The sequence below is a fragment of the Electrophorus electricus genome, unplaced genomic scaffold, assembly GCF_041902795.1.
Source record: "Electrophorus electricus isolate QZ-2024a unplaced genomic scaffold, ASM4190279v1 Scaffold42, whole genome shotgun sequence".
NCBI lineage: Eukaryota > Metazoa > Chordata > Actinopteri > Gymnotiformes > Gymnotidae > Electrophorus > Electrophorus electricus.
Genome location: NW_027658714.1, coordinates 705,954 through 778,042, shown reverse-complemented (window position 1 = coordinate 778,042; position 72,089 = coordinate 705,954). Strand labels below are relative to the sequence as shown.

General features: G+C 39.9%; 1 non-coding gene across 1 annotated transcript; it reads left to right on the top strand.

Annotated features, from left to right (window-relative positions):
- Positions 1-46,019: 46,019 nt before the first annotated feature.
- On the top strand, positions 46,020-46,093 carry trnai-aau (transfer RNA isoleucine (anticodon AAU)). The gene has a single exon. It is a non-coding gene; the product is annotated as a tRNA-Ile (tRNA).
- The last annotated feature ends 25,996 nt before the right edge of the window (positions 46,094-72,089 follow it).

Genomic DNA, 72,089 nt, shown 5'->3' with positions numbered 1-72,089 from the left:
TATTGCAAAGCACATTGATTCAACACTGTATTGAAGATTGTATCAAAGTTACTATTAGCATATGACTAATGAGGTCTAAGCATCAAACGTCGTCTAAACACTGGATGAAGTGGCACTGTTTCACAGGTCTGGCACTGTCCTATAACTTGCAGGCTATAAGAGACTGTAAAATCTCCAGACATCTTTTTCCCACAAAATTTGAAATATGGAAAATATGGAAGCAAATCTTTCCATATGAGGATAAATAACATAAATTGATCAAGTACCATTTCTTAATACACAAAAATTAAAGCATTAAAATCTCATTTGACATAATATAAATGCAGTTACCAAAAAGTGGCTGAAAATAAGCAGGAAACTGGGCGTGTTATAAAAACTTATATACATTTACATACACTTATATATTCATTTATGTGTGTTTTGGAAAGTTTCCAAGATGTCATTTTGTGCCAGCATTGTTTAGGTTTTATTGAGACTCCTGTGTCAGGTAATCAACATATTACAGTCCATGGTAATTGGTAAATTCGGGTGAAATATTTATATTAATCTGAAATTAACTGCCCTGCCACTGTGTGTGTGTTTGTGTGTGTGTGTGTGTGTGTGTGTGTGTGTGTGTGTGTGTGTGTGTGTGTGTGTGTGTGTGTGTGTGTTTTGTTTTCTCAGTGTTGACAGGCTGCTGCTGAGGCTGCTCCACTGCTACAGTGTCTCTGACCTCCAGCAGGGGGCAGCAGCAGCAGATCTGCTCTCTGCTCTGCAGCACACTGGACTTCTCCTGCAGCTCTGCTCTGGACCTGACAGCAAACACACAGACACACACTCTGACTCTGAGCACCGAGGACTGCACAGTCGTCTCCATGGTCATCCAGAGAGCTCACACATACATACCTACATACACACACACACACACACACACACACACACACACACACACAGCTCACTCTGCATGACTGTGAGATAGAGGAGGCTGGAGTGGAGTTACTCTTCCCCATTTTACACACAGTCACCCTGCAGTAAGCCACTGACAAACAATTTAACACAATATCCAGCATGTGACTGAATGTAGAAGCTGTGTGTGTTCATTGGAAAGCATTGTATGTTCTTTGAAAGGCTCTATATAAATGTAACTTTGCTCATTCAGTCATATCTTGTGTTCTGTCAAGGACATTTTTTTGAAAAAAAACAGCAAAAAGCCTGACTTTCTTGGTGATTTTATTTCTCTTACTGGCTGCCTGGTTCACTGATCACTGCCTGTCCTTGGCAGGATGGATATTGTGTGTCTCTGAAAATGTATTAATATTATTAGTATGTGCCTAACGCTCCTCTCTATTCCAAAGCTGACCCGATTTCCATAATTCTCGTATTGCATAAGACCACTGACCACCCTCCTAGCGTTCATGTCTCCACGGTTTCCCTGTCTAGTGTCTTTATTTTGATTTACTCCCTTGTTGTGGTTCCATTCCTTCGTTTCGTTTTCTGCACCCCTCATAATTTGCACTTGTGTCTGGTTTAATGCTCATGTGACCATGTTTTTAAGCCCTGTTTTAGTTTAGTCTTGTTGCTATTTATTGTAAGTCCAGCTGCTGTTTGTTAATCGAGGCTTCCGTGCATGTGAATATAAGCCTGAATGTTTATCCTCGCCCCAATGTTATAGCCTGCATCCCTGGTTTGTCTTCGTGCACTTTTCTTTACTTTAGTTTATCATGAATTCTCGGACTTTCCATGTTAATAATTTGACCCTGGACTTTGGATTTGCCCCTAATAAATCTCACTCTTTTCCACACAATGCGTCCGCCTCCTTACCGCTCATCGTTACACTTCCCCAACCTGCTATATTTACATTAAAACTCCGTCAACAGCAGTCTTTAGCGTTGAGGTTTTTTTTAATCTGCGTAAAATTACATAATTTCTGCTGTTTCAGAAGTGAAGGATTTGCGTGCTCTAAATTTTCATCATGCCAATGCACAGAGGTTTTGGTATGGAGATTTTATCCCGATCTATAGGAGCAGGTGTGATGGACTATAAAGTTGACGAGAAAGAAACCATCCGTTTCGCCGCCGTTCATGTCCATAGATGCTGCTATTACCAAAACTAGTACTGCGCTGATTCTTAGAGGACAGTTGATTTGACCGGATGTCGCAGCAGTACGGCCGACTACTCCTGATCATAACGTATTCATGACAACTCAGCCCTTTTTACGACTGAGGTGCTCACACGACAACGCGTGATCTTGCACCTTTTATGTGTTTTAAGAAAAACGCTCAGTGTTTTAAAGTGCAGCAGCGAATTTTCCTCTAACGCGTTACTAAGCTCTGTGAGCAGAGTAATTTCTCCCATTGTGTTGAAATGAACAGGTGTCTGTTAAACTCATTCATGAGCGTATTTTAACGCGCGTTCAATATCGTCCGAGCTGTAATCTTTTGAATTCTGTAACCATGCGGCGTCATACGTATAACATTCTAGTCGCGTGGTGTGATAGCAACTGCTAGTCAGAATAAACAAGACAAACAGTAGTAGAAACATTTAAAAAAAGATACGATTACAAAAGTGAGATGCATTTTTGGCAGAACAGCGTTCATCCTTTTGAAGTTAGTTGCAGCAATTCTCCCACTTTAGAGCCGACCTACATTGTAAGACATCCTCCTGTTGAGCTGGATATCAGTGTGTTAAGCAGGTTTCTGTTTTGTAGGAGGACGGTAAGCAGCTGGAAGATTCCACCGTGTCAGCGCATCGTAGAGTGAGTTATCAACACAGCTGGCGACTGTTACAACTAACACACCACTTTAAATTTTGATATGAGCCCTTTTTAGATAGAGATTGCCTTTTAGGGATTAGAATGAGGCTCTGCAACATCTCAGATTGAAAAAGAAAGAAAGAACGCAGAGAAGAACAGAATAACTATAACTATATATATATATATATATATATATATATATATATATATATATATATATATATATATATATATATATATATATATATATATATAATCTTTGTCGGCTGAAGATCTCTAGGGACCGAATACACATTGCTGGGTCATATGTCTCTGTATGTTCCAAATGGGAATCCATAAGGTGGAGGAGGAGTTGAGCAAAGAGACCCTGGGTGAATGTCGGAGAAAGACATTGGAGGACAACCGACGGAAGGCTGCACGTGTAGGGCGGTGTCTTGGAGGTCTAGACCTCGAGCTAGCAGTGCGAGAACTGCAGAGGGAGAATGTGGAGATCAAAGCTGAACTGAGAAGGCTGAGAGCACAGCTTGAGAAAGTAGGAAAAGAGAAACACTTAGTTACACTGCAGTGCACATCCAATGAAGCAATGTTCTGCTATACACAGCAGATGGTTTTAGATTGAAATAAGCAACTATAATTAAAGTCCAGGTAAATAGTGAGCATAAATGTGTTAGGGCATATCAACAAATGGATTGCCTATGGCACTACAATATCACTTACATTATATTTTTGATAGTATATCAAAGTGTGTGCACATGCATGTATTTAATAGTGATGCTAAATTAAATGCTTTTTCACAGTTGGAAAGCCCAAGGCCCAGTTTCCCCCTGGAGTCTCCCAAACCACGAGACAACAGGTTTCCCTCACTCTCCCTCAGACAGCCTACCAGATTTGCACCTGGTGAGCCCCACTGGTTCCAAGAAGCCCCATCATCCAGACCCTACAGGCCTTGCCGTCCACTACTGCCTCACTCAGATGTGAGGCCAGCACCAAATGCACAGGAGAAACAGTTCAAGGAGAAAAAGACACATGGGAAGAAGAAACTGAAACGTCATCAAAAAGACATAGAGCAGACATCGAAAGAAGCGAATGGAGCCTCGGAAGCAAGAACATGTGAGAAGAAGAGATTTCGAATTAGGATTGTATGGAAAGGATTTAAAGGAATTAAGTCTTTCTTTCAAAAATAGCTGTATGGTATAGAATTTCATGTCCTTTCCATATTAACATAACTTTACTCCTTTACTGCATGCAATAAGCCTGCCAAAATAATTTTCCAGGCATTTTTCATAGATATTTAATTGATTTATAATATGAATGTCTAACTTCTCATTTCAAAATGTGCTTATTAGTTCATGTCTGTTTTATAATGTAAATAAAGATATTTTCTTAAATAGGTGCAAAGTCTGGCATCATCTTAATAGGTACAGTTGCATCATTTAAGTCCATTTAAGTTCCAAGTAAGATCATGTCATGATTTATTGACAAAATATTAAAAATGTATAGTTTTGGAAGGATTAACAGCTCAACATTTATTCAGTAAGAGGTTCAGGAGTAGAAAAAATGTTAAGAAGCCCCCTAGTCCCCCAGTCCCAGAGTCACATGCGAGGTTTAACCATCAAATATTAAAACCCTGAGAAATGTTCAGTCTGAGATCTGAGTGAATAGTTTAAGGAAGATATTTGTCCAACCGTCCATGTTCTGTCACAAAAATGGGGTTGCGGTCTGGACCTCCTTGACACCAAGAATCGTACAACCGTTTCCCTTTGTAGATGATGAATCTGCCCAACAACATTCCCAGTGATGTGGACGGTTATCTGTTCCCTCCCAATTCCACCTGTAGTCTGCTACATAATCTTACAGGATTTGTCATGGAACAGTGACAAATCCTGTCTCATCTACATTGTAGATATTCTGGGGTTTTGTTGTGAAATCTGTGAGATAAGCATATCAAAGCAGTGGGTGAATATTCCAGTATCAGCTGAGGTCCTCACTGTAGCCACAGGAAACTGTTCTGATTTGTGAATGGTCTGCTCAGGATGATCTCACATAAAACAATAAAATCATTTTCTCCCATTGGGGAAAGGGCTCTCAATTCCACTAGCCAGATTATAATCCAGAACAAGATGTAAAACATCTGTTTCAGTAAAGCTCCAACCCCAGTCACACATGACCTGCCAGGATTGTAAGAACACATGGACACATTAGCCTAAGCCATTTTATGATCACATCGTAAGTTCATATTTGTCATTCATTTATTCCATCAAACAGCATTTATTTTGCATATCATAATTTCTTACTTGCAGCCAGTACAGTGAAAACTGATGCAAGTTTGTACTTGAAGGAACTCCTCATTAAAACACTCTAAGGTCATCTTAAATGGAGTGTAGTGGGCTTAAATGGTTTCAAAGCGACTAATGGTGAAAAAAGACAATGTGTTCATTTTTAAATAAAAGATATATTTACATGCATGGAGCCTAAATATTACGTGGACTAAGAATCATATTATTATTTTGCCCACATACAGAAATATTAATTTATTCTTATTCAAGGATTGCTTGTTGCCTATGGTTGGCATGCTTTTTGTAGTGCTGTATCATTTAAACCCACCTTTTAAAGAATCAAATTTTTGAAAATATTCAGATGTCCAGAAACTAGATGTCTGCTTATTTGTTAATATGTTAATGTAATTAGAAAACTGTGTACATACGTGGTAATGTTTAAATATAGGTGTATCTGCCAGTGAAGTTTATGCTTTGACCTTTAGATTAGCTGTAATGCTGAGACAGGCAGGGCAAGACACAAGCGTGTTGTCGAACTTTGTTTATTAGGAGGAGCAGAAACATTATCCAAGAGCAGGTTACCAGAATACATGATAAACAAAAAACAAAGTGAGGCTAACCAGGAAGAAGAAAACATAGAGGTAAAAGTAAGATAACACAGATATTAAGAACACGGGAACGGAGAACAATATGGAAAACGAACAGGCAGAGAAAGAATACATATGGTAGAACTCCAGTGTAGTGATGGGATGTTAGATACTGAGGCATCAAAGCTCACTATTGCAAAGCACATTGATTCAACACTGTATTGAAGATTGTATCAAAGTTACTATTAGCATATGACTAATGAGGTCTAAGCATCAAACGTCGTCTAAACACTGGATGAAGTGGCACTGTTTCACAGGTCTGGCACTGTCCTATAACTTGCAGGCTATTAGAGACTGTAAAATCTCCAGACATCTTTTTCCCACAAAATTTGAAATATGGAAAATATGGAAGCAAATCTTTCCATATGAGGATAAATAACATAAATTGATCAAGTACCATTTCTTAATACACAAAAATTAAAGCATTAAAATCTCATTTGACATAATATAAATGCAGTTACCAAAAAGTGGCTGAAAATAAGCAGGAAACTGGGCGTGTTATAAAAACTTATATACATTTACATACACTTATATATTCATTTATGTGTGTTTTGGAAAGTTTCCAAGATGTCATTTTGTGCCAGCATTGTTTAGGTTTTATTGAGACTCCTGTGTCAGGTAATCAACATATTACAGTCCATGGTAATTGGTAAATTCGGGTGAAATATTTATATTAATCTGAAATTAACTGCCCTGCCACTGTGTGTGTGTTTGTGTGTGTGTGTGTGTGTGTGTGTGTGTGTGTGTGTGTGTGTTTTGTTTTCTCAGTGTTGACAGGCTGCTGCTGAGGCTGCTCCACTGCTACAGTGTCTCTGACCTCCAGCAGGGGGCAGCAGCAGCAGATCTGCTCTCTGCTCTGCAGCACACTGGACTTCTCCTGCAGCTCTGCTCTGGACCTGACAGCAAACACACAGACACACACTCTGACTCTGAGCACCGAGGACTGCACAGTCGTCTCCATGGTCATCCAGAGAGCTCACACATACATACCTACATACACACACACACACACACACACACACACACACACACACACACACACACACACAGCTCACTCTGCATGACTGTGAGATAGAGGAGGCTGGAGTGGAGTTACTCTTCCCCATTTTACACACAGTCACCCTGCAGTAAGCCACTGACAAACAATTTAACACAATATCCAGCATGTGACTGAATGTAGAAGCTGTGTGTGTTCATTGGAAAGCATTGTATGTTCTTTGAAAGGCTCTATATAAATGTAACTTTGCTCATTCAGTCATATCTTGTGTTCTGTCAAGGACATTTTTTTGAAAAAAAACAGCAAAAAGCCTGACTTTCTTGGTGATTTTATTTCTCTTACTGGCTGCCTGGTTCACTGATCACTGCCTGTCCTTGGCAGGATGGATATTGTGTGTCTCTGAAAATGTATTAATATTATTAGTATGTGCCTAACGCTCCTCTCTATTCCAAAGCTGACCCGATTTCCATAATTCTCGTATTGCATAAGACCACTGACCACCCTCCTAGCGTTCATGTCTCCACGGTTTCCCTGTCTAGTGTCTTTATTTTGATTTACTCCCTTGTTGTGGTTCCATTCCTTCGTTTCGTTTTCTGCACCCCTCATAATTTGCACTTGTGTCTGGTTTAATGCTCATGTGACCATGTTTTTAAGCCCTGTTTTAGTTTAGTCTTGTTGCTATTTATTGTAAGTCCAGCTGCTGTTTGTTAATCGAGGCTTCCGTGCATGTGAATATAAGCCTGAATGTTTATCCTCGCCCCAATGTTATAGCCTGCATCCCTGGTTTGTCTTCGTGCACTTTTCTTTACTTTAGTTTATCATGAATTCTCGGACTTTCCATGTTAATAATTTGACCCTGGACTTTGGATTTGCCCCTAATAAATCTCACTCTTTTCCACACAATGCGTCCGCCTCCTTACCGCTCATCGTTACACTTCCCCAACCTGCTATATTTACATTAAAACTCCGTCAACAGCAGTCTTTAGCGTTGAGGTTTTTTTTAATCTGCGTAAAATTACATAATTTCTGCTGTTTCAGAAGTGAAGGATTTGCGTGCTCTAAATTTTCATCATGCCAATGCACAGAGGTTTTGGTATGGAGATTTTATCCCGATCTATAGGAGCAGGTGTGATGGACTATAAAGTTGACGAGAAAGAAACCATCCGTTTCGCCGCCGTTCATGTCCATAGATGCTGCTATTACCAAAACTAGTACTGCGCTGATTCTTAGAGGACAGTTGATTTGACCGGATGTCGCAGCAGTACGGCCGACTACTCCTGATCATAACGTATTCATGACAACTCAGCCCTTTTTACGACTGAGGTGCTCACACGACAACGCGTGATCTTGCACCTTTTATGTGTTTTAAGAAAAACGCTCAGTGTTTTAAAGTGCAGCAGCGAATTTTCCTCTAACGCGTTACTAAGCTCTGTGAGCAGAGTAATTTCTCCCATTGTGTTGAAATGAACAGGTGTCTGTTAAACTCATTCATGAGCGTATTTTAACGCGCGTTCAATATCGTCCGAGCTGTAATCTTTTGAATTCTGTAACCATGCGGCGTCATACGTATAACATTCTAGTCGCGTGGTGTGATAGCAACTGCTAGTCAGAATAAACAAGACAAACAGTAGTAGAAACATTTAAAAAAAGATACGATTACAAAAGTGAGATGCATTTTTGGCAGAACAGCGTTCATCCTTTTGAAGTTAGTTGCAGCAATTCTCCCACTTTAGAGCCGACCTACATTGTAAGACATCCTCCTGTTGAGCTGGATATCAGTGTGTTAAGCAGGTTTCTGTTTTGTAGGAGGACGGTAAGCAGCTGGAAGATTCCACCGTGTCAGCGCATCGTAGAGTGAGTTATCAACACAGCTGGCGACTGTTACAACTAACACACCACTTTAAATTTTGATATGAGCCCTTTTTAGATAGAGATTGCCTTTTAGGGATTAGAATGAGGCTCTGCAACATCTCAGATTGAAAAAGAAAGAAAGAACGCAGAGAAGAACAGAATAACTATAACTATATATATATATATATATATATATATATATATATATATATATATATATATATATATATATATATATATATATATATATAATCTTTGTCGGCTGAAGATCTCTAGGGACCGAATACACATTGCTGGGTCATATGTCTCTGTATGTTTCAAATGGGAATCCATAAGGTGGAGGAGGAGTTGAGCAAAGAGACCCTGGGTGAATGTCGGAGAAAGACATTGGAGGACAACCGACGGAAGGCTGCACGTGTAGGGCGGTGTCTTGGAGGTCTAGACCTCGAGCTAGCAGTGCGAGAACTGCAGAGGGAGAATGTGGAGATCAAAGCTGAACTGAGAAGGCTGAGAGCACAGCTTGAGAAAGTAGGAAAAGAGAAACACTTAGTTACACTGCAGTGCACATCCAATGAAGCAATGTTCTGCTATACACAGCAGATGGTTTTAGATTGAAATAAGCAACTATAATTAAAGTCCAGGTAAATAGTGAGCATAAATGTGTTAGGGCATATCAACAAATGGATTGCCTATGGCACTACAATATCACTTACATTATATTTTTGATAGTATATCAAAGTGTGTGCACATGCATGTATTTAATAGTGATGCTAAATTAAATGCTTTTTCACAGTTGGAAAGCCCAAGGCCCAGTTTCCCCCTGGAGTCTCCCAAACCACGAGACAACAGGTTTCCCTCACTCTCCCTCAGACAGCCTACCAGATTTGCACCTGGTGAGCCCCACTGGTTCCAAGAAGCCCCATCATCCAGACCCTACAGGCCTTGCCGTCCACTACTGCCTCACTCAGATGTGAGGCCAGCACCAAATGCACAGGAGAAACAGTTCAAGGAGAAAAAGACACATGGGAAGAAGAAACTGAAACGTCATCAAAAAGACATAGAGCAGACATCGAAAGAAGCGAATGGAGCCTCGGAAGCAAGAACATGTGAGAAGAAGAGATTTCGAATTAGGATTGTATGGAAAGGATTTAAAGGAATTAAGTCTTTCTTTCAAAAATAGCTGTATGGTATAGAATTTCATGTCCTTTCCATATTAACATAACTTTACTCCTTTACTGCATGCAATAAGCCTGCCAAAATAATTTTCCAGGCATTTTTCATAGATATTTAATTGATTTATAATATGAATGTCTAACTTCTCATTTCAAAATGTGCTTATTAGTTCATGTCTGTTTTATAATGTAAATAAAGATATTTTCTTAAATAGGTGCAAAGTCTGGCATCATCTTAATAGGTACAGTTGCATCATTTAAGTCCATTTAAGTTCCAAGTAAGATCATGTCATGATTTATTGACAAAATATTAAAAATGTATAGTTTTGGAAGGATTAACAGCTCAACATTTATTCAGTAAGAGGTTCAGGAGTAGAAAAAATGTTAAGAAGCCCCCTAGTCCCCCAGTCCCAGAGTCACATGCGAGGTTTAACCATCAAATATTAAAACCCTGAGAAATGTTCAGTCTGAGATCTGAGTGAATAGTTTAAGGAAGATATTTGTCCAACCGTCCATGTTCTGTCACAAAAATGGGGTTGCGGTCTGGACCTCCTTGACACCAAGAATCGTACAACCGTTTCCCTTTGTAGATGATGAATCTGCCCAACAACATTCCCAGTGATGTGGACGGTTATCTGTTCCCTCCCAATTCCACCTGTAGTCTGCTACATAATCTTACAGGATTTGTCATGGAACAGTGACAAATCCTGTCTCATCTACATTGTAGATATTCTGGGGTTTTGTTGTGAAATCTGTGAGATAAGCATATCAAAGCAGTGGGTGAATATTCCAGTATCAGCTGAGGTCCTCACTGTAGCCACAGGAAACTGTTCTGATTTGTGAATGGTCTGCTCAGGATGATCTCACATAAAACAATAAAATCATTTTCTCCCATTGGGGAAAGGGCTCTCAATTCCACTAGCCAGATTATAATCCAGAACAAGATGTAAAACATCTGTTTCAGTAAAGCTCCAACCCCAGTCACACATGACCTGCCAGGATTGTAAGAACACATGGACACATTAGCCTAAGCCATTTTATGATCACATCGTAACTTCATATTTGTCATTCATTTATTCCATCAAACAGCATTTATTTTGCATATCATAATTTCTTACTTGCAGCCAGTACAGTGAAAACTGATGCAAGTTTGTACTTGAAGGAACTCCTCATTAAAACACTCTAAGGTCATCTTAAATGGAGTGTAGTGGGCTTAAATGGTTTCAAAGCGACTAATGGTGAAAAAAGACAATGTGTTCATTTTTAAATAAAAGATATATTTACATGCATGGAGCCTAAATATTACGTGGACTAAGAATCATATTATTATTTTGCCCACATACAGAAATATTAATTTATTCTAATTCAAGGATTGCTTGTTGCCTATGGTTGGCATGCTTTTTGTAGTGCTGTATCATTTAAACCCACCTTTTAAAGAATCAAATTTTTGAAAATATTCAGATGTCCAGAAACTAGATGTCTGCTTATTTGTTAATATGTTAATGTAATTAGAAAACTGTGTACATACGTGGTAATGTTTAAATATAGGTGTATCTGCCAGTGAAGTTTATGCTTTGACCTTTAGATTAGCTGTAATGCTGAGACAGGCAGGGCAAGACACAAGCGTGTTGTCGAACTTTGTTTATTAGGAGGAGCAGAAACATTATCCAAGAGCAGGTTACCAGAATACATGATAAACAAAAAACAAAGTGAGGCTAACCAGGAAGAAGAAAACATAGAGGTAAAAGTAAGATAACACAGATATTAAGAACACGGGAACGGAGAACAATATGGAAAACGAACAGGCAGAGAAAGAATACATATGGTAGAACTCCAGTGTAGTGATGGGATGTTAGATACTGAGGCATCAAAGCTCACTATTGCAAAGCACATTGATTCAACACTGTATTGAAGATTGTATCAAAGTTACTATTAGCATATGACTAATGAGGTCTAAGCATCAAACGTCGTCTAAACACTGGATGAAGTGGCACTGTTTCACAGGTCTGGCACTGTCCTATAACTTGCAGGCTATAAGAGACTGTAAAATCTCCAGACATCTTTTTCCCACAAAATTTGAAATATGGAAAATATGGAAGCAAATCTTTCCATATGAGGATAAATAACATAAATTGATCAAGTACCATTTCTTAATACACAAAAATTAAAGCATTAAAATCTCATTTGACATAATATAAATGCAGTTACCAAAAAGTGGCTGAAAATAAGCAGGAAACTGGGCGTGTTATAAAAACTTATATACATTTACATACACTTATATATTCATTTATGTGTGTTTTGGAAAGTTTCCAAGATGTCATTTTGTGCCAGCATTGTTTAGGTTTTATTGAGACTCCTGTGTCAGGTAATCAACATATTACAGTCCATGGTAATTGGTAAATTCGGGTGAAATATTTATATTAATCTGAAATTAACTGCCCTGCCACTGTGTGTGTGTTTGTGTGTGTGTGTGTGTGTGTGTGTGTGTGTGTGTGTGTGTGTGTGTGTTTTGTTTTCTCAGTGTTGACAGGCTGCTGCTGAGGCTGCTCCACTGCTACAGTGTCTCTGACCTCCAGCAGGGGGCAGCAGCAGCAGATCTGCTCTCTGCTCTGCAGCACACTGGACTTCTCCTGCAGCTCTGCTCTGGACCTGACAGCAAACACACAGACACACACTCTGACTCTGAGCACCGAGGACTGCACAGTCGTCTCCATGGTCATCCAGAGAGCTCACACATACATACCTACATACACACACACACACACACACACACACACACACACACACACACACACACACACACACACACACACACACACAGCTCACTCTGCATGACTGTGAGATAGAGGAGGCTGGAGTGGAGTTACTCTTCCCCATTTTACACACAGTCACCCTGCAGTAAGCCACTGACAAACAATTTAACACAATATCCAGCATGTGACTGAATGTAGAAGCTGTGTGTTCATTGGAAAGCATTGTATGTTCTTTGAAAGGCTCTATATAAATGTAACTTTGCTCATTCAGTCATATCTTGTGTTCTGTCAAGGACATTTTTTTGAAAAAAAACAGCAAAAAGCCTGACTTTCTTGGTGATTTTATTTCTCTTACTGGCTGCCTGGTTCACTGATCACTGCCTGTCCTTGGCAGGATGGATATTGTGTGTCTCTGAAAATGTATTAATATTATTAGTATGTGCCTAACGCTCCTCTCTATTCCAAAGCTGACCCGATTTCCATAATTCTCGTATTGCATAAGACCACTGACCACCCTCCTAGCGTTCATGTCTCCACGGTTTCCCTGTCTAGTGTCTTTATTTTGATTTACTCCCTTGTTGTGGTTCCATTCCTTCGTTTCGTTTTCTGCACCCCTCATAATTTGCACTTGTGTCTGGTTTAATGCTCATGTGACCATGTTTTTAAGCCCTGTTTTAGTTTAGTCTTGTTGCTATTTATTGTAAGTCCAGCTGCTGTTTGTTAATCGAGGCTTCCGTGCATGTGAATATAAGCCTGAATGTTTATCCTCGCCCCAATGTTATAGCCTGCATCCCTGGTTTGTCTTCGTGCACTTTTCTTTACTTTAGTTTATCATGAATTCTCGGACTTTCCATGTTAATAATTTGACCCTGGACTTTGGATTTGCCCCTAATAAATCTCACTCTTTTCCACACAATGCGTCCGCCTCCTTACCGCTCATCGTTACACTTCCCCAACCTGCTATATTTACATTAAAACTCCGTCAACAGCAGTCTTTAGCGTTGAGGTTTTTTTTAATCTGCGTAAAATTACATAATTTCTGCTGTTTCAGAAGTGAAGGATTTGCGTGCTCTAAATTTTCATCATGCCAATGCACAGAGGTTTTGGTATGGAGATTTTATCCCGATCTATAGGAGCAGGTGTGATGGACTATAAAGTTGACGAGAAAGAAACCATCCGTTTCGCCGCCGTTCATGTCCATAGATGCTGCTATTACCAAAACTAGTACTGCGCTGATTCTTAGAGGACAGTTGATTTGACCGGATGTCGCAGCAGTACGGCCGACTACTCCTGATCATAACGTATTCATGACAACTCAGCCCTTTTTACGACTGAGGTGCTCACACGACAACGCGTGATCTTGCACCTTTTATGTGTTTTAAGAAAAACGCTCAGTGTTTTAAAGTGCAGCAGCGAATTTTCCTCTAACGCGTTACTAAGCTCTGTGAGCAGAGTAATTTCTCCCATTGTGTTGAAATGAACAGGTGTCTGTTAAACTCATTCATGAGCGTATTTTAACGCGCGTTCAATATCGTCCGAGCTGTAATCTTTTGAATTCTGTAACCATGCGGCGTCATACGTATAACATTCTAGTCGCGTGGTGTGATAGCAACTGCTAGTCAGAATAAACAAGACAAACAGTAGTAGAAACATTTAAAAAAAGATACGATTACAAAAGTGAGATGCATTTTTGGCAGAACAGCGTTCATCCTTTTGAAGTTAGTTGCAGCAATTCTCCCACTTTAGAGCCGACCTACATTGTAAGACATCCTCCTGTTGAGCTGGATATCAGTGTGTTAAGCAGGTTTCTGTTTTGTAGGAGGACGGTAAGCAGCTGGAAGATTCCACCGTGTCAGCGCATCGTAGAGTGAGTTATCAACACAGCTGGCGACTGTTACAACTAACACACCACTTTAAATTTTGATATGAGCCCTTTTTAGATAGAGATTGCCTTTTAGGGATTAGAATGAGGCTCTGCAACATCTCAGATTAAAAAAGAAAGAAAGAACGCAGAGAAGAACAGAATAACTATAACTATATATATATATATATATATATATATATATATATATATATATATATATATATATATATATATATATATAATCTTTGTCGGCTGAAGATCTCTAGGGACCGAATACACATTGCTGGGTCATATGTCTCTGTATGTTCCAAATGGGAATCCATAAGGTGGAGGAGGAGTTGAGCAAAGAGACCCTGGGTGAATGTCGGAGAAAGACATTGGAGGACAACCGACGGAAGGCTGCACGTGTAGGGCGGTGTCTTGGAGGTCTAGACCTCGAGCTAGCAGTGCGAGAACTGCAGAGGGAGAATGTGGAGATCAAAGCTGAACTGAGAAGGCTGAGAGCACAGCTTGAGAAAGTAGGAAAAGAGAAACACTTAGTTACACTGCAGTGCACATCCAATGAAGCAATGTTCTGCTATACACAGCAGATGGTTTTAGATTGAAATAAGCAACTATAATTAAAGTCCAGGTAAATAGTGAGCATAAATGTGTTAGGGCATATCAACAAATGGATTGCCTATGGCACTACAATATCACTTACATTATATTTTTGATAGTATATCAAAGTGTGTGCACATGCATGTATTTAATAGTGATGCTAAATTAAATGCTTTTTCACAGTTGGAAAGCCCAAGGCCCAGTTTCCCCCTGGAGTCTCCCAAACCACGAGACAACAGGTTTCCCTCACTCTCCCTCAGACAGCCTACCAGATTTGCACCTGGTGAGCCCCACTGGTTCCAAGAAGCCCCATCATCCAGACCCTACAGGCCTTGCCGTCCACTACTGCCTCACTCAGATGTGAGGCCAGCACCAAATGCACAGGAGAAACAGTTCAAGGAGAAAAAGACACATGGGAAGAAGAAACTGAAACGTCATCAAAAAGACATAGAGCAGACATCGAAAGAAGCGAATGGAGCCTCGGAAGCAAGAACATGTGAGAAGAAGAGATTTCGAATTAGGATTGTATGGAAAGGATTTAAAGGAATTAAGTCTTTCTTTCAAAAATAGCTGTATGGTATAGAATTTCATGTCCTTTCCATATTAACATAACTTTACTCCTTTACTGCATGCAATAAGCCTGCCAAAATAATTTTCCAGGCATTTTTCATAGATATTTAATTGATTTATAATATGAATGTCTAACTTCTCATTTCAAAATGTGCTTATTAGTTCATGTCTGTTTTATAATGTAAATAAAGATATTTTCTTAAATAGGTGCAAAGTCTGGCATCATCTTAATAGGTACAGTTGCATCATTTAAGTCCATTTAAGTTCCAAGTAAGATCATGTCATGATTTATTGACAAAATATTAAAAATGTATAGTTTTGGAAGGATTAACAGCTCAACATTTATTCAGTAAGAGGTTCAGGAGTAGAAAAAATGTTAAGAAGCCCCCTAGTCCCCCAGTCCCAGAGTCACATGCGAGGTTTAACCATCAAATATTAAAACCCTGAGAAATGTTCAGTCTGAGATCTGAGTGAATAGTTTAAGGAAGATATTTGTCCAACCGTCCATGTTCTGTCACAAAAATGGGGTTGCGGTCTGGACCTCCTTGACACCAAGAATCGTACAACCGTTTCCCTTTGTAGATGATGAATCTGCCCAACAACATTCCCAGTGATGTGGACGGTTATCTGTTCCCTCCCAATTCCACCTGTAGTCTGCTACATAATCTTACAGGATTTGTCATGGAACAGTGACAAATCCTGTCTCATCTACATTGTAGATATTCTGGGGTTTTGTTGTGAAATCTGTGAGATAAGCATATCAAAGCAGTGGGTGAATATTCCAGTATCAGCTGAGGTCCTCACTGTAGCCACAGGAAACTGTTCTGATTTGTGAATGGTCTGCTCAGGATGATCTCACATAAAACAATAAAATCATTTTCTCCCATTGGGGAAAGGGCTCTCAATTCCACTAGCCAGATTATAATCCAGAACAAGATGTAAAACATCTGTTTCAGTAAAGCTCCAACCCCAGTCACACATGACCTGCCAGGATTGTAAGAACACATGGACACATTAGCCTAAGCCATTTTATGATCACATCGTAACTTCATATTTGTCATTCATTTATTCCATCAAACAGCATTTATTTTGCATATCATAATTTCTTACTTGCAGCCAGTACAGTGAAAACTGATGCAAGTTTGTACTTGAAGGAACTCCTCATTAAAACACTCTAAGGTCATCTTAAATGGAGTGTAGTGGGCTTAAATGGTTTCAAAGCGACTAATGGTGAAAAAAGACAATGTGTTCATTTTTAAATAAAAGATATATTTACATGCATGGAGCCTAAATATTACGTGGACTAAGAATCATATTATTATTTTGCCCACATACAGAAATATTAATTTATTCTAATTCAAGGATTGCTTGTTGCCTATGGTTGGCATGCTTTTTGTAGTGCTGTATCATTTAAACCCACCTTTTAAAGAATCAAATTTTTGAAAATATTCAGATGTCCAGAAACTAGATGTCTGCTTATTTGTTAATATGTTAATGTAATTAGAAAACTGTGTACATACGTGGTAATGTTTAAATATAGGTGTATCTGCCAGTGAAGTTTATGCTTTGACCTTTAGATTAGCTGTAATGCTGAGACAGGCAGGGCAAGACACAAGCGTGTTGTCGAACTTTGTTTATTAGGAGGAGCAGAAACATTATCCAAGAGCAGGTTACCAGAATACATGATAAACAAAAAACAAAGTGAGGCTAACCAGGAAGAAGAAAACATAGAGGTAAAAGTAAGATAACACAGATATTAAGAACACGGGAACGGAGAACAATATGGAAAACGAACAGGCAGAGAAAGAATACATATGGTAGAACTCCAGTGTAGTGATGGGATGTTAGATACTACTGAGGCATCAAAGCTCACTATTGCAAAGCACATTGATTCAACACTGTATTGAAGATTGTATCAAAGTTACTATTAGCATATGACTAATGAGGTCTAAGCATCAAACGTCGTCTAAACACTGGATGAAGTGGCACTGTTTCACAGGTCTGGCACTGTCCTATAACTTGCAGGCTATAAGAGACTGTAAAATCTCCAGACATCTTTTTCCCACAAAATTTGAAATATGGAAAATATGGAAGCAAATCTTTCCATATGAGGATAAATAACATAAATTGATCAAGTACCATTTCTTAATACACAAAAATTAAAGCATTAAAATCTCATTTGACATAATATAAATGCAGTTACCAAAAAGTGGCTGAAAATAAGCAGGAAACTGGGCGTGTTATAAAAACTTATATACATTTACATACACTTATATATTCATTTATGTGTGTTTTGGAAAGTTTCCAAGATGTCATTTTGTGCCAGCATTGTTTAGGTTTTATTGAGACTCCTGTGTCAGGTAATCAACATATTACAGTCCATGGTAATTGGTAAATTCGGGTGAAATATTTATATTAATCTGAAATTAACTGCCCTGCCACTGTGTGTGTGTTGTGTGTGTGTGTGTGTGTGTGTGTGTGTGTGTGTGTGTGTGTGTGTGTGTGTGTGTGTGTGTGTGTGTGTGTGTGTTTTGTTTTCTCAGTGTTGACAGGCTGCTGCTGAGGCTGCTCCACTGCTACAGTGTCTCTGACCTCCAGCAGGGGGCAGCAGCAGCAGATCTGCTCTCTGCTCTGCAGCACACTGGACTTCTCCTGCAGCTCTGCTCTGGACCTGACAGCAAACACACAGACACACACTCTGACTCTGAGCACCGAGGACTGCACAGTCGTCTCCATGGTCATCCAGAGAGCTCACACATACATACCTACATACACACACACACACACACACACACACACACACACACACACACACACACACACACACAGCTCACTCTGCATGACTGTGAGATAGAGGAGGCTGGAGTGGAGTTACTCTTCCCCATTTTACACACAGTCACCCTGCAGTAAGCCACTGACAAACAATTTAACACAATATCCAGCATGTGACTGAATGTAGAAGCTGTGTGTGTTCATTGGAAAGCATTGTATGTTCTTTGAAAGGCTCTATATAAATGTAACTTTGCTCATTCAGTCATATCTTGTGTTCTGTCAAGGACATTTTTTTGAAAAAAAACAGCAAAAAGCCTGACTTTCTTGGTGATTTTATTTCTCTTACTGGCTGCCTGGTTCACTGATCACTGCCTGTCCTTGGCAGGATGGATATTGTGTGTCTCTGAAAATGTATTAATATTATTAGTATGTGCCTAACGCTCCTCTCTATTCCAAAGCTGACCCGATTTCCATAATTCTCGTATTGCATAAGACCACTGACCACCCTCCTAGCGTTCATGTCTCCACGGTTTCCCTGTCTAGTGTCTTTATTTTGATTTACTCCCTTGTTGTGGTTCCATTCCTTCGTTTCGTTTTCTGCACCCCTCATAATTTGCACTTGTGTCTGGTTTAATGCTCATGTGACCATGTTTTTAAGCCCTGTTTTAGTTTAGTCTTGTTGCTATTTATTGTAAGTCCAGCTGCTGTTTGTTAATCGAGGCTTCCGTGCATGTGAATATAAGCCTGAATGTTTATCCTCGCCCCAATGTTATAGCCTGCATCCCTGGTTTGTCTTCGTGCACTTTTCTTTACTTTAGTTTATCATGAATTCTCGGACTTTCCATGTTAATAATTTGACCCTGGACTTTGGATTTGCCCCTAATAAATCTCACTCTTTTCCACACAATGCGTCCGCCTCCTTACCGCTCATCGTTACACTTCCCCAACCTGCTACATTTACATTAAAACTCCGTCAACAGCAGTCTTTAGCGTTGAGGTTTTTTTTAATCTGCGTAAAATTACATAATTTCTGCTGTTTCAGAAGTGAAGGATTTGCGTGCTCTAAATTTTCATCATGCCAATGCACAGAGGTTTTGGTATGGAGATTTTATCCCGATCTATAGGAGCAGGTGTGATGGACTATAAAGTTGACGAGAAAGAAACCATCCGTTTCGCCGCCGTTCATGTCCATAGATGCTGCTATTACCAAAACTAGTACTGCGCTGATTCTTAGAGGACAGTTGATTTGACCGGATGTCGCAGCAGTACGGCCGACTACTCCTGATCATAACGTATTCATGACAACTCAGCCCTTTTTACGACTGAGGTGCTCACACGACAACGCGTGATCTTGCACCTTTTATGTGTTTTAAGAAAAACGCTCAGTGTTTTAAAGTGCAGCAGCGAATTTTCCTCTAACGCGTTACTAAGCTCTGTGAGCAGAGTAATTTCTCCCATTGTGTTGAAATGAACAGGTGTCTGTTAAACTCATTCATGAGCGTATTTTAACGCGCGTTCAATATCGTCCGAGCTGTAATCTTTTGAATTCTGTAACCATGCGGCGTCATACGTATAACATTCTAGTCGCGTGGTGTGATAGCAACTGCTAGTCAGAATAAACAAGACAAACAGTAGTAGAAACATTTAAAAAAAGATACGATTACAAAAGTGAGATGCATTTTTGGCAGAACAGCGTTCATCCTTTTGAAGTTAGTTGCAGCAATTCTCCCACTTTAGAGCCGACCTACATTGTAAGACATCCTCCTGTTGAGCTGGATATCAGTGTGTTAAGCAGGTTTCTGTTTTGTAGGAGGACGGTAAGCAGCTGGAAGATTCCACCGTGTCAGCGCATCGTAGAGTGAGTTATCAACACAGCTGGCGACTGTTACAACTAACACACCACTTTAAATTTTGATATGAGCCCTTTTTAGATAGAGATTGCCTTTTAGGGATTAGAATGAGGCTCTGCAACATCTCAGATTGAAAAAGAAAGAAAGAACGCAGAGAAGAACAGAATAACTATAACTATATATATATATATATATATATATATATATATATATATATATATATATATATATATATATATATATATATATATATATATATAATCTTTGTCGGCTGAAGATCTCTAGGGACCGAATACACATTGCTGGGTCATATGTCTCTGTATGTTCCAAATGGGAATCCATAAGGTGGAGGAGGAGTTGAGCAAAGAGACCCTGGGTGAATGTCGGAGAAAGACATTGGAGGACAACCGACGGAAGGCTGCACGTGTAGGGCGGTGTCTTGGAGGTCTAGACCTCGAGCTAGCAGTGCGAGAACTGCAGAGGGAGAATGTGGAGATCAAAGCTGAACTGAGAAGGCTGAGAGCACAGCTTGAGAAAGTAGGAAAAGAGAAACACTTAGTTACACTGCAGTGCACATCCAATGAAGCAATGTTCTGCTATACACAGCAGATGGTTTTAGATTGAAATAAGCAACTATAATTAAAGTCCAGGTAAATAGTGAGCATAAATGTGTTAGGGCATATCAACAAATGGATTGCCTATGGCACTACAATATCACTTACATTATATTTTTGATAGTATATCAAAGTGTGTGCACATGCATGTATTTAATAGTGATGCTAAATTAAATGCTTTTTCACAGTTGGAAAGCCCAAGGCCCAGTTTCCCCCTGGAGTCTCCCAAACCACGAGACAACAGGTTTCCCTCACTCTCCCTCAGACAGCCTACCAGATTTGCACCTGGTGAGCCCCACTGGTTCCAAGAAGCCCCATCATCCAGACCCTACAGGCCTTGCCGTCCACTACTGCCTCACTCAGATGTGAGGCCAGCACCAAATGCACAGGAGAAACAGTTCAAGGAGAAAAAGACACATGGGAAGAAGAAACTGAAACGTCATCAAAAAGACATAGAGCAGACATCGAAAGAAGCGAATGGAGCCTCGGAAGCAAGAACATGTGAGAAGAAGAGATTTCGAATTAGGATTGTATGGAAAGGATTTAAAGGAATTAAGTCTTTCTTTCAAAAATAGCTGTATGGTATAGAATTTCATGTCCTTTCCATATTAACATAACTTTACTCCTTTACTGCATGCAATAAGCCTGCCAAAATAATTTTCCAGGCATTTTTCATAGATATTTAATTGATTTATAATATGAATGTCTAACTTCTCATTTCAAAATGTGCTTATTAGTTCATGTCTGTTTTATAATGTAAATAAAGATATTTTCTTAAATAGGTGCAAAGTCTGGCATCATCTTAATAGGTACAGTTGCATCATTTAAGTCCATTTAAGTTCCAAGTAAGATCATGTCATGATTTATTGACAAAATATTAAAAATGTATAGTTTTGGAAGGATTAACAGCTCAACATTTATTCAGTAAGAGGTTCAGGAGTAGAAAAAATGTTAAGAAGCCCCCTAGTCCCCCAGTCCCAGAGTCACATGCGAGGTTTAACCATCAAATATTAAAACCCTGAGAAATGTTCAGTCTGAGATCTGAGTGAATAGTTTAAGGAAGATATTTGTCCAACCGTCCATGTTCTGTCACAAAAATGGGGTTGCGGTCTGGACCTCCTTGACACCAAGAATCGTACAACCGTTTCCCTTTGTAGATGATGAATCTGCCCAACAACATTCCCAGTGATGTGGACGGTTATCTGTTCCCTCCCAATTCCACCTGTAGTCTGCTACATAATCTTACAGGATTTGTCATGGAACAGTGACAAATCCTGTCTCATCTACATTGTAGATATTCTGGGGTTTTGTTGTGAAATCTGTGAGATAAGCATATCAAAGCAGTGGGTGAATATTCCAGTATCAGCTGAGGTCCTCACTGTAGCCACAGGAAACTGTTCTGATTTGTGAATGGTCTGCTCAGGATGATCTCACATAAAACAATAAAATCATTTTCTCCCATTGGGGAAAGGGCTCTCAATTCCACTAGCCAGATTATAATCCAGAACAAGATGTAAAACATCTGTTTCAGTAAAGCTCCAACCCCAGTCACACATGACCTGCCAGGATTGTAAGAACACATGGACACATTAGCCTAAGCCATTTTATGATCACATCGTAACTTCATATTTGTCATTCATTTATTCCATCAAACAGCATTTATTTTGCATATCATAATTTCTTACTTGCAGCCAGTACAGTGAAAACTGATGCAAGTTTGTACTTGAAGGAACTCCTCATTAAAACACTCTAAGGTCATCTTAAATGGAGTGTAGTGGGCTTAAATGGTTTCAAAGCGACTAATGGTGAAAAAAGACAATGTGTTCATTTTTAAATAAAAGATATATTTACATGCATGGAGCCTAAATATTACGTGGACTAAGAATCATATTATTATTTTGCCCACATACAGAAATATTAATTTATTCTAAAGCAAGGATTGCTTGTTGCCTATGGTTGGCATGCTTTTTGTAGTGCTGTATCATTTAAACCCACCTTTTAAAGAATCAAATTTTTGAAAATATTCAGATGTCCAGAAACTAGATGTCTGCTTATTTGTTAATATGTTAATGTAATTAGAAAACTGTGTACATACGTGGTAATGTTTAAATATAGGTGTATCTGCCAGTGAAGTTTATGCTTTGACCTTTAGATTAGCTGTAATGCTGAGACAGGCAGGGCAAGACACAAGCGTGTTGTCGAACTTTGTTTATTAGGAGGAGCAGAAACATTATCCAAGAGCAGGTTACCAGAATACATGATAAACAAAAAACAAAGTGAGGCTAACCAGGAAGAAGAAAACATAGAGGTAAAAGTAAGATAACACAGATATTAAGAACACGGGAACGGAGAACAATATGGAAAACGAACAGGCAGAGAAAGAATACATATGGTAGAACTCCAGTGTAGTGATGGGATGTTAGATACTGAGGCATCAAAGCTCACTATTGCAAAGCACATTGATTCAACACTGTATTGAAGATTGTATCAAAGTTACTATTAGCATATGACTAATGAGGTCTAAGCATCAAACGTCGTCTAAACACTGGATGAAGTGGCACTGTTTCACAGGTCTGGCACTGTCCTATAACTTGCAGGCTATAAGAGACTGTAAAATCTCCAGACATCTTTTTCCCACAAAATTTGAAATATGGAAAATATGGAAGCAAATCTTTCCATATGAGGATAAATAACATAAATTGATCAAGTACCATTTCTTAATACACAAAAATTAAAGCATTAAAATCTCATTTGACATAATATAAATGCAGTTACCAAAAAGTGGCTGAAAATAAGCAGGAAACTGAGCGTGTTATAAAAACTTATATACATTTACATACACTTATATATTCATTTATGTGTGTTTTGGAAAGTTTCCAAGATGTCATTTTGTGCCAGCATTGTTTAGGTTTTATTGAGACTCCTGTGTCAGGTAATCAACATATTACAGTCCATGGTAATTGGTAAATTCGGGTGAAATATTTATATTAATCTGAAATTAACTGCCCTGCCACTGTGTGTGTGTTTGTGTGTGTGTGTGTGTGTGTGTGTGTGTGTGTGTGTGTGTGTGTGTGTTTTGTTTTCTCAGTGTTGACAGGCTGCTGCTGAGGCTGCTCCACTGCTACAGTGTCTCTGACCTCCAGCAGGGGGCAGCAGCAGCAGATCTGCTCTCTGCTCTGCAGCACACTGGACTTCTCCTGCAGCTCTGCTCTGGACCTGACAGCAAACACACAGACACACACTCTGACTCTGAGCACCGAGGACTGCACAGTCGTCTCCATGGTCATCCAGAGAGCTCACACATACATACCTACATACACACACACACACACACACACACACACACACACACACACACAGCTCACTCTGCATGACTGTGAGATAGAGGAGGCTGGAGTGGAGTTACTCTTCCCCATTTTACACACAGTCACCCTGCAGTAAGCCACTGACAAACAATTTAACACAATATCCAGCATGTGACTGAATGTAGAAGCTGTGTGTGTTCATTGGAAAGCATTGTATGTTCTTTGAAAGGCTCTATATAAATGTAACTTTGCTCATTCAGTCATATCTTGTGTTCTGTCAAGGACATTTTTTTGAAAAAAAACAGCAAAAAGCCTGACTTTCTTGGTGATTTTATTTCTCTTACTGGCTGCCTGGTTCACTGATCACTGCCTGTCCTTGGCAGGATGGATATTGTGTGTCTCTGAAAATGTATTAATATTATTAGTATGTGCCTAACGCTCCTCTCTATTCCAAAGCTGACCCGATTTCCATAATTCTCGTATTGCATAAGACCACTGACCACCCTCCTAGCGTTCATGTCTCCACGGTTTCCCTGTCTAGTGTCTTTATTTTGATTTACTCCCTTGTTGTGGTTCCATTCCTTCGTTTCGTTTTCTGCACCCCTCATAATTTGCACTTGTGTCTGGTTTAATGCTCATGTGACCATGTTTTTAAGCCCTGTTTTAGTTTAGTCTTGTTGCTATTTATTGTAAGTCCAGCTGCTGTTTGTTAATCGAGGCTTCCGTGCATGTGAATATAAGCCTGAATGTTTATCCTCGCCCCAATGTTATAGCCTGCATCCCTGGTTTGTCTTCGTGCACTTTTCTTTACTTTAGTTTATCATGAATTCTCGGACTTTCCATGTTAATAATTTGACCCTGGACTTTGGATTTGCCCCTAATAAATCTCACTCTTTTCCACACAATGCGTCCGCCTCCTTACCGCTCATCGTTACACTTCCCCAACCTGCTATATTTACATTAAAACTCCGTCAACAGCAGTCTTTAGCGTTGAGGTTTTTTTTAATCTGCGTAAAATTACATAATTTCTGCTGTTTCAGAAGTGAAGGATTTGCGTGCTCTAAATTTTCATCATGCCAATGCACAGAGGTTTTGGTATGGAGATTTTATCCCGATCTATAGGAGCAGGTGTGATGGACTATAAAGTTGACGAGAAAGAAACCATCCGTTTCGCCGCCGTTCATGTCCATAGATGCTGCTATTACCAAAACTAGTACTGCGCTGATTCTTAGAGGACAGTTGATTTGACCGGATGTCGCAGCAGTACGGCCGACTACTCCTGATCATAACGTATTCATGACAACTCAGCCCTTTTTACGACTGAGGTGCTCACACGACAACGCGTGATCTTGCACCTTTTATGTGTTTTAAGAAAAACGCTCAGTGTTTTAAAGTGCAGCAGCGAATTTTCCTCTAACGCGTTACTAAGCTCTGTGAGCAGAGTAATTTCTCCCATTGTGTTGAAATGAACAGGTGTCTGTTAAACTCATTCATGAGCGTATTTTAACGCGCGTTCAATATCGTCCGAGCTGTAATCTTTTGAATTCTGTAACCATGCGGCGTCATACGTATAACATTCTAGTCGCGTGGTGTGATAGCAACTGCTAGTCAGAATAAACAAGACAAACAGTAGTAGAAACATTTAAAAAAAGATACGATTACAAAAGTGAGATGCATTTTTGGCAGAACAGCGTTCATCCTTTTGAAGTTAGTTGCAGCAATTCTCCCACTTTAGAGCCGACCTACATTGTAAGACATCCTCCTGTTGAGCTGGATATCAGTGTGTTAAGCAGGTTTCTGTTTTGTAGGAGGACGGTAAGCAGCTGGAAGATTCCACCGTGTCAGCGCATCGTAGAGTGAGTTATCAACACAGCTGGCGACTGTTACAACTAACACACCACTTTAAATTTTGATATGAGCCCTTTTTAGATAGAGATTGCCTTTTAGGGATTAGAATGAGGCTCTGCAACATCTCAGATTGAAAAAGAAAGAAAGAACGCAGAGAAGAACAGAATAACTATAACTATATATATATATATATATATATATATATATATATATATATATATATATATATATAATCTTTGTCGGCTGAAGATCTCTAGGGACCGAATACACATTGCTGGGTCATATGTCTCTGTATGTTCCAAATGGGAATCCATAAGGTGGAGGAGGAGTTGAGCAAAGAGACCCTGGGTGAATGTCGGAGAAAGACATTGGAGGACAACCGACGGAAGGCTGCACGTGTAGGGCGGTGTCTTGGAGGTCTAGACCTCGAGCTAGCAGTGCGAGAACTGCAGAGGGAGAATGTGGAGATCAAAGCTGAACTGAGAAGGCTGAGAGCACAGCTTGAGAAAGTAGGAAAAGAGAAACACTTAGTTACACTGCAGTGCACATCCAATGAAGCAATGTTCTGCTATACACAGCAGATGGTTTTAGATTGAAATAAGCAACTATAATTAAAGTCCAGGTAAATAGTGAGCATAAATGTGTTAGGGCATATCAACAAATGGATTGCCTATGGCACTACAATATCACTTACATTATATTTTTGATAGTATATCAAAGTGTGTGCACATGCATGTATTTAATAGTGATGCTAAATTAAATGCTTTTTCACAGTTGGAAAGCCCAAGGCCCAGTTTCCCCCTGGAGTCTCCCAAACCACGAGACAACAGGTTTCCCTCACTCTCCCTCAGACAGCCTACCAGATTTGCACCTGGTGAGCCCCACTGGTTCCAAGAAGCCCCATCATCCAGACCCTACAGGCCTTGCCGTCCACTACTGCCTCACTCAGATGTGAGGCCAGCACCAAATGCACAGGAGAAACAGTTCAAGGAGAAAAAGACACATGGGAAGAAGAAACTGAAACGTCATCAAAAAGACATAGAGCAGACATCGAAAGAAGCGAATGGAGCCTCGGAAGCAAGAACATGTGAGAAGAAGAGATTTCGAATTAGGATTGTATGGAAAGGATTTAAAGGAATTAAGTCTTTCTTTCAAAAATAGCTGTATGGTATAGAATTTCATGTCCTTTCCATATTAACATAACTTTACTCCTTTACTGCATGCAATAAGCCTGCCAAAATAATTTTCCAGGCATTTTTCATAGATATTTAATTGATTTATAATATGAATGTCTAACTTCTCATTTCAAAATGTGCTTATTAGTTCATGTCTGTTTTATAATGTAAATAAAGATATTTTCTTAAATAGGTGCAAAGTCTGGCATCATCTTAATAGGTACAGTTGCATCATTTAAGTCCATTTAAGTTCCAAGTAAGATCATGTCATGATTTATTGACAAAATATTAAAAATGTATAGTTTTGAAAGGATTAACAGCTCAACATTTATTCAGTAAGAGGTTCAGGAGTAGAAAAAAATGTTAAGAAGCCCCCTAGTCCACCAGTCCCAGAGTCACATGCGAGGTTTAACCATCAAATATTAAAACCCTGAGAAATGTTCAGTCTGAGATCTGAGTGAATAGTTTAAGGAAGAGATTTGTCCAACCGTCCATGTTCTGTCACAAAAATGGGGTTGCGGTCTGGACCTCCTTGACACCAAGAATCGTACAACCGTTTCCCTTTGTAGATGATGAATCTGCCCAACAACATTCCCAGTGATGTGGACGGTTATCTGTTCCCTCCCAATTCCACCTGTAGTCTGCTACATAATCTTACAGGATTTGTCATGGACCAGTGACAAATCCTGTCTCATCTACATTGTAGATATTCTGGGGTTTTGTTGTGAAATCTGTGAGATAAGCATATCAAAGCAGTGGGTGAATATTCCAGTATCAGCTGAGGTCCTCACTGTAGCCACAGGAAACTGTTCTGATTTGTGAATGGTCTGCTCAGGATGATCTCACATAAAGCAATAAAATCATTTTCTCCCATTGGGGAAAGGGCTCTCAATTCCACTAGCCAGATTATAATCCAGAACAAGATGTAAAACATCTGTTTCAGTAAAGCTCCAACCCCAGTCACACATGACCTGCCAGGATTGTAAGAACACATGGACACATTAGCCTAAGCCATTTTATGATCACATCGTAACTTCATATTTGTCATTCATTTATTCCATCAAACAGCATTTATTTTGCATATCATAATTTCTTACTTGCAGCCAGTACAGTGAAAACTGATGCAAGTTTGTACTTGAAGGAACTCCTCATTAAAACACTCTAAGGTCATCTTAAATGGAGTGTAGTGGGCTTAAATGGTTTCAAAGCGACTAATGGTGAAAAAAGGCAATGTGTTCATTTTTAAATAAAAGATATATTTACATGCATGGAGCCTAAATATTACGTGGACTAAGAATCATATTATTATTTTGCCCACATACAGAAATATTAATTTATTCTAATTCAAGGATTGCTTGTTGCCTATGGTTGGCGTGCTTTTTGTAGTGCTGTATCATTTAAACCCACCTTTTAAAGAATCAAATTTTTGAAAATATTCAGATGTCCAGAAACTAGATGTCTGCTTATTTGTTAATATGTAAATGTAATTAGAAAACGGTGTACATACGTGGTAATGTTTAAATATAGGTGTATCTGCCAGTGAACTTTATGCTTTGACCTTTAGATTAGCTGTAATGCTGAGACAGGCAGGGCAAGACACAAGCGTGTTGTCGAACTTTGTTTATTAGGAGGAGCAGAAACATTATCCAAGAGCAGGTTACCAGAATACATGATAAACAAAAAAACAAAGTGAGGCTAACCAGAAAGAAGAAAACATAGAGGTAAAAGTAAGATAACACAGATATTAAGAACACGGGAACGGAGAACAATATGGAAAACGAACAGGCAGAGAAAGAATACATATGGTAGAACTCCAGTGTAGTGATGGGATGTTAGATACTGAGGCATCAAAGCTCACTATTGCAAAGCACATTGATTCAACACTGTATTGAAGATTGTATCAAAGTTACTATTAGCATATGACTAATGAGGTCTAAGCATCAAACGTCATCTAAACACTGGATGAAGTGGCACTGTTTCACAGGTCTGGCACTGTCCTATAACTTGCAGGCTATAAGAGACTGTAAAATCTCCAGACATCTTTTTCCCACAAAATTTGAAATATGGAAAATATCGAAGCAAATCTTTCCATATGAGGATAAATAACATAAATTGATCAAGTACCATTTCTTAATACACAGAAATTAAAGCATTAAAATCTCATTTGACATAATATAAATGCAGTTACCAAAAAGTGGCTGAAAATAAGCAGGAAACTGGGCGTGTTATAAAAACTTATATACATTTACATACACTTATATATTCATTTATGTGTGTTTTGGAAAGTTTCCAAGATGTCATTTTGTGCCAGCATTGTTTAGGTTTTATTGAGACTCCTGTGTCAGGTAATCAACATATTACAGTCCATGGTAATTGGTAAATTCGGGTGAAATATTTATATTAATCTGAAATTAACTGCCCTGCCACTGTGTGTGTGTTTGTGTGTGTGTGTGTGTGTGTGTGTGTGTGTGTGTGTGTGTGTGTGTGTGTGTGTGTGTGTGTTTTGTTTTCTCAGTGTTGACAGGCTGCTGCTGAGGCTGCTCCACTGCTACAGTGTCTCTGACCTCCAGCAGGGGGCAGCAGCAGCAGATCTGCTCTCTGCTCTGCGGCACAGACTGGACTTCTCCTGCAGCTCTGCTCTGGACCTGACAGCAAACACACAGACACACACTCTGACTCTGAGCACTGAGGACTGCACAGTCGTCTCCATGGTCATCCAGAGAGCTCACACATACATACATACATACATACATACACACACACACACACACACACACACACACACACACACACACACACACACACACACACACACACACACACACACACAGCTCACTCTGCATGACTGTGAGATAGAGGAGGCTGGAGTGGAGTTACTCTTCCCCATTTTACACACAGTCACCCTGCAGTAAGCCACTGACTAACAATTTAACACAATATCCAGCACGTGACTGAATGTAGAAGCTGTGTGTGTTCATTGGAAAGCATTGCATGTTCTTTGAAAGGCTCTATATAAATGTAACTTTGCTCATTCAGTCACATCTTGTGTTCTGTCAAGGACATTTTTTTGAAAACAAACAGCAAAAAGCTTGACTTTCTTGGTGATTTTATTTCTCTTACTGGCTGCCTGGTTCACTGATCACTGCCTGTCCTTGGCAGGATGGATATTGTGTGTCTCTGAAAATGTATTAATATTATTAGTATGTGCCTAACGCTCCTCTCTATTCCAAAGCTGACCCGATTTCCATAATTCTCGTATTGCATAAGACATTTATTTCCATTATATGTTTTAGCATTCAGGTGGTCATTTTTCTTTTCAACAGTTATTGGCGTGATCCAATAGATCCAAAGTCAAACGAGTACGCACATCATGTGTTGAACCCATCCATAGTATTTTTCTGCTTATCTAATATGCCAATATTTTCTCGTAACCATCCCACCAAGTACTAAAAACACCCAAACCTAAATGCTTAGTAACTAAAGTAAAGCTTGTGTCAGTGTCTTAATTTATATTCTGCATTAGTTCATCAAATGGTTATTTATTGAGAGTGAGTCTGTATTTTGTATTTGAAAAAAAATAAAACTGTCAGCATTAAGCAGGTTTGTTGTCAGGTTTGAAGGCTGTGGTTGTGCTATTTTTCTGGCCTTTCTGGTCAACTAATTTCTGTACCCAGTCATTTCATCAAGGGAGGTGTGTTGCTATTGAAATGTCTAACTTCCTTCATCTAGGGAATTCATGACATACATTAGAATTACATTTATTATAGCTGCAGGTGGCAAGTAAAGGGTCCAATCATTTTATCACATCTGCACAACTTGGTTGCTGATGACATCCCATATAAAGTTCACCAGCCTTTGTGGTTGGTTTTGAGGTTTTGTTTCCAGGAATGTTGTATTTTGAAACCAATCTCTCAATTTTCTCTGCTGAATTGCTTTATATAAATATTATTTTTCTGATTCGACATGACTAAGAAATATAGTTTCCCCAGAAGGTCAGTTCACCCCAAATGTACTTGCATTCACAGTATGTTCATATACACCATTGAAGTTTGGTGATAATCTAACACTCTATGGCTAAGTTTTAGCCTATTAATAAAAATCCTGCTCTTGGGGATTGATAGTTAAATACACATATTTTTGATCATTATTTACAAGAAGATCTGCATTTTTTATATTTAAAAGGTATCTCTAGATCAAAAGGTCACTGACTTGTTTGAAAGGTGCATTTGCCCAACTAATTTAGGTATCAAAAATCAGGCTAAAAAAAGGTTTACGAAACGTATTGAACTTTTTTTATGAAATAGTCACAAAGTATTGCACTGTATAAACTGCATTTCTCATGCACAATTGGTACACAATGGGATTGACTCATTTTTCTTTTTTTAAATACCTTTTCATATGTCAGAGGGGCTCTGTTGGCAAAAATGTCCTATAATTCCCATGCTAGCTCAAAGTCCATAAATCAATACTTATGTCAAGTTTCATAAGAATTACTCAAAGAAGTCTTAATTTTTTTTCAGCTGTTTTGAATGAATCAGTACACCTTGGAAGGATTGATAGGTATGTAAGTGCCATATACCATACAAATATCAACATGTTTCAGTCTCATCAACATTTTGATACCAAATTTGGGAAGATTGGAGAAAGGTCCTACGACTAGTGTGTTACAGTTCATCAGCAACATAAAAAGTAGTAGGATATTTAAATTTAAAGTTATTTCTACAAGAATCAACGTTATAGAAGTCCACTGAAGCCAGTTCTATGATTAGCCCATTACCTGAAAAACATTAGCCAATGTTTGAGTCATCCTTAGGAATCCTTCAGCTTGCTTACAGAAGCAGTATGCAAAATTTCATCTTGATCAGAAGAGCAGTCATTGAGAAAGTTATTTGCATATTATAATGCCCCATATTGACAAAACTGCTACATTTGGTAAGCTACCTCAAAGTCAATACTGGTATAAGTCTTTTAAATTTCATGAAATCTGAACATGTCCTTCAGGAGTGACAGCTAGTTAAAGTTAAAGTTAAAGCCTGACCTTTGTACTACTAATTTGTACTACTAATATTAGACTGGAATAGGACAGCTGTATTTTTTATGTCAGGTTTTTGTTTAAATAATTATTGAGATTCAGACTCTTGCAAATATTTTGACACCAATTTCACTCAGATTGTGTGAAAATCCTAGGACTGGTTTGAAATTAGCAAAAAAATAAAAAAACAAACAAACAAAAAAGTGAAATCTAATGGGCAGAGCCTATCTGAATTCAGGAGAAGCCAAGGAAGAATAAAATAAAAAATAAATAATATTATTTCTATATTCACCTCTGTCTTTTCTTTTGAACATCTGCAAATGTTAAATATAGTTTTGTCTGCAGTTCATAAAGGAAAAAGCAAAAATACATTAGAGTCAGAACTTTTGTTTCTTTGTCACACAGTTTTATTATTTTTTTGAATTCTTGCATTGTCTTTTAGCACACATTGGCAAATGTGTCCATCCTCCTGTCGATTGTCCTTGGACTTGTCCTCGGCCTCACACAGCCAGGTGAAAAAGGCTGTCACGGAATTGAGGGCCACACCTTTGCCTCTTGTTGTGCTTGGACAGCAGCTGCTGGTGCACCTTCCTCTGCTCCTCCTGCTCCTCAAGTTTGGCCTCCTTATGAATCTGCTCAATGGTCTTGGGCCCGTGGTCAGCTCGCCGCGACACCCAGTTATTCTAGAAAAGCAAAATCAGCAGATGCATACTTTTGCATCACCATGCGCTGGAATGGCAAACACAAACACACAAACACAGGCAGAGTCTCTAACCAGTCGCAGGTCGATGACGTCCTGGAGCAGGAACCGAATGCGTGAGGAACCCCTCCTCTCCTTCACTGTCTTTTCTATATATTTAAAGTAATGATCCATTTTTGGCTGAGAGAGAGAGAGAGAGAGAGAGAGAGAGTGTAAGAGAAACGTCGACAAATTTCAGATATTCTTCACCTTTCGATTCGATCAGGTGTGCTCTCAGCTGAACTCATGTCACAAGACGTTTATGACTCTTATGTAAACCCTGCTGCCTTGCACGTTGGTCAGTGCTGTAAAGCAGTTCACTGCCACTGTGGGTGTAGCTGTGCTGTCATCAGCTGCACTTGGCTTTGGGGAATCCAGGGTGCAGCAGCAGGAGGCGGCAAACGTGGAGGAGGCTGTGAGAGCAAAACCTTCTAACAGCTGACCAGTCCTCAATAAAAGCCTTTCATTTTGTCAGCTGCAGTAGGAGCAGAGCTAACAACCACACTAACAACTTCACTAAACAACATGAACTTGGACACTTTTAAAATCATTGCCAAGGCCTAATAATACACTGATATCAGCACAGCATGCTAGTCGCACTATAGATGATGATCCTAATTAGTTGGCCACCCTGTAGTCAGAGTGCAGGCTTTTATAAACTTTTATAAACAACATTTCAACATGCTTGTTTTTTGGTTAAAAACGTGCATGGAGAAAAAAAAATACAATAAAAAAGACCAGGAAACTTGAACACAAATAACTGTCACACTAGTTGGTGACTGAACTGTCAACATCACAACTGCCATTCCTACTAGAGACAAAATTGACAGTGAATATACAATATCCAAAACTTCTTCATCCAGTTTCGATGTGTAAAGTACTTGTTGTGAAAAATGCAACACAGACCAAATCTGGACAAAATCCGCACAGCCGCTGCACTGCACACTAGCACTCATGTACACATGCGCCGTAAACCTTTACATGACATATTAAAGATAAACCGATGCAAGTGCTGAGCATCTGCTGAGAATATTAAATCAACCCAGACCAGGCCCGCGGCCTGCTTACCCTGGCCTTCTCCAAGTCCAGGTCTTTGCCGATGGCTGTGAGGAGGTGGCACAGACGCTCCAGGCTCTCCTCGCTGTGGTTCATGAACAGCTTGACCACACAGTCGTGCATGATGGCCTCTGACAGCATGTGCAGCTTGAACAGCTCCCCGATGAACTTGATGTTACCGATGGACCTCCTGTGGGCCTTGTCCTTCGCCTCCTCCAGATCCTCCTCCAGCCTCTCCCGCTCGCTGGCCTTGCGAGGAGTAACCAGAACAAAGACAAAAGCAAGAAACAGCGCGTTTGGACCCGATAACGACCAGGCCGCCTCCCAGCACTGCTGCCGATTTCAGTCCCCTTTCTCCTGATCTGTGGGTTGGTGAGTCGGGTAAACTAGACAGGAGTGCTGCTTACTGAAGTGGCCGCTTCCAGCTGGTGCCGCAGCTTCTCCAAAACATCATCGTTGACCTTGTCCTTCTCAAACTCCTTCTGACAGCGGTTCAGCAGCAGCTTTTGGAAACCCACAGTGCTGGTGGGCTTGTCTGCCATGGGCACTTTTAACTACACAGGAAAGACATGTAGGAGAAACACTTGGGTATAAGACAGTGTTGAGAGTTCTGTTACTAAATAGAAGCTGATTAAAGCTCCATGTCAGTTTAGAGTGGTTCAAACGGAGTTCACTTCTGTGTGGCATTTGCCTTTGTATGGAACTTCAGCAGTAATGTATGGGAACATGTTACTCACCATAGCCAGGCAGCTGCACATATTGCCATAGACCATAGAGAAGCTGGGCTCATCGATGGCTTTTTCAAAAACCAGATCAACCACGCCTTTGAGGCACTCCTCTGTGTCGATGGTGAGGTCCATCACCTGCTTCATCAGCTGGTTAAACATCTGCGGTGTCAGTTTGTTCAGGATACTGCGCACCTTCTGGAAAAGCTCCTGGAGAGGAAAACAGACTACCGACTAAGCTTTCCATTACAAAGATCCCAATCTTTTGTTAAATTCAGCAGTTCTTCCACATAATGACTAACTCCTCACTTTCACCAAATATTTACTCTGCCATTTGGAACTTCGTCATGAACAAAAATCACTCAACTTTGCTATATAGACCGATAAAGGCATCATACATCAATCACACTTTCCGAGAAGTGTAGCACTGGCAGCAAACAGTTTATCAAATCTTATCAACTAAAACCCCTCATGTGCTCCAAATTCAAATTAAAAGAAAACCCATTAGAACCAGCTACAAGAATTTTAGATTTAATCAATATATAACTCCTACAAACAAAAAAAATATATACATAATAACCAAATCTGATCCAATAATAACCCTACCGACCAGACAATGCAATGAAGATCTGTCAATCTCTCCAAATGCTGAATTGCACACAAATTTGCAAGAATATTTTGAACACAACCACTGGGTGTTAACCTATAATATATACAAGATCATCCACAGAATACACTACAATATCTACAATACTCTCTCACCAAAATCAACACCACAATCAACACAAGGAACAACAAGCACACAAGATCTGGTCCTCAGTATCATCACACCCCCTGTTTACACTAGAAACCAATGTCCCCCTGCATAGCTACATTCGTGCACACTCCCCGCACACCCACCCAATTAAACAACGACTCTATAATTTAAATATCCAATTCTTGAAGAGCATATCGCAAAAAAAATTAAGTAGCTTTCAAGACCACCATAACAGGCTGTGACTCTGAAATCTGAAAACAGGGCACAGCGGAGTGAGGTGCTGACCTGAGTTTTCTGGGTCTCGGGGTTCTGGGTGTTCTCCCTTTTCCTGCCAGGTTTCCAGGCATTCTCAGCCTTCTTCAGCTGCACCTCGTCATTCACGGACACGTTGGTAATGATCTTGCGGGGAGGCAGCCGTCTCGGGCCTACACTGAGCAGCTGAAGCAACGAATGGGTGCTCTTTATTATGGGCGGTAACAATGTCACAAAGACCTCGGTCACATAAGATGACCAGGCGCTCATTCATTTGTGACAGAAGAGAAGGGATGAGCGGAGAGACCCACCGGTGCACCCCTGCCTCCAGGAATTGCCCTGCTGAAGTCTGCAGAGGCTGGGTTGAAGCCTGGGTCTCTGGCGATAATGCGAGGGCCCACCTGCTGCAGGGGCAGCTTGTTTTGTTTGATCTAGAAAACAACAGAGTCAAGTCGAAGTCCATCAGCCCCTCTCCATGGAATGGTTTTAAAGGTCCCCTAAGGCCAATGTTTTAGCAGGCTTACCTTGTCCAGTACCACATCAGAGATGGGAGGAAGCCCCTCTGGCTTCTGCATGCACGCAGGCATGAACTGGAAGGCCAACAGGAAGTCTCTATCATACTGCCTCTTCCCATCCTTCAGCTCTGGCTCTGCATGCAGAGAGGGGTACAGTGAGCACCTGGAGAGAGGAATCACCTCTCTGTCAGGACACTGGGCCTGCCCCACAGGAGTGTCCTCTTTTGGCTTCTTCCAGGTGTTGGATAAACTAATAGCTGTAAATCATAACAAATCGGTCTGGTGTCTTTTTAGTGTCCTAACATAGCATGTCATGCATGTGGTTATTTACCTTGACTCAAGCTTTGCCTAAGATTGGACTGTAAAATGGGCTCCACTTTATCCTCCAGCAAGACCTCTGGCTCCTTCCCAGTCTCTTTCAGCTCTGCCCCAGTGGAGGCTCCACAGGCCTGGACTGCCTCTATAACAGCCTGGCCTGGGAGAGTGAGGCCTGAAGGAGCAGCAGTGCTGGAAGGCAACGAGGGCGTCAGCGTGCCTGAGGCAACCGCCTCTCCGGCTGCTGGACTTGCAGCCTTCGCCGGACAGTGGGCCTCCAGGGCCAGGCCGACATTGACATTCCCCTGCTCTGCTACCTGGCTGTTCAGCTGCTGGGATTTGAGGTAGAAAATGCGAGGATAATGAGGGTGTGGACATAAAAACTAGCAAAAGACGGAAAAGATGGAGAGAGAGAGGGAGAGAGAAAGAGAGAGAGAGATACTGCACACACATGCAGAAGAAGGGGAATGGCAATGAGGGTGGGGGGGTGAGCACAGCACAGCACAGCACAGCACAGCACAGCATAATTAGAGAAGTGAGAAGAGAAAGAGGCAAAGAGAGAGAGAGATGAAATGAGAAAGCACAAGAGGGCAAAAGATCCAGCCGCAAAGGCACAAAATGTGTGTGTGTGTGGAGGTGGGGGGGGGGGGGGTGAAGACACAAAGACAGCAAGAGATAGCAGACAAGCATGGGGTGCTTAAATAAATGGGCAGGAGAAATAGAGAAAGAGAGGAAAGAGGAACACTGTTAACATTTAGGGAAAGAGGACACAAAGTAAGTGCAACGGCGCAGTAGTGAGTGTTCCCTTTACAGAGAAGCCTTTCCTCAGAGGAGCTGAGGTGCTCAGGGTTTGGCTGAATCCTTCTTACAGGGCCTTTACGTGGGCTGTCTGTGTAGAGGGAACACGAGGGAAGATCAGGAGGATTCGAGTGGCTGTGAGGGAGAACTAAGATGGAGGCAGACGAAAGAATAGGCACGGCAAGTCGGAACATCAAAACACATCTGAGAAGCCTTCTTAAATCAGAACAGCCACAATCACACAAGCTACTGGAACCAGTCAAATATGATGGAGGAGGGTCAACGGTGTGACCGAATCACTGAAGAAGGAAGAGAGAATGGCCGGAAATCAAACTACACCATCAGATTTTGTTGCTGATTGTATGATGCTTTTAATAGGACAAGAGAATGAAAGCCAGCCAAACAACCAAACAATCAGCTCAGAGCTTATTATGAGGGAGGACTAGATGAGAGAGTACTTTAACCTGTGGAGTGGATCACGCGAAGCAGCGGCCTGCAGCCGATCAGGGGCTCGGGCTGCGGGACTGAATGGCTTACCTGTGGAGCAGTAGGGGTAGTGCAGGGACGTCCCACTGGTGGGCTTGTGTTCTGGCTAATGCCTACTCCTGACATGATCTCCTCTGTGATATCCTTGCCATCCTGGTTAGGGTCTCGGATACGGATCTTAGCGAACAGCAAGTTATTTGCATCTATTAAGTCAATCCACAATTAAATTAATTTCACCTCTGAGGCAGGGGGAATACTCACTGTTTTCTTTACCCTCTTAGTGGGTGGAGGCTGCTGAGCTGTATGCAATATTATGGATGGAGATTTGGTGTATATGGTCTGGCCAGGATAGTATGAAGGCCCTGCCACTAGTGGTGACCAAAAAAAAGCACTGGTTTCAGTTAGAGAGCAAACGAAAAAGCAGTTTCAGCCAGCGGGAATACCCAGAAGAAAGGTCTCTTTATCGGTGAGAGCACGCGTGTGGGTTTCCCAGGTGGGGGTAGAGAAAGGGAAGTCCAAACTCACCATATGCTAGTGGGCAGTCTGCAGGAAAGAGCCCAGGGTAGAATGTACTGGGTCCTGTGGGCTGGACGGAGTACTGCTGGGGATGTCCCACGTAGGGAAGGCCACTGTGGTGATACTGAGAATGAAACAGAACAGCAGAAGTAAAGGGCCTAGCACCAGACATGGCCATTCATATAGGACACTCCTAAAAGAGATATTCGAAGCAGTAAACAAACAAAAAATACAAAAACATTTAGTTTTTACACTGAAAAAAAACTAAACTAGAACTTCTCATTTCTGCTTCCAAGATAAAACATATTTTTATCTACACATTTTAGGAGCAGTTTATTTATTGCTGGCCAACCTGTTTATAGACAGATTTTCAACCCATTTGCTACACTGTGTACATATTTGCACAGGCGCTTTTCTCTGCTCTGGGTACCTGAGGCACGTAGTACTGGAGTACGTAGTACTGGGCGGTCTGGGATGAGGTGAAGGGCATGGGTGTCAGGAACATCATGATGGGCTGGCTGGACACGGGTCGAAAGGAAGCGCTGTTAATTGGAACGGCAGGCTGGGCTGTCTGCATCTGAGGGATCTGGAAAAGCTGGGAGAGGAGTGGAGAGTGAGGGTCACAGAGCAGCGTGGCGTATGCCGCAGCAGCCGACTCAGACGCTCGGAGTGAAGACTTTAGTCAAGAGTTGAGTCGTGGACTCTACAGCAGTTGTACTGGGAATGTTGAGGAGATATATACATAAAAAAAAAAAAAAGTTTAAAATTTTCAAGGGATTTTGAATGTCCTATTATGCTAGGCATGCAAGATACAAAAAGAAAACCTTTCAAGAGTCTGTTTCACATGCATGGCACTAATACAAGGGTGAATGAACTAGCATGAAAAATTAAACAATTACAATGATGGATGCAGCTAATTAGCCATGATTGCAGGAGAGGGGATATATATGTAAAAAACAACTAATCTTGAATGTAAATTTGTACCGATAACCTGAGTCTATCAAAGCCAATGCTGACAAAATATGACATGAGCTAGAATTGAGAATGTGACAAATCCCCATCCCAATTGGCTTTGATGCTCAGAATGAGAACATAGTGAGGGAATTCCTTCTACATGAGAAACAGTAAAATGAGCCTAAGAGGTGATTCTCACATACTGTCTCCCACCGAGCTGTTGCCATCTTAACATTTTCTGGACATAAAATCCTCCCTCCAGCAGTTATGCAGGCAGGCAGAAATGAACCTTTGTATGGGCTCCTGGGTAATGGAGCAGCCATACCATGTCCAAAACAGATTATTAAAAAGCACTGGAGTCCAAAGAAAATAAAGAGAAACAGACTAAAATAGACTAAACATAAAAGACTAAACATAGGTGCTGGCATCCTCCGAACTGGGGAGCAGAGTGGAGCGCAGGTGCACCACTGAGCTACTGGAATGTCTTTCAATGCATTTTTTGAAGACTGCAAAATTACCTGAATGGATCTCAATCCTCCCTTGAATATTGAAGCAGGAACGAGAGAGAAGCTAGTGGAATAACGCACTAATGGGTGTGGAGGGTCAGAGAGACTGTAACACGCTCACATACACTGGCACACACAATTTAAACAAATCTTTAAACAAATTTAAACCAAACCAAGTTTTGTTTTTTTTTAAATGATGGAATTGAACACTGTTGTTACAGTGGAATTGTGAGGTCAGAGGCAGAGCAAATGTGTTCCACTAACCTTCCTGGCCCTTTAAGTGCACTACTGCAGATAGACTGAAAACAAATTTCACCTAAATAAAATCACACTGTAACACTGAAAACATAAACACAGACAAGCACTGAATGAGTGGTAAAGGGCATTAAAGCCTAAGTATTACATGGAGATCACCGCTCACATTTTCAATTCTTTCCTTTGACAAAACAACTCACATCAACAGCCAAGGCACTGCACTGCCTTTCTAAAAGGAGATGGCAGATGGCACTATCAATTAGCTTCACTCAAAAATGGGAGAAAACAAGGAATGCGGCATGTTATGCGCTCGTGCACATAGTTCGGTCACACGTCTCTGCTATGGTCTTCCAACGTACACTGCCCTTGATATGAGGCAATATGGCCACCTACTGTAAGCTCAACCTTGGGTCACGATATCATGCAGAGCCTTCATAATACCCTATGCTTCTGTGCATGTGCTAGTCAGATTCAAGCTCAAATATCGTCTCTCTCAGCTAGCACAGCCCGGCCTCATCTGTCTACAAAACTTCCAAGCGGTCTCCGGTACACTAGACAAATTTTGCTGTTTTGTATTCACAGAGAACATTTATCCAAGTATGTGTACAGGTCAAAAAGTTGGGATGCGGCTGGGAGACAGGAATCCATCTGCCTCTGAGATTGATGTGTGAGTTGGGGAGGGGAGTGCAGTGGCTAGAACACTAAACTTGGCGAGGTTTTACCACAGGCACACAGAGGAGCATGCAGCATACAGTGGGAGGTGCTGCGCTGCGGCGGCGGACATTAGCTGCTGGTGGGCAGGATGAGAGAGCAAACTGGGGGTGGAGGAGGGTGGGGGGAGCCAGGCAGAGACTGTGGGGGCAGGATGCGTGCAGACGCATGTCACATGCTGCAGGAATCTGGACCATGTTGCTGACAAGTTCATTGAATGTTTTGAAGCCAACTACAGCACATGCATGTCTGTGTTGTATCTGGGCTTGGTGGATTAGGGACAAGGAAGACTTATTTTTAGCTGAAGATGTCTATCAATAGCAACACACTTAACTGCAGATAACCATATTTACTGCTAAACTTTGGCTGACATCTCAAGTGAGGCGCACTTCATACAGAATGAATACAAGAGTTAATTTACTGTCTTGTGCAGTTCAATATAACAAGCTCATGGTTCATTGCAGGTGGAGCCACCGTCCTTGTTGATTGAAAACTTTAAGAAGCAGAAGCAACAGTCCTATTCCAAGCTAGAGAAAAAAGGCACAGGACTCTCACACAGCAGACTCTGAAATGGAGGATCTCTCACATTAAGGTATGGCTATGCAGCCATGAATTTTTATCTCCAGACATTCTTGTGTGGTTCCTAGATTTTTCCCACATTCCAGTCCTTTTCTCAAGTACACTTTAAATAGAAAATAAAGTAATTAATTGAAGGGAATAGCCGGTGCCATCTTTATTCTGAGCTCAATGTTGCATACAGACGAGGTATTGACCACAGAATGTCTAACAGTCTCAGGTGGGTTCAATATTTATACATTTTCATCAAGTTACAAAACCATTTTTTTTTTAAATTGTACCTTTAGGTGGTATCCTGGCCTCAATCCTGGACTTGCCACAGAGGCCATATTTGGTCATTCTCACTTCCTGCTTACTTCTGAAGCCTAATTTGGTCTTTTACAATTCCTGCCATCATATTATTACATTAATAATTTCATTTTATTACCTCACTTGAGTACACCTCTAGCTGGATATTGAACCACTTGGTTGTAATCCTAAATGAATCATGAATGATACAATCAAAGGATCACTGCTTGAAGCCAAGCAAAAAAGTTAGATTTTTCACATTCACAGACATGAAGAACCAGCAGGACGAATCAAGACTCATGTGAACTGTGTGGGAAAGAGTCACATCCAGACCCACATATGGCCAGCGCAACCAGAAAAGCACAGGTGAGGAAGGCAAGGCTTCTGAGAGCTACCAGCCAAGCAGGTGTGGACAGAAAAGAGGTGCTCTGTAGCAAAGAGAAAGGAAGCTGATTGCTTGGTATGTAAAAGGACAGAAACCTGGAAGCTGGTGTGGATAGTATGAAACCCACCAAAAATGAAAACAACAGCTTCATTTGGAAAGAAAACAAAACAAAAAAAAACAAAAAAAAAACCCCACAAAATGCAGCAAGAGAGAACAGGTCTTTGCTTATCTTAGATAAATCAATGTTTGAAATAATCAATGCTTTAAAAAGCATGGTAGCCAGGAACAAAAAAGTAACTAAAAGTATTCAAGTATCCATTTTTTTATATCAATTTTTATCTCTGACAAGGAAGATGTGGAGGGGAACCTGGGAGCCTGTTGGACAGGGTAATGAACTGGATTGCAGGCTCAAACACTGTATGCACTTATATGCACTTGAAGGACAGTGTTCACTACCAGTTCCGTGTACGCCTTTTTTTCTATCGTCACTTTGTATCAACTGGGAAGGAGCAACTGTCATTCACACCCAACAGGAATGCAGCTAGATGTGATCTTGAGAATTCTTGGCTAGAGAATCGCCAAAAACTATCTTAAGCACTTTAGCACCATTCTAAGACAACCATTGACAATAATTACTCACCTTAATGAATTCTTTGTCTGCATCTTGGCTGCATCTGAGCTGGTGGTTGAAAAGCAGGGCCCGCAGCTGTCGGTTCTGGTGCTGGATGTCATACTGCTTAGCTGTCTGACAGGCCCGCACAACTCGTAGGTCTGTTCAAGGTGGCACTTGTACACCTCAATTTCCATCGTAATTGTCCTGTACAACCATTAAAAATTTGACAGAAGTTAAAAAACAGCAGAACGGTTTGTTACAACTGGAAAAAAATAAATAAGAAAATATTGTTTGTTGTTGTACATGAAAGTCAGAGAGCCATGAGGATAAGCCCTCTTGTCCAAAGTTCTGATCAGCAGTTATGACCTCCTAACACTGCAATCAAAATGCACGGGCAAAAGATGCATTACTGAAAAAACACTCTGCACATCTGGATTTCATGTCACCACAGTCAAAGTTGAAGGCTTTGTTCGGTGAAAAGAAAACAAATGTATCAAAGTTGATGTTATACTCAGTAAGAACTCAGTACAGTAAGAAACTGCAAAATACTCAGAAAACTCTGTGCATGAGTCAGTGGCTCAATAGTCCAACTAAAATCAGCCAGGACCACAGTTTAGTTGGGTTAAACATGAGTCAACTAAATCCTTAGTCAGAGAATGATATTCTGTCTTTGCTGCTTACATGATCAGCTTCTTTCAAATAGCCATGTAAACTTAGTTATTTAGGAATAATATCAAACTACATGTGGGCCATCAGATCCTGTTTGCCCTTGAAGACCCACTCACAATCTTTGCCCAAGTCCAGCACTGGACATGCATTACCTTGCACAGTTTCACAGCTCTGGCACTGCAATCAACAATGCATACGTCTTAACTAAGAAGGCAACAGTTCAAATGGAAAACCTACTTCCTCTCTGGGAGTGAAGGAAGCCAGCTGCTTGATCTTCAGTGTCTGGTTGAGTCTTGGATGCATCAAGCACAGGGACACCAGCTGATACCCCATGGTTGAGGTGCTCCATATATTGTGCAAGGATCGGTTCGTTATAATCACCATTCTGCATTTTTTAACAGCAGCAACAGCATAAAATGGTTCAGGTAAGGGTGCATCATTGGAAGACTTTCACTAAAATATGTCCTCACCATGTCTCAAATACAGCAATACCTCATAGAAGCCATTGTACTGCACACAGAATGGACAGTCTCAGCAGTTTCTGTTCTCATATGGAACCTCAGTGTTTTGATTACAGAACCAGCAATTCACAATGACATGAACTGGTTTCTTCCCATTGAATAGGGAGTTTATATATATAAATGAATTTGATCAAACTATAGCAATGATTGTGAGCAAGGAGCTTTCATTTTACAGCCTAAAAATGAAAGTGGCAAATAAATGTATGTTACAAATAAACCAAACTTGAAACGTTATATGAATAGCTTCATGTTGAATATACACAGTTAATCAGTCATTACAAACTACATTCTATTAATACAGAATGTTTATGAAAGTTAATTTAATCTAATTAACAATAAATGAACAGTCGAATATTGTAGTTCAAACAGTCCGATAGCTGTAGTAATGGCTTAACTCATTTTGCTTATTTAGAGAGAACGATACATTTGAAAACCCACAGGTTTGTGAATTTGGGTCTCTAAATCATACAAAAGTAGGTTTTCTATTGCTGAACAGTTAGCTAGCTAACAAACTACCAGCACCTAAACGATCAAAGTTGAAAGCTGAACAATGAAATGGTTCCACAAGGAATGGTTTATAGCCCCGAGTTTGACACTCGCTGACCTCAACTGTTAGCTAGCTAACTAGCGTATCGCTGTGATAAAGCGATACAATCTTTAGCAATGAGGACATGAATAAAGTATCCTTTACAATTTTCACAATATTGTGAAATTTAATTTGCTGGCATTGGAGGTTATTAAATATTCACAATATCAATAATAATTCCTTGGCTCACAGAATCAGACATTACATTTTTGCTGTTATGGCAGCTGTTATAAAGATCATATTTATACAGAACCCTGTTCAGTTAGTGCTAGTATTGAGGAACCATTGCATAACTAATAGCAGTACAGAGACAGAAACATCATGTGTTCAGATGAATAACTGGATGTGTGTGAGACAGTCTGTGAGAGGTTTGCATTTGTGTGTTGCATGACTATGAGTGGGAAAACCATATAAAGGTAAAAACATTACCTCTGCAACAAGGATCTCTTCTATTTGAAGGAAAGGTTTAAGTTAGACACAGTCTCAACAGAGTAAGTTAAATCTGTCTGTGTTAAGACCAGTTGACATATCAGTGGTTTATCACTGATTATGTCTGCCACTGAGATACCACAAATTAAGCTTTCCAGATTCCAAGACATACAGTTGTGCAGTGTGAGCCATACATCAATTTGAAAACTTCAAAAGTCACGTAATGTGTGCATGGCATAAGCGTATTAGCAGGTCCCGAAAACATTTGCTATCAGAAAGGATTTCATCATAGAAAAAAACTACAAATTCTAGACTTGAGAATGTGAGCATCAATCCCACTAACACTCACATACTAAAAGAGCACTCTACCACTTGACCTAGTTCTCCTAGAGTGGGACTTGTTTGCAGATCGGACAAAAGCTGAAGACACAGTGGAATGGCAATTCTCTAGGAGATCATACCAAACCCTGCATCCACCCTAAATATTTCATCTAGCTGTGAAGTCAAAAAAGCTTATTCCTGAAATGACAGGAATAGTTCTTGCAGATTCTGATATGCTATGCAAACACTATAAAATGTGAGCTATGTTAGATCTGGCAGCCATTGGCTCTAACTGTCTCTTTTTATTGAGTTAAGCAATGCTTACAGAATAACTTTCTATGGCTTCAAATACTTCCAAGAATTAAACCTTGCAGAGCTCTGTAGCTAGACACATTGTCTCTGTAGGTTTGACATGTTCATTTGACAAACTAGCTAAAATAGCATCTTTTGGTTTGAATAAATTGCCCCTTAGACCCAGACAAAAAATTGCTCAAAATCTTTCTGCTTATTCATGCAGCAATGACACAGATTTCCAAAGAAAGAGGACGTATGGTTAAAGCTAGAAAAAAATGCCTACTCTGTGCTCAGGCAGAAAATCTGATATTTTAAATATGTCCCTAAAAGGTTTATATTCCTTGGCTCACAGAATCAGACATTACATTTTTGTTGTTATGGCAGATTTCATGGTGTAATAGACAGCACTATGTAACTCACAGCAATAAAGCTCAGTGGACTTTGCAATTGATGATTTCGTCACTGTGTACAACTGCACTGAATTGCTCTTTAACAAAAGCTTCTCCACATTTGCTTTTGAAGTTTAATTCAAAAGTTGGCTGCAGAATAACCATTTGTCAGAGGGAACAATAAGTGTCAACTTTCACCTATGCTCGGTCGAAAAAGTGGCCGTAATCTTGTGGACACCAAGTCTACAATTTCATGGAAAGGTTCCCTTCAGTGCTGTACCAAAAACTGCAAAATGAACGGAGAAAGGCCGATTAGCTCAGTTGGTCAGAGCGTGGTGCTAATAACGCCAAGGTCATGGGTTTGATCCCCATATGGGCCATGTGGGTTTTGTTTGATGAATGACCCCTTGTCAACAAACCACCTGTTTGAACTTGTGTTGCTTATAACATTGCTTGTAAATCACAATCTGCTAAGACATGTTCCAAGTACATGAGAGTGTGTTCTTGATTACAAAACTTTACCCATGGATTTGTGCTTGTTTACAAATCTTGGACAATGCAGAGAAAAGTATGAAATCAGAGGGACTCTGGCATTAGTGTAAGGCTCTCGATCGCTGTGTGAATAGGTCAAAGAAGCCATTCCAGAGGCATGCAGACAACCTGCATCCTCCCCATCAAATTATAGCCAGTTAGGTGTCTGGAAGTGCCAGGGAGTTCAAATCCTTTAGTCTGAAATGTGTTGGGATATGATTATGCCTGCCACTGAGGTCTGACAGCTCCACAGTTGCCTTGTGAAAAGAATACAGTATAGACCGGCACCGACATACATTACTGTATACATCAGAGATCAGCGCAGGAATATCAGTTTGTAAACCCGCCAAATCTGCCCCCACAGGCTCCCTGAGTTCTACTAATCGCTCCAACACCTTGTTTCAACCTCAGTTTCTTTTTTTTTGAAGCGCATGAGGCAGCTTCAGCTATTTCCACAGGCAATCATATTAGATGTGCCATCAGTAACCAGACATGTGACTTTATTTTATTTCCCATTCTTCCATAAGAGAGGATTTCACACAGGCCAAATTTTCAGCCGTATGCGCCTGCAGGAATTTCACAACACCAAGTAGTGTAGACTACAGAAATGTGTTGTCATCTATAAAATGGCAGGTCACAGCCAAGAAGGCATCCACATTAAGAGATGTCCACATATCTGCTGACAAACTCATTGCAGGAATTTTCTGGACCTCAGCTTTGGCCTTCTCTTTCTCTTATTGACATTTGGCCTCAACCATGGCCTTTACAGTCTAAAGGGAAGGAAGAAAATAATTATATATATTTTTAATACTACTCTCATAATGTATCCATGTCACCACACATACCTTCCTAGTTAGGAGAATATAAGTTGAATCCAATTTTGCTACCAAGTCCCTGAAGCTTTTATCCTCAACTATGCTAAATGGCTGTGTGTCTCTAACTATCATGGGGACCAAAGCCTCATCCAGCTCTTCCTTTCTGGTCACTGCTTTGTAAAGATTAGATTATACTTTGTCACCAAAAAATATAGTACTCACCAATGAAATTCACTTTATAATCCAATCCAAACTGCAAATAACATTTAAGGTGCAGAGAATAATGCAATATATATATATATATATGTATATGTATATAGAGTATATACACATTTTATATACATGTGCATAATAACGTTAACACCTTGTGACAACTGATAAATAAGCCAAATGACATTGGCAAGGGTGACAGTAGGAAAAACTCACTGGAATGGTGGAAGGGACTTGGAAGGTGTCAGACTCAAAAGGGAACTCAACCTCCTTCGGTTAACCCTGGATAAACCTGGGCAAAGATGAGTTGGGTAGAGGATGGCTGACAAATTGTAAGCATGAAAGATACACTACAGCATTCCTACACAAAGACATCATAGGAGATAGAAACAGAGCACAGTTCACCTGGATAGAACACCTGGGTAGAAATACAGTAACTCATTATTATAACAGTACAAAGAAATGAAATGTGGATCATCCAGGTGAGGTTCATCTGCTAATCTGCACATAAATATTGTTTGTGACAGTGCAGAATGTTGCAGGTAAATGGAGGGCAAGGTGCTGTCATTTTAAGCATTTTAAGGCAGGTCCAGGAAGGAGAAACCCCAGCAGGTAGGAAGAGTTAGTGGGGAGCACAGATAGCACAGCACTCCAGAATCATGTACTGGAGCATGGTGTGTCCACTGGGGGGAGGTGGGGTGGTTGGAAGAGCATAAAAGACTGTTGTTACTGCAAAGATTCATTTAGACCTTTCATTTGGACTGTTATTCTTTTTTTAGGGGGCGGGGGGGCATGTATTTAATGAAATAATAACGAAAAATTAATAGATGAATTCATACCAACTCAAATTTGCTGGTAAAGAAATAATTTGTAAGGTAAAAGTTATTTTAAGAGTGATGTTAAGGAATTTTTTAAAATGTTAATTATAATTTCATTAGAATAATTCTAACATCTACGGGATGATCTGAGGGTTAAAGAAAAAAGAGGTGGACCTTATGGGCAATAAAGCAAAAGTCATTATTGTAGTACAAGACCCTTTGTTCTAGCTAAGTGATCTGCTGCATCTCAGTTTGAGTCATGTAGAATTCTAAAGACAGAAAGTCTTTATTCTGGCATAAAATAAAACTGAAGGGGGAAACATACTTTGAGTTAGTACCAGTAGTTATTGATTGTACACAAAGTCCAGTATGCATCCAAATGTAATCAAGAGATATCTGTTGGTAGCTGAACATCTCCAACTCGTACAATGCAATGTTTCTTCTTTATGTCAAATGAACTTAACAATTCAAACATCCATAACTGGCCGTGTTTCTTGCCAACATACTGGTGTTTGGACTTATGGGATTACATGTCTGTTGCCTTCAATAGCTTAGTTGGTAGAGTGGAGGACTGTAGAATTTAAAACTGTTATCCTTAGTCTGTCAGTTAAAATCTGACTCAAAGGAAGTTTGTTTTTTCACATACAAGCTTCTTTTTTAAGTGAGCAAAAAGAGCGTCCCCTGACCAGGAATCAAGCCCAAGCTGCAGTGGTGAAAGTGTTGAATCCTAGCCACTCACCCACCAGCAATAAAGCTCAGATGCTTCTGACAAACATTTTTCAAACTCTGTATTCCTAGTATACTGACGATGTTTGTATGCATACTGGACTTGGTATGCATGAGCATTAGGAGGTCATAAAGAGAGGTATTCATATTTCTTTTTATTCCACATAAAAATTAAGTTTGAAAGAGAATCCTAGCCACTAGCTCACCAAGGATAAAGGTGACAGTTTCCTCTGACATGAACATGAGCTACATTCATTGGTAACATTTTGATCGAAACCAGGCAAAAGTATTTAGTCACTAGCTGAAATAGCTCAGCTGGGTGAGTGTTAGATTGAATATCAAAAGACTCCTAGTTCAGTCCTGGGTTTTGGTAGCTGTGCAAGACCAAGCTCCTCATCAAACTGTCCTCTTTTTAAGAATATTTCATAAACTTTTACATTCCTTTCCTAAAAACGAATGACATTACTGTTTTTACGCTATTGTTAGAAGTCATAGTGTAATAGTGCTCTAGACTTTGAATTCAGTGATCCTACTTAAACTTTAGTGGAATTTGCACTTCCTTATGATATGTTTCCTCACTGCACAGAGAGCCATTTGAACATTGCCTTCTGTATAAACGCTTTTGAAATGTTTTTCATTAGTTGTCTACTGGCCAAACCACTGGACAAGGGGAGGGTAGGTGTCAGCTTGCATGTATGCTTGTGTTGGTATCCTGGTTCACACACTCCCTGTGTTTTCATGGAATGGGGCCTACCTCAGCTTCCTTTGGCTCATGGATGGGCTTTGTCCTACCAAAAAAGGTGATGCAAATAAGTCATCTGCTTACTAAAGTTCTTGAAAATCACACTCTGCGAAGAGGCATTGCATAATGCAAAAAAACCTTCAGAAACAATACACTCTAATGACAGCCACCAACATACTTAATACAGGAGTGACCTCAGGGGTGACCTCATCCAAAGGCCACAACAGGAACAACAGGCTTAAGAAGGGACACATGAAATGACCTCAAAACACAAAGTGAGCAAGTAAGTTGAGTTGATATGTGACTTCATTAATGTGCTTGGTAATTTCATATGGACCGATATACTTGGGACCTAACCTGCGACATGACCCCGGCTTGCGGAAGTCCTGTGTAGAGAGCCACACTCTGTCACCAGGTTGGTATATCGGGTTCTCCCCTCTGTGCCTGTCCGCAATTTCCTTATACATTCAGAGAGCTCATACAATACACTGATCTGTTTCCTCCCATACCCTTTCGCGCCGCTGCATCCACTCATCCACAGCGGGGAAACCAGCTGATATGGAAATCCATGGGACATTTGAGGCTGATAACCTAAAATACAATAAAAAGGAGTCAAGCCAGTGGATGAACTAGTAAGTGAATTTTGGGCCATTTCTGCCAATAAGAGGAACTTGGACCGGTCTGATGGATTGTTCATATAAAAACAATGTAGGAATTGGCCATTTGACTGTGGATGTAAAACTAATAGCTACCCCGATGTGTTCAATATAGGAAGCCCAAACTCGAGATGTGAATTGATGTCCCCAATATGATATTATGTCCTCTGGGATGCCAAATATACGGAACACCTGGTTAAACAAGGCTTCCACAGTTTGGCAGGCTGTAGGCATACTCGGAAACACAATGAACCACACACCCCTGGAGAATCCATCAACTACAGTGAGGACAGAGAGGTCAGTAACGCAATCTAAGGTGATGTGAGACCAAGGACTTTCTGGTACGGGAAGAAGCATGAGCTTTCCTGTGGGTAGGGTCTTAGGCATCTTGCTTTGACTGCAAATTGAACATGAAGAAACATACTTATAAATATCGCTTGTCATAGCCCTGAACCAGCGAAGAATGAGCCCACTTCAACAGATGGTCACAGCACAAGGTAGGTAATGTTTTCCCGACAGACATTCCATTGGGATGACTGTGTCTTGTATGGCTTGTTTATTCCATCATCTATTTTATATACACTTGTCTATTTAATCATCTATTGTAACTTGGACTTGTCGTATCGTTGTGAAAGTACAGCTCCTACCCCGATGTTAGCAGCATCAGCTTCCACGACAAATGGAATGGAAGGATCAGGATGACGACGTATGCTAGTCGTGGTAAAAGCTTCTTTCAGTTTCCTGAATGCTTGATCAGCCTCCTGATTCCAAAGTAGCTTGGTCATTGCTCCTTTCAGGAGGGCTGTGAGAGCATCGGTAAAAGTTTGCAAATCCCAAGAATCTCTGGAGTTTTTTAACTATAATAGTAATGGGCCACTGGAAGATGGCTTTGATCTTCTTATCATCCGTAGTGATTTCACCATGGCTGATCACGTATCCTAGAAAAGTTATAGTTGGAAGGTGGAACTCACATTTCTTTCCCTTTACAAACTCAATAAACTTTTACTCTTTACTACTCAATGCATAAAGCTGTCTGTGTTTGATGTGCTCTCATTTTCCCACCACATCCATTTAGCAGTACTTCTGAATCACCGAAATGGCTTAAAACAGCTGAGGGGATGTTTGAAACTGAGTGATAAGATGTTCAGCAATTTATATATGATAATACAAGGCAGTAAATTAAATTGGGCTGAACTGGACAATAGTACCTGGCATGAAAAGTATGTCGTAGAGAGAGTAACAAAAAACTCAACCTCTCACCTCGCGCTCTGAGATGTCTCCGTCACTGTCTGTAGTGTCCTCTAGGATACTGCTGCCCTCACTAAAGTGTGTCACCCTGACCGGGTCAAACATCTCTTGAACATAATAACTACACAATGGAAAATCAGCTTCAAGTGCTGCATTGAGCAAGAGTGCACTGTAAATGGCCAGATATAAATGGCAATGTCAGTAGTAAATTTATATATGCAGTCATGGAACAGGACCTAGCTGTAGAGCACAGCTTTAAGGTGCATATTATGATGTGCTCTTACCAATCATCCTCCTGGCTGTGTCTTGCTCTTTTGGCCAAATGTTTCTCTTCCAAAGCAGACAGACCAGACTCGCTGCATATTACTCCGTGCACTATAAATAAACCACATGTATAATGCCTTGTAAACAATGGAACAAGGGAAATTTGAATTGTGACTACTCTGTTAAAGGGGCGGATAAGGCACCCCACCCAAACCCCCCGAAAGCTGTTCTGTTATCCCTAATTGCTATGCAATAGTCCTGTGATTAACTCAAAGGCTGGAGAAGTTTCACCTTTCTCTATTTGAATCCTGAAGGCTGTTCGGTTCCGTCACCCACAATCCATCCTGTGTAATTAAACATTCACATCATAACTCGACCCCGTGTAAAAGGGCAAACTCACTCGTATGGGGGAAAGGATCACAGACTACCTGTACTGCTGCTGCAACTCTGCGGCCATTCCAACAACATCCACATACATTCCAGCAACATCCTATTATAGGACACAGTGTATCTGGCTTAAGTACACCCATTTAATAGCATGTTGGACCTTCTTTGGCCTCCAGAACTGCAGCAATTCTTTCTGGCATAGTTTCCACTATATGCTGAAAATGCTCTGCAGGAATCTTGGTCCAATCTTCATAGGATATTTTCTCTTAAATTACTTGGAGGGACTGACATGTTCTAAACTGCCTGTTATACCTTTACCCAGGGATGTTCTATAGGATTAAGATCTGGGGACTGTGAAGGCCAGGGAAACATTGAAAATTTGCTGTCTTGATACTGGAACAAATCCGTGATTATACAACCCTTGCGGCAGGGTTTCTTGTCTTGTTGAAAGTGTCCTTCTGCCATAGTTTAAGCAGCTGCATGAAGGGATGCACTTGGTCACAATACATAGGTAAGCCCTTCTGTTCAAACATCTACTGATTTCAGAGGACCCATGGTGTGCCTTCAGACATGTTAGTTGGAGCAACAGCATTGTATCTGGCTGCAATTTGCTTGACCGTGCGCCACATGATCATCAGAATGATTCTTGATGTCATCCTCTTCTGATCCCTTTCAAAATATTGGTCCTGGCGAGTCTGTTCCATGCCTCGTTCGCAGTTCGCTTCGCTCAGACTGCTTGATTTTCCCATTCTAATGTTTACATGGCGTTTTTTGCAATTAGTCAAAACTGACCTTTCATGACCTTCATTATAAACTTTTCTAAGCAGTCATGACCTCACCCTGTCATAATATTTACTATCAGATCTTCCCTGTGTCCAAAGTGATCTCATGGCAGGAATGTTCCAGCCAACCATTTCCAAGTCAAGCCAATTCAAGCAGAAATGCCAATGAGAGCATTTCTGATTAACTCCTGTCATTGTACTAAGTTGGTAAGAAAGGGTTAGCTACATAAAAATAAAAGTGAATGACTTAAAAGTTTGATCATTTTAACTGAATCTATATTTTATGGAATTGTGTAATTAACCTTCATTATAAACTTTCCTAAGCCGTCATGGCCTGTCCCTGCCAGAATATTTACTATCAGATCTTCCCTGTGTCCAAAGTGGTATCATGGCAGGAATTTTCCCAAGTGTTTACATTAAAGGAATCTGACTATACTGATTACTCTTCGCCAGCTAACAGCAAATAAAAGATGCTAGATTTTGGATTATGTGAGTATATAACACGTGACTGTGTTTGTGTCAGAGAAGGGAGAGGAGAGGCTTTGTCTCCGGCCTCCCGCTGCTTGCCGCTGTTCAGCTTCTCACTGCTGAGATCCTTCTCGTTCTCCTTCTCACCATTGCGTCCCACTCCGCCAATGCTGCTGCAACTTCAACCGCTGACAAAGTGCACCAGCTCAAAGCGTGGTCTAGAGCCAAATTTGAACACGGGCATCTTCCTCATTGGCTCATCTCCTCAGAGGGGCAACACATGCACAGTTTCAGCTCCTATCGATACCCACGTAGAACCTTATAAAATCAGACTGACAATGACAAGGAAACCATATTTTCAACACCTCCAGCACAACAAGTAGAAGTTTTTAGCAATGCACTACTTTTAGTGGTTGTTGAGCATCTGGAAAGAATGCAAGTCACCAGGGTAACATCATCAAGAAGCCCTTTTAGACTTACTTCCATCAGATGAATTTGGCCTCTTTTTTGCTTCAGTATTTGAGACTAATTTGTAGGAGGGCATTTTGCCAACATGAATCCCCTCTGCCATGACATGCACTCTCTGCATCAGTTGTGGGACATACCTGCTAGACCAAACATTTACATTCTGAATACTTTGGCTGAAGTTGTTAAAATGTTAGTATAAAAATCAACACTTTTATCTGTATCTTAATTTCAGGCTGATTTAACAAGTAGATAAGCTAACGTAGTGAGTGGTTGTCTTGGCTTGTCCTAATGGTAGTCAGGGGCCAAAACACTTACTGTAACACTTTATACTTATAACACATTTTCCTTAACTATTACAGATGCCGTTTAACAATGTTCTATTTTTAAAATATGGAAACAGCAACTCAGCACAGAAGGCGTTAGACCCTACCTGCATCCTAAGAACACATGGGTCACCCACACCATCGATAGAGACAACAGCTGATCTAAGTCTCTTGTTTCGTAATTTTCAACGTGCTTGTTTATGAATAACTTTCGAGCTAACCACTGCTTATCACTTTCAAAGTGTTGTCAGAATTTATTGATATGAAAGACTCTCGTCATGCTGATAATTGTCTGGTAGGACCAACTGACGTTATTGCCCGGACATACGCTCGGTGAGAAAAGCATTGTGGGAATTTCAAATATGGCCTGTGCAATGCTCGGTTTGCCTGCTAGTGTCGGCTTTCCTTGGACATTTACATTTACTGCATTTAGCAGACACTCTTATCCAGAGCGACTTACAAAAGTGCTTTGTTATTTATTCATAGAATACATCCTAGCCAGTCCAATAGGTTAGAGTCCAATATAGCAATGATCTAGAATACTGTAGAAATACAGGGATTACTGCTGATGCCTAGAAGTGTTAGATACTGGAGCCTTTCTCTATTCAGGCACCCAACGCAAGGTCTCTGCCTATCAGCCATGACATGGCGGCTTGACCACAAGCTGGTCGCCCGAGGTCATCCGCTCCCTCTTCTTGTCTCCTTTACCCCTCCCTTTCTCTTTCTCTCTCTCCGTCTCTCTTTAAGCACAGGAGTGGCTAATGGCGGGCAAGAGAACAGCTCGTGGCTCGTTCATGCAGAGAACATCTAATCTTTAATAACCTTGTCCCTTTCCTTTCTACGTAGACCCTTAGAACATGCCTCACTTTTCCCCATCATCCTGTAGATTTAGATAGTAGATATAGGACACATATATACTCTGTGCTTTCCTCAATAAAGTGGAACTCTCTTGATTCACTACCTTGGTGTCAGTATCTCTTGACTTCCCCGGATCCGGCTACAGAGGACGGAGGGCAGAGGGTAACTTGGAGGAGATTGAACCTGAAGGACTTGTCACTTTGAACCAGTTCCTAACAAGAAGTACAAAATACATAAGGTCTACCTTAAACATTGATAAGTGCAATAAACAATAAGTACTAGAGTACTACTAGACCAGCAAGTAGTAAGTTGCAGTAGTTTAGCTTTGAGATCACAAGAGACCGCACAAACACCTGGGTAGCTTCCTGCGAAAGAAAGGGCCAAATCCTTCGTATGTTACAAGGGAGAAATCTGAAACATGATTTGAAACATGAGTTGAGAATGACAACTGGTTGTCCAAAGTTATGATCGTGATACCAGGGAGTTCTCAAAGGGAACTGTGAGGTCCTGATAAGGGCTGGGAGTACCCGGGATGGACAGAAGGTTGCATGTTAGCTTGGACAGCTAGCTGGCTCATTCGCTTTCTATCCATCTTAAAACTGCCAAAGTCTCGAAGTAAACATCACTAGTGAGTTATTCTACACATCTGGCATTGGCAGAGTGTTACAATAATAACAGTTCACCGCAGCAGTAAAGCGATAAACACTTGTCTTATGTAGCTGACAAGCTCGCAAAATACACCAAGCCCGTTGTCATAGCAACCAGCACTTAGCTTGCTCGAACTAGCCTAGCTAAGATAGCCTTAATGGGCTAACAAAGACTCATTTCTACGCCAGGCGCACATACTACAAATGCATATTAGCTACATAACTGTTCAAATAAATGCGTGTATTACCATGCTATTCATTAATTTTCCTGTATGTGCACAACTGTAGACCGGGGGTTCTTTAACGTAATCCTCTTCGCCATTAGCTTAGCTAGCTAATAAAGCTAAGCTAGTTAGCCAGCCTAGCTAACTAACTGATATGTTTCAATGTGGAGACGCAGTAAGAGTGTCTCTAATAATTTGAGTTTGTTTTCAGTCGGTACGTACACTCAAACGGTGTCATACAGTTATTGAATAAATCAGCAGAAGCTGTTATTAAAATAATTTTCTGCGTCTTTTCGAGGTCTTACCTTGACAGTGGTGAAGCTTAGCAGTGGTAACCTACATACGATTCGCATTAAATCAATTAAATACAAAAAAAAAAAACATCTTTCTACGGTCAACTGAGAAGTCCATGTCTTTGTGAAATTTATTCTATGAGAATAATTTAATACTACTTGCTCTGGAAAAAGCAAACACTTCATGCCAAACTTAAAGTGTGCACGGCACAGTAATTGCTGTAGAAGACACATACATGTATTTTCACAATACACAGGCTGTTCATGTCTGTTCAGTACATATGGTTATATTACACCTTGGTTATGTGTAATATGGATATAAATGTTAAAATGTGCTATTACAGAACACGACACCTGTTGCGTTTTATATTGGTAAATCTCTGATATGACCACTGTAACATAAAGTTGCGGTTATAAATACGTGAAACATTTTGATCGACTGAAATGTAGCTGTATGTACATGCAATATATTTGTGATTATGTAAATTAAACAGCTATTCTTATTCTTATGGCTAGCTAAATAAATTGCAATTTCGTCGTCTTCAAAGCATGGCATGGTGTTTATTCATTCTTCGGCATACAAAATTACGCCTTTTCACGTTGTGGAACTACAAATATGGCGGCCTTTTTTCTTTAGCGTTTTAATGACGTAAAAGCAGAGTCTCACCGTAAAGTCGGGCAGGAGGATCTGGACTCATTTATTTCTTCGTATCTTCCGCCATCTAGCGGTCAATAACGGGTAGTCTTGAATTGATTTCTATCGCGTAATACTTTGGATATAAATGTTTAAATTTCCTGTTGCAGGACAGACAAAGTATAGTCAACCAGTTCTAACCTTTTGATAAAAACTTGAACTTCAAAGTAGATGAATCTATTTCCTTAAACCAATCAGATCACAGTTCATTTACATAACATCAATGCTTTGAGTGCTTTAGATATGAGAACATCACAGTGATCTTTCTGCTCACACATCAGTCAGTCTATAATTCTGTATTATGTGTTTCTATAGCTTCCAACTTTCATGAGTTCCTTGAATCTGTGGAGAAAAGTGCAGACCAATGTAGTTTCTTATTTGTGAACATTTATACATTCATTGTAATTTATTTATCATTTAAATGTTTTATTACTTTTAATTTATAGACATAAGGACACAGAAAACAGTTCATATACTGAATGAATTGTTACAAGGTAATATTTTCTAGACTGTGTTTACCATATGTTTTTATTTCTAAACGTTAATGCAGTGTGTTAATCTGTCACACCGAGGCAGAAGGGGTGAATCTGATATACCCCTCTTCCATTGTCAACTATTCAGAGTCCTCCAGTGGAGCTCATACAACTAAAGAAACACATACAGAGGTCACTGGAGGTTCTAAGTTACATCTAAAGTGGTCTAGTTGTGACGTTGCGAGGATAAGCAGGATGCGGGGACGAGGCACGATGAAACGCACTTTTATTTTTGCAAACATGCAAAACATACAACAAAGCTCAAACACTATGCACATCTCAAACACCAACACACGTACTATGACACACGAGACATATATACACCCAAGCCGATTACACATAACAGAGAACAGGCGAACGACACGAGAGGGTGTGGCAACACAGACGAACACACACACACCAAGATCTTTGAGGATGGGGCGGGGCCACAACATGACACTAAGCCTGTACACACTGTTCCAACACTACCCTGTAGGGCACCATCTCCATGGAAGTATATTTTTAAAAGCATGTTTGATAACCATATTTATACTGGAACAATTTAATCAAATGAGTTGTGTTTTTTGGTCCTCTCTAAGACGGTTCGGATGCCGATATTCAGATTTGAGTCTGAGCAAGTTGAGAAAGCCACTGTGAGGGTTTCTGGGTGCTCTGGAGGAACACCCAGAAGTTGTACACCTGCACCATGCCTGAGACCCCTCTGCCCCTGACACAACTGCCCAGGAATGTGGGCATGTACCTAGACTATGAGGATGGACAGCTGTCTTTCTGTTACATACTAATATATCTACATATTTATCGGAAACCTCTGGGAGAAGAAGCTGTATCCCCTCTTTGCGCTGCTGGACAGACACACTTATGACACTGTACTCATCAAAAGCAGCACCAGAGATGCACTGAGTCATATCCCGCTACACACCTCTCAGGCCAGCTTGTTTGCACATTTTGTCATAAAACTTAAGATGTCATTTGTTGCTGTTATATATAAAATTACCAAATTAAAAAATAAATAAATCAAAAAGTACTTGTGGCTAGACGAACACAGTCAATCACATAAACAAGATATAATGTCAGTAATGTTTGCGGCAGGTGTTTCAAATGTGCCCGGACTCATATTCAAAAATATCCATGTTTCAACAGTTTGAAGGTGGCCATGACACTAACAGTCTGGTGGAAATTCCACAAGATATCAAACTCCACACTCACACGAACTATTCATTCTCCCATTTGGAACAATCCAGGCTTTACCATGAACAAAAATATTAAACTTTACATCTTGGATAGAAAAAGGCATTACAAACCTTAAACATATTTATCCTAAGACTTGTTTCATGTCACGCCCACAACTAGCCCCAAAATATGCTATAGAAAGCCCCCAGTTCCTACAATACCATCAGCTAAGATCACCTATGTGTTCAAAAATCAATTCCGATACCTACATCCATATCAGAATTTATAAACAAACATTCTTAATACAAAAAACCTATTATCTAAGATATACAAAATAATAGTGAAATCAAATCTCACAGTTACTCTCCCATCGAGACAATAGGAGGAACATTTATTACTAGCCCCCGACGCTGCAGTTTGGATTAAAATGTGTAATAATAATTACCACATGACAGCAACACTAACCTACAATGCATTCAGTACAAAATAATACAGAGTACATTATACTACACATTGGATGTTTAAAATTGGTTTCACAAGCTCAGCAATCTGTACATACTTTACTCAAATCACAGTTGACGATTACATTCACGCCACGTGGCAGAGCACACCTATCAAGCAATTTTGGCAAGTCGTCATCAAGTTCGAGTTCAAGTTCAAGTGGTTTTATTGTCATTTCAGGTATATATACAAGTACACAACAAAAACGAGACAACGTTCCTCCAGGGCCATGGTGCAACATAAAAACAACAGTGCAACAGACAACATGCTACACAAGTGCAAACAGTCCAATATAGTGCATCACCAACATATCCCATGCTTTAAATAACCATATCCATCCAACACCATCTTTATGTCTCCTAGGAGACATATCATCAACCAATATGACAGGATACTATGAATAACATTATTATATTGATATAATAAAAATATTATTGCAAAAAAACAACAAACAAAAAAACATACTCATGAACTGGAAAACAAAAAATAATATTAGTGTCACCCAATAGAAAAATCTATTGATAGAGTATATATATCAATAATTCTCAGAATTAATCAATAACAGAACCAATAATCTAGACTGGACACCTTTGATAAAATCCATACAGAGCCAATCCATAAACGATAAATATCACACTCTAATACGTGTACATATACAATCCAACATACATGTACTCACACATAACCATATACATACATACATACACACACACACACACACACACACACACACACACACACACACACACACACACACACACACACACACACATTATTCCTGTAATGGTGCAGATGGCGAATACTTAAAAATATTATATATACATTTTGCGTTTGTCTGTTCATCTGTCTGTCTTATTTTTAATAATAAAGCTCTAAAGGTCCACTGATGGGGGGTAATAAATTCATATATTTATTTCTCCAGATTTCTAACTCTGAGAGAAAAAAAACGTCCTTTTACAAATTGCACCTCGTTGTGGACCTCGGCTAGGTTTACATTCCAGGTGATTATTTTTAAGTTATAAATAAAAATAAATAAAAAATAAAGTGTAACAGTTCCCGATGAGGCGGTATGGTGGTAGAGGGCCAAAAAAATCAAAATCTTCAATATGTCGCATGTAATTTACTCTAAATAAAAATATTTAGATATGATTTACATACGAGTTATATTTTTAGGCCTACTAAATGTATACTTTAAATACATTTATTAATTAGCACAGATAATATATCTGCTCTTTATACTTGGATTTCTAACCTACATATTTAAAAATTTAACTGATCTATTTATTTCTGCAGATTTCTAACTCTGAGAGAAAAAGACGTCCTTTTACAAATTGCACCTCGTTGTGGAACTCTACTAGGTTTAATTCCAGGCGAGTATTTTTAAGAGGCTAGATATGTGCTCACAAGCTGCGATGGTGGTTTTTTCATAGCTTCTAAAAGAAGAGGCTGTGGTCAGGGTGGAGTGAATCTTTGATAACCAAGATTGTTGTTGTTTTGGCCTTCGAATAGACAATGGCATTACCCAGTGTCAGGTCTTTCTCAGTAAACTGCAGAGAATGATATAGAGGGCAAGAAATGGTCAAGCACAGTTTAATTGGGTGTGTGTCTGTGAAAAACACTAGAGCTCTCTGATACATTTTTGGTTCAAGATTTAATCATCATGCAAATGATTGTGATTAATGCTTTGTCTGTTTAATTCAAATATTATACTATAAACCTAATATTTTAATAGGGTTGGCAACTTTCTAGATCCGATTGCTACATGTGTTGTTCATGTAACTGTGCAAATAAACTGCAAACACAATTACTTTTAGAAGTATCATCCACTTTGTTTTCACAATTGCCAAAATGTAATGAATCACAGCCAGTGTTCTAAAACAGAGCTGGAATGTATTCCTGGTTGATGTGCCCTGTTTCTGGTTAAAAAAAAAAATAAAAAATTGGTGGATGAATTTTCAATGAAAGTGCTTCACTCAGCAGCCATTAATGATTCTTATATCCAGTATGAATAAATTGAAATTCCTATCCTTGTATCAGGTGCAGCAATTATGTGTAACAATTGTGAAGCAAAAAAGCAAAAGCAAAATTGTAATATAACAATATAGGTAATATAGAACTTGATCTAATGATATTAATTAGGCTATGCAAATAAAACAATTACTTCGGTAGCACATCATTCATGCCTGTTGAATAGGCAGTTTTCTGCTTTGCAGATACTTGAAATCTTTTACTAATCTTTCCCCAAATCCAGTAGGAGCTGCCTTTTACATTAACATGCCAGGATACACACTCACTGGATGTTTAATCTTTCTAGTGGTTAAGCTATATTCTTATAGTCAAGAAAGATATTTTTTAATTATTAATCAGTTAAGGAAGTCAAGCTATTCCATTTTGCTGAGATGAAGGAATATTGCATAACCCTGTACTGGCCAAATAATTAGATTTGACGTTCTATTTTGGGGATTAATCCCATAACTGAATTATTCACATGGTTTTATAGCCATGGTTAATACTTGCTGTCAAAATGCTGAGGTTCATAAGAACCTCTTTCCTTCATAAGGAAGCTTCCTGTTTTTGAAACAGGTAGTTTCAGCATACTAGCTCTTACTGCTCTCTATCTGTTTAACAAATGTTTTGTTGGATTTAACTACTTTCTACCTGGAAACTGGCAACTTCCATGGAAAACTATTTTATCATCACAAACTATATCTAAGGAACTACCACAAACATAAGTAATGTTAACATTATGCTTTTTCATCATGACTTATGTTCTGCTTCAGAGCACTGAATGCAGCATGTTTATTCTTCGTCATTAGTGGCAGTTTTATCTGTGAGAAGTGTAGATGAATTGCTAGTCTGACAGACAGTACGCATCCAGACAGCAAGGCGAAAGGGTGACGTTACGGCAAAGTAGACGAGCTTCCACCAGCTCATGGGACCACTACACATCCCCAACATTAAGTAACAAAATCCCAGAGACCTTCTACCTGTACTGGCCAGACTTCAGATCAGAAGGTTAGAGAATACATTCATGTGTTGTGTGGCTCAGATTGTTCACACAGTTAGTAACAGTCCAAACACTTTAATTATACTGTACAGTATGAGACCTGGAAATGTGTGTCTGTGTCTGTGTTTTTGTGTGTGTGTGTGTGTGTGTGTGTGTGTGTGTGTGTGCCTTCTCCCCAGGCTGTGCTCCAGCTTTGTACTGTCCATCATCAGAGAGATCTATCAGACTGGCTCTGCTCACTGTGTGTCCAGCTTGTTGAATTCAGCAGAGAACTGCATCAACCTGAACAGCAGAGAGCTGGACTCTGTCCACTGTGCTGCCCTGCGCTTCACCCTCCAGCACTGCACAGCAGTCTCTCTCAGCCTGCTTTTCACCTCCATACCAAAGGCGGAGCTGGAGAGCATTGAGCCACTGCTCTAACACGTCTCTCGTCTCAGGCTTGAACTTTTCTCACAATCAGAATTTTAACACAGAACTGATCTGTTTAGGGAGTGTTATATAAACGTTTATGTACGTTTATGTGTTTTTCACGAGTTTCCTCAAAAGTCATTTTGTGCCAGCATCACTTAGGTTTTATTGAGACTCCTGTCAGGTAATCAGCAATATCCATGAATATTTACTTCAGAATAAAATGACTTTCTGGAGGAAATTGTTAAATTTAGGTGAAATATTTATATTAACCTGAAATTAACTGCCCTGCCACTGTCTGTGTGTGTTTTGTTTTCTCCGTGTTGACAGGCTGCTGTTGCTGAGGCTGCTGCACTGCTACAGTGTCTCTGAACTACAGCAGGGGGCAGCAGCAACAGATCTGCTCTTCGCTCTGCAGCACAGACTGGATTTTTCCTGCTGCTCTGCTCTGGACTTCACAGCAGACACACAGAAACACACACTGACTCTGAGCACTGAGGACTGCAGAGTCGTCTCCATGGTCATCCAGAGAGCTCACTCTCTCACACACACACACACACACACACACACACACACACACACACACACACACACACACACACACACACACACATCTCACTCTACACGGCTGTGAGGGCAACTCTTCCCCATTTTACACACAGTCACCCTTCAGTAAGCCACTGACTCAACACCACACAAAGTAGGGAAACATTCTGGAAAAAGGAAAATAATTTTATCATTTGAAACAAAATGTGTGTAAATAGCATTAATGTTAGTAGTTATGTGAGTGTGTTAGTGTTTTGTGACTCTACATGTTGGTGAACGTTGATTGTGTTCAGCTGCAATAAAGCCATGCTGCTCCAGTTCCTGTCTCTTGTCTGTGTGGGGACTGATGTGGAGTGTGTGAGACGCGCTGTGGTTCTCTCCCGGGCTCTGGGTAAGATGGTGATCCTCAGTCAGACCCGGCTGGACCAGGCCTGTAGGTCACTGGCACTGTTTCTGGAACATTCTGAAGGGCTTTCAGAACTGGACCTTAGCCACTGTCAGCTCACTGACCACTGCCTGCAGCTGCTGTTCGCACACCAGCACAAAGCCCACATCCTGCAGTGAGTGGACAAGCGGGAGGAGGGATGTGTAGAGAGTCTTGATTGTTGAGTGCACAGTGAACACTAACATAGATATAACACATTTTACTCTTTTTCTCACAATTTAACACAAAATCCGGCAGGGTGACTGAATGTAGAAGCTGTGTGTGTTCATTGTAAAGCATTGTATGTTCCTTGAAAGGCTCTATATAAATGTAACTTTGCTCATTCAGTCATATCCTGTGTTCCTTCAAGGACTTTATTTTTCAAAAGCAAACAGCAAAAAGCTTGATTTTCTTGGTGATTTTATTTGGAAATGACGACCTCTCTCACTGGCTGCCTGGATCACTGATCACTGCCTGTACTTGGCAGGATGGATCTCTGTGTTCTACAGAATATCCAGACTGCTTGTAGAAACACATGTTCTCATTAAAAAGAGAAATAAGGCATAACAGACTCTTTATGATTTACAGTTTCGTGCCTGATAGATAACAAGTCATGTGTACAAGAACTGAAAGAAATGATATTTTGTTTAAAATGTCAAAATGCATAATTATCTGGCCATTAATGACTCAGGTCCACTGACACAAATATACTATTTATTGCTTTGCTTATTCATTCATTTGCTAATTCAATCATTCGTTTATTAATTCATTCGTTCATTACTTTAATTCATTGATCTATAAATCTACAGGTGTTTGTACTACTACACGGTGATTTAGTAGAGGGAGGTGTGTTTGGGAATCCTGAACAATGTGGTAATTATAATCCATCTAATTTCAACCTCAGTCACAATGACATCACTGATGTGTCAGCAAAGAGGATCTATGATACTTTCTCCACCAACAACAATATTCACACTGTGAGGTAACTGTGTGTGTGTGTGTGTTTAGGCATTTAAAATAAGGCTGTATTTATTTGAGTTTAAAATTTCAAATTTAAAAGCCTATTTTGATTTTATAGGCTCTTCAACAACAAAATTACAGGCATACAAATCTTCCTCTCAGACAAGTGCTTTGAAGTCTGGTGATGTTGATGTGTTGTTGGCACTGTAATGATGAGATTTGATTTTTCTAGATTATTGGGACTATCCAAATTATATTTTTGTTTTAAGTGAAAAAATTTAATGATTAAAAAACAAATTTTAGTTATCTTATACATTTTAAGATTACATATAAGAATCAAATACTCAAAATTTATTTATAAAGTACTTTTTAAAATTTTATTTTATTTTATTTTATTTACAACAGGTGCTATTACAAAGCAGCTTTTCAAATGTCCAAGTCCAAGCCCCCAGTAAGCAAGCCAAGGGTGACAGTGGCAAGGAAAAGCTCCCTAGAGCATGAGGAAGAAACGTCGAGAGGAACCAAGACTCAAAGGGGGTCCCATCCTCCTCTGGCTGTTTAAAGAGAGACATAAATTAAAAAATGAAATAAGCATTTAATGTTTAGTCCAACTTTCTGGAGGTTCTAGACTTGTGTGCATGTGTCCGAGACCCAAGTCGCAAGAGAACGTCCATTAAGGGCAACAGAGAGTAGCTGGTTGGGGAGGAGGTGGTGTGGGCTACAACAGGGGACATCAGGGGATGATGGGAGTAGCCAAGGCATCTGAGACAGGATGAGGCTCAGTAACATCACAACATCAGGGGTAGGTGTACCTCGGCAGAGTCCACTATCAGTCCAGTGTATTAGAGCAATGATGTTTGATTCCTACTCAAAGAACATGTGATATTTCCAACATTCACTTTAGGTATCAATGAAGTTGTGACATCAAGCAAAGGAGGACAGTGAGACATGAGTAGACAAGCACAAGTTGGACCTATTAGGGACAATGAAACAAAACCTGAAGACAAGAAAACAGAAATGAAAGCCTGAGTGAGCTGAACTGAACTGAATCAAACTCCTACCGCTATATGGACCTAGCTCTGTAATATAGTTGAAACTGTAAGTTGCTATAGATAAGCGTGTCTGCCAGATGTCTGCTCACATTAAGCAGTGCAGTTGTGCAGTGTGAACATGGCATCTGTCTTTTACAGCAAAATCAAATTATTTTATTATTCTTTAAATGTCTTTAAATGTCTTCATGGTCTAGCAACTCATGATGGCATTAGCACTTGAAAGCAAAAAAAACAAACAAAAAAAAACAGCAAAACAAAAACATCTCAAAACACACTTATTGCATTGAGTTCTGTTTAGATGACTTTTGATTTTATATTAACACATCTACTGTTATCTATTTACCTTTTCCTTTTATCATTATATATGTCATTTTATTTTTTATCCTTTGGGCAATTAGTCTCTTCTCAATGCGTTTTATTTTTTGTGTGCAGAGAGAAGGGGTAAGAAGATGCATATACAGAGGTCTGGACTAGCCCTGCTGTCAAAGGTTAGGGGAAATGAAATAAATAAATGTTCCAAAATGTTTTTTAAATAGTTTAGTATCCAACATTTTAAATTCTAACATTTATGGTTACCCCCAGCAGTGATCAGTGGTAGCTCAGTGGTTAAGATACTTGACATGTAGTCAGAAGCTTACCTGTTCCAGCCCTACTGCTGCCAAGTTGCCACTGTTGGTTCTCTGAGCAAGGCCCTTAACCCTCAATTGCTCAAGTTATACTCACTCGTAAGTCACTTTGGATATAAGTATCAGGTAAATGTATGATTGTGTTTTTTATAATCTTGTACACATAAATGTCATATTCAACCAGAATATGTAAAACACACTGTCAAATCGTGTTTATAAAAATACGTTTTAGTTTTAATTAATTTCTGTAACTTCATGTCACTTATGCTGATATGGTTGTTGGCTAAGACAACCATGGCCACAAGAGGGAGACAAAGAGCTTCCCTAGTAATCAATGAAAACAGGCATACCCTGTAACTGTATGCTATACTATTCTTTTATTTTATATTTTTCCTTGATGTCCACTTACAATGTTTGCATGGCTTTATGTTCCAAAAATAATCATAATCTATTTTACACAAATATTTTCCAACCTGTTTATCTTGTAGAATTAAATAGGACATGTATTACATTACGAATAAAGAATTCTGCGCTGCATACACTTAGACATCGGTAATATAACTTGCAGTTATATAACTTCTAGTGAAAATCCTTGAAGCAGTCAACACCATCATCTGGGTGAGCTCCATTTAACCCTCTGAAGTTAAACAAAGAATTGCAGCTAAATGTGTGAACATTATCACGTGTCAGTTCATAACAAGTTAAGCTTCATAATAGGTCACGAAGTCAAGAAAATTCATACCTAAGCATTACTTTGTTTGATATGTTTATGGATGTATTTGAGTATAACCAGGTCATTTGCCTGTTTTTATGTATTGATCTGTATTGCTCCAAAAAACTACTCACGTCTTCCAATGTTCTTGATCCCCACTTGTAAGAAATAGTAAATGGACTAATCCTAGTTGTGGATAAGTATAAGACTAAACAGCTGTGAACTAATTCCACACGAGGGGAGTCATCACTGGAAAGGTGTTCTGGTGCGAGGCGTGCAGTGGTCCCTCTCCTGCGAACACAGAGAGACACAGAGGCGAGATACCAGTTAAAAAGGTTTGAGAAAGTACATCCTCCACTGACAAGATTCTGTTGTTTAAATGTAAATGGAACAGGTCTGCTCCTTCTCTCAGCCAATATAGAAACAGCAAACTGCACTACAACAAGTACACAAGGTGTAATGAACTTGCTATGAGAATGATCTCAGTAAGTAACTCAAAAAGGAAAGGAGCTTCTCCTTCCTGTTTTCTTTGTTCTCTTCTTGTTAGTGTTTGTATTTGCTCTTTCAAAACACTCCTGCACTCATTCCTCACACTAAAACATGAACCTGGTGTTGTTTACACAGTGACGTGGTGTGAGGCATCTGATCCATGATTTCCCCCTGGGGTCACAGGTCTCGTTTGTCGCCTTTTTTTTCTCCTTAAGACAAAAACAAATTAAAATAAGAGCAGAAAAACTGAGCAGAAATAAACAACTATTAAAATTCTAGATGCACTGTGGAATGTTCAGAGAAAAACAAGACACTCCAGTGTCTATTGTATTTAATATGTGGTATTTAACTGTCAATATGGGGACATTACGACAAGGGAGTGGGCTCAGCTGACCTGTCTATGATTTTATTATTATTATTATTTTTAATCCTAGTCTTTGATTAAGTTAAGGAATTTTTCTTTCAAAGAAGAGAAAAGGGATGGAACATGTGAAACACAAACATAAAAATAGGTATGCATTTATCTAATAAACTGATGACTACGATTAGGTGAGACAAGTTTTAGGATATAATAATAAGTGTATAATTTCCATCACACTTTTCACCTGAGTCTCCTGTGTTTCTGAATAAAAGAAAGTAATATAACACAAGCAGTTATACAATTTCCGAAAGGCATATTATTTAGAAATAAAGAAGAACTTGGTTATTATTTGGTTATTAGGACACATGAGGAAAGCATTTTAGTTGCATTCATTTTGCCAAAAACATCCATGACTGAAACAAGCTTCCTGTCACCACTGACCACCCTCCTAGCGTTCATGTCTCCACGGTTTCCCTGTCTAGTGTCTTTATTTTGATTTACTCCCTTGTTGTGGTTCCATTCCTTCGTTTCGTTTTCTGCACCCCTCATAATTTGCACTTGTGTCTGGTTTAATGCTCATGTGACCATGTTTTTAAGCCCTGTTTTAGTTTAGTCTTGTTGCTATTTATTGTAAGTCCAGCTGCTGTTTGTTAATCGAGGCTTCCGTGCATGTGAATATAAGCCTGAATGTTTATCCTCGCCCCAATGTTATAGCCTGCATCCCTGGTTTGTCTTCGTGCACTTTTCTTTACTTTAGTTTATCGTGAATTCTCGGACTCTCCATGTTAATAATTTGACCCTGGACTTTGGATTTGCCCCTAATAAATCTCACTCTTTTCCACACACTGCTCATCGTTACACTTCCCCAACCTACTATATTTACATTAAAACTCCGTCAACAGCAGTCTTTAGCGTTGAGGTTTTTTTTAATCTGCGTAAAATTACATAATTTCTGCTGTTTCAGAAGTGAAGGATTTGCGTGCTCTAAATTTTCATCATGCCAATGCACAGAGGTTTTGGTATGGAGATTTTATCCCGATCTATAGGAGCAGGTGTGATGGACTATAAAGTTGACGAGAAAGAAACCATCCGTTTCGCCGCCGTTCATGTCCATAGATGCTGCTATTACCAAAACTAGTACTGCGCTGATTCTTAGAGGACAGTTGATTTGACCGGATGTCGCAGCAGTACGGCCGACTACTCCTGATCATAACGTATTCATGACAACTCAGCCCTTTTTACGACTGAGGTGCTCACACGACAACGCGTGATCTTGCACCTTTTATGTGTTTTAAGAAAAACGCTCAGTGTTTTAAAGTGCAGCAGCGAATTTTCCTCTAACGCGTTACTAAGCTCTGTGAGCAGAGTAATTTCTCCCATTGTGTTGAAATGAACAGGTGTCTGTTAAACTCATTCATGAGCGTATTTTAACGCGCGTTCAATATCGTCCGAGCTGTAATCTTTTGAATTCTGTAACCATGCGGCGTCATGCGTATAACATTCTAGTCGCGTGGTGTGATAGCAACTGCTAGTCAGAATAAACAAGACAAACAGTAGTAGAAACATTTAAAAAAAGATACGATTACAAAAGTGAGATGCATTTTTGGCAGAACAGCGTTCATCCTTTTGAAGTTAGTTGCAGCAATTCTCCAACTTTAGAGCCGACCTACATTGTAAGACATCCTCCTGTTGAGCTGGATATCAGTGTGTTAAGCAAGTTTCTGTTTTGTAGGAGGACGGTAAGCAGCTGGAAGATTCCACCGTGTCAGCGCATCGTAGAGTGAGTTATCAACACAGCTGGCGACTGTTACAACTAACACACCACTTTAAATTTTGATATGAGCCCTTTTTAGATAGAGATTGCCTTTTAGGGATTAGAATGAGGCTCTGCAACATCTCAGATTGAAAAAGAAAGAAAGAACGCAGAGAAGAACAGAATAACTATAACTATATATATATATATATATATATATATATATATATATATATATATATATATATATATATATATATATATATGTATATATATATATATATATATATATATATATATATATATATAATCTTTGTCGGCTGAAGATCTCTAGGGACCGAATACACATTGCTGGGTCATATGTCTCTGTATGTTCCAAATGGGAATCCATAAGGTGGAGGAGGAGTTGAGCAAAGAGACCCTGGGTGAATGTCGGAGAAAGACATTGGAGGACAACCGACGGAAGGCTGCACGTGTAGGGCGGTGTCTTGGAGGTCTAGACCTCGAGCTAGCAGTGCGAGAACTGCAGAGGGAGAATGTGGAGATCAAAGCTGAACTGAGAAGGCTGAGAGCACAGCTTGAGAAAGTAGGAAAAGAGAAACACTTAGTTACACTGCAGTGCACATCCAATGAAGCAATGTTCTGCTATACACAGCAGATGGTTTTAGATTGAAATAAGCAACTATAATTAAAGTCCAGGTAAATAGTGAGCATAAATGTGTTAGGGCATATCAACAAATGGATTGCCTATGGCACTACAATATCACTTACATTATATTTTTGATAGTATATCAAAGTGTGTGCACATGCATGTATTTAATAGTGATGCTAAATTAAATGCTTTTTCACAGTTGGAAAGCCCAAGGCCCAGTTTCCCCCTGGAGTCTCCCAAACCACGAGACAACAGGTTTCCCTCACTCTCCCTCAGACAGCCTACCAGATTTGCACCTGGTGAGCCCCACTGGTTCCAAGAAGCCCCATCATCCAGACCCTACAGGCCTTGCCGTCCACTACTGCCTCACTCAGATGTGAGGCCAGCACCAAATGCACAGGAGAAACAGTTCAAGGAGAAAAAGACACATGGGAAGAAGAAACTGAAACGTCATCAAAAAGACATAGAGCAGACATCGAAAGAAGCGAATGGAGCCTCGGAAGCAAGAACATGTGAGAAGAAGAGATTTCGAATTAGGATTGTATGGAAAGGATTTAAAGGAATTAAGTCTTTCTTTCAAAAATAGCTGTATGGTATAGAATTTCATGTCCTTTCCATATTAACATAACTTTACTCCTTTACTGCATGCAATAAGCCTGCCAAAATAATTTTCCAGGCATTTTTCATAGATATTTAATTGATTTATAATATGAATGTCTAACTTCTCATTTCAAAATGTTCTTATTAGTTCATGTCTGTTTTATAATGTAAATAAAGATATTTTCTTAAATAGGTGCAAAGTCTGGCATCATCTTAATAGGTACAGTTGCATCATTTAAGTCCATTTAAGTTCCAAGTAAGATCATGTCATGATTTATTGACAAAATATTAAAAATGTATAGTTTTGGAAGGATTAACAGCTCAACATTTATTCAGTAAGAGGTTCAGGAGTAGAAAAAATGTTAAGAAGCCCCCTAGTCCCCCAGTCCCAGAGTCACATGCGAGGTTTAACCATCAAATATTAAAACCCTGAGAAATGTTCAGTCTGAGATCTGAGTGAATAGTTTAAGGAAGATATTTGTCCAACCGTCCATGTTCTATCACAAAAATGGGGTTGCGGTCTGGACCTCCTTGACACCAAGAATCGTACAACCGTTTCCCTTTGTAGATGATGAATCTGCCCAACAACATTCCCAGTGATGTGGACGGTTATCTGTTCCCTCCCAATTCCACCTGTAGTCTGCTACATAATCTTACAGGATTTGTCATGGAACAGTGACAAATCCTGTCTCATCTACATTGTAGATATTCTGGGGTTTTGTTGTGAAATCTGTGAGATAAGCATATCAAAGCAGTGGGTGAATATTCCAGTATCAGCTGAGGTCCTCACTGTAGCCACAGGAAACTGTTCTGATTTGTGAATGGTCTGCTCAGGATGATCTCACATAAAACAATAAAATCATTTTCTCCCATTGGGGAAAGGGCTCTCAATTTCACTAGCCAGATTATAATCCAGAACAAGATGTAAAACATCTGTTTCAGTAAAGCTCCAACCCCAGTCACACATGACCTGCCAGGATTGTAAGAACACATGGACACATTAGCCTAAGCCATTTCATGATCACATCGTAAGTTCATATTTGTCATTCATTTATTCCATCAAACAGCATTTATTTTGCATATCATAATTTCTTACTTGCAGCCAGTACAGTGAAAACTGATGCAAGTTTGTACTTGAAGGAACTCCTCATTAAAACACTCTAAGGTCATCTTAAATGGAGTGTAGTGGGCTTAAATGGTTTCAAAGCGACTAATGGTGAAAAAAGACAATGTGTTCATTTTTAAATAAAAGATATATTTACATGCATGGAGCCTAAATATTACGTGGACTAAGAATCATATTATTATTTTGCCCACATACAGAAATATTAATTTATTCTAATTCAAGGATTGCTTGTTGCCTATGGTTGGCATGCTTTTTGTAGTGCTGTATCATTTAAACCCACCTTTTAAAGAATCAAATTTTTG